This window comes from Trachurus trachurus (genome assembly GCF_905171665.1).
Source record: "Trachurus trachurus genome assembly, chromosome: 3".
NCBI classification, from domain to species: domain Eukaryota; kingdom Metazoa; phylum Chordata; class Actinopteri; order Carangiformes; family Carangidae; genus Trachurus; species Trachurus trachurus.
In genome coordinates this window covers 28,635,768-28,707,856 of record NC_139893.1, presented here as the reverse complement: position 1 = coordinate 28,707,856, position 72,089 = coordinate 28,635,768, and the positions used below count along the sequence as shown (strand labels likewise).

Below are 72,089 nucleotides of genomic sequence, written 5' to 3'. Positions count from 1 at the left end.
AATGATGACTTTTCAACATGAACTGTCATTGATGACTCATCACACACCACATGAGCTTTAACTGGAATGAGATATGTATGCAAGTTGTGTATGTAAATATAATACATGAATTATTTTCTTTTCATTTTATCATTATTATTTATGATATATAGCATCATACAGACATATTTGTATCTTAATATTGCAATTTGGCAGTACCAAAGACCTGTGTCTAAATTTGAAAGTATCTTTTTGCCTCTGAAGGGTCAAGAATTGCCTTCAGAATGCAGCTTGAAGTTTGAGTGAGTAAATATGTTAAACACTCATAGTTTGCTCTCCAATGCGTGGCAGCCATAGGGCTGTATACCATTTAGCAGGTTAAGTATTTGGTGAACATTAGGTGGACTTGCAACACCAAATGTTGACAGTAAATAACACCTGCTGTGACTCACCTTGCTCCTTCTCAACGTCCACTACAACACACCTCATCTCAGACTGATAGATGCCCGACCTGAAAAGCATTGGTCAACACAGATGTTAAAAAACCTAAACCCACAACAAGAGCCAAAAGATAGGGTTAATTTAAAAAAAATCCAGCCAAAACCTATGACACTGAAATGACTATGAACTTTGTGGATTAATTTTCATCTCTGGTCTCAACTGTGCCTCATCATAATTGTCCTCTACCGCCATGCTTGGACATGAATTTTGCTGAACCTCAAACACAGAGAAATGTCACTTACTGTGAAGTTGGGGTGACATGGTGATGGAAATAGTGACCATGTGTGGTTTGAAAAGTGGCTGCAGCAGACCTATAAAATATGCAAAACACCTACATTATGATTTTGTTCACACACTGATTTGTCGTAAGTGAAATGAACCCAGTGCTCACCCTGTTGCTGCTTCAACAGCAAAGCAGATTGGGTAATGATCTCCCAGATCATCTAAGACAGGTGTCCACCTAATGACAAACTCGTCATGTGTGTTCCTGTGCTTGGTGGTGTTCAGTGGTCCACTGATGATGATATCATATAATCTGTGTGAAAACATAAGAAACCAGATATTGCTTCGTTATCAGTGATGTAATCTTCTATGCTAATATATACAACATTTTGTTGCCACAAGACCTCACTGATCACATAGGTTCATGCTTACGTTGCATACGCAGCTTGAGCTTTGACTCTGATTTCCACTTCTTTGTTGACCTCTGCATGGATGTGTGCTCCATTTTCAGGTGTTGGCTGCAAAAACTTTGGCAAGTAGAATCCCTCCTGACATGAGGGGGCAGGTGGGTCCACTGGAGTTAAACATAGAAAATAAAATAAATAAATAAGTAAGGCATTCACAGTTTTAACTTATCTTAAAATGAGGAATTGATTTGATTCTGGATGTCAGCATCTTTTTAATAGTTTCTACAGGCTCATGTAATGCTACACATCAAGGTTTTTCAGCATGAATGAATAATGTGGATTACCTCACAGAAATATTGTCAAACATGTATGGGGACAATAATACTTACCAAGGAAAGAGAACTGCAAAGGTAGTTTACTGAGAGGAGCAGTGTTTGCATACGACGTTGTGTAATGTGTCGTGGTCCTGGTTGTGGTTGTCGGTGCAGTTGTGGTTGTTGTGAACCACCACCATGGTATTGTTGTGTAATGTGTCGTGGTGCTGGTTGTGGATGGTGCAGCTGTGGTTGTAGACCACCACCACCATGGTGTTGCAGTTGTGGTTGTTGTTGCAGCTGTGGTTGTCGTTGCAGCTGTGGTTGTCGGTGCAACTGTGGTTGTCGGTGCAACTGTGGTTGTCGGTGCAGCTGTGGTTGTCGGTGCAGTTGTGGTTGTCGGTGCAGCTGTGGTTGTCGGTGCAACTGTGGTTGTCGGTGCAACTGTGGTTGTCGGTGCAGCTGTGGTTGTCGGTGCAGTTGTGGTTGTCGGTGCAGCTGTGGTTGTCGGTGCAGCTGTTGTTGTCGGTGCAGCTGTGGTTGTCGGTGCAGTTGTGGTTGTCGGTGCAGTTGTGGTTGTCGGTGCAGCTGTGGTTGTCGGTGCAGTTGTGGTTGTCGGTGCAGCTGTGGTTGTCGGTGCAGTTGTGGTTGTCGGTGCAGCTGTGGTTGTCGGTGCAGTTGTGGTTGTCGGTGCAGTTGTGGTTGTCGGTGCAGCTGTGGTTGTCGGTGCAGTTGTGGTTGTCGGTGCAGCTGTGGTTGTCGGTGCAGTTGTGGTTGTCGGTGCAGCTGTGGTTGTAGAGTGCCACCACCACCATGGTGCTGAATGTGTCGTTGGAGCTGTGGTTGTAGAGTGCCACCACCACCATGGTGTTGAAGCTGTGGTTGTTGGTGCAGCTGTGGTTGTTGGTGCAGCTGTGGTTGTAGAGTGCCACCACCACCATGGTGCTGAATGTGTCGTTGGAGCTGCGGTTGTAGAGTGCCACCACCACCATGATGATGCAGTGGTGGTTGACTGTGGGGTTGTAGTGAACCACCACCATGGAGTTGTTGTCGATGGTGCGGTTGTTGTGGGCCAGGGAGTCCATGCTTGTCTTTTTCTCCTCCCTGCCATCAGTGGACTCCTTGAGGAGTGGGATCCATCGGTGTAGGCTAGAGTGATGTGGCCTTGCGGGAAATCCTCCACCACCAACTCAAATGCAAAAACTCTGGGGTTGGAACTGGCGCTTTGGTAGTGTAATGTACAGGAGTCCTAACAATGAGAACATTTCTTAGATAAGAAAGTTATAGTATCACTCTAATATTTTGCAATGAATTCGTAAACAGATTTTTCAAATGACCTGATCTAAGTGGAAGCCTGAAGGCAGTTGGCAGTTGCTGCACTCTAAACCAGAGACCATTCCGTATCGGCATCGAACTCGGTCACCGTCAGGATCATACGACATCAGGTTGTATGTCCGTGGGCAGTTCTGAGGAACTCTTGAACAGACACATAAACATGAGTTAATAAGAAAACAAGATCAAATCAGCTATTGGAGAAGTGTGTTTGGATCTGAATATTGCAGATTTCCTTTAAAAATAGCCAGTGGTGAGTAGTTTCAGGGTCAAGAGGAAGCTTACCGGAGGAAAGGTAGAATGGCAATGTCTGGTGATCTGTTTGGTTGTCTGGTGTCAGATCTTGTTCCCAAATCCACATGAGTCATCAGCCTCCAGGAGGTACCGTACCCGCCACTGCGCGTTGGGATCCAACAACAGCTAGCTGCCCTGATATGTGTAGAAATGACACTTCAAATACTGAAAGATGCACGGCAGATGTGTAGAACTAATAAAATTTAAATTAACACAAAAAAGAGAGAGGAAAAACTACCCACCTCTCTTGAAAAGGTCTATTACTCCAGAGTTTTTTTGTAATGACTGTTTCAGTTTCACACCACTGTGAGTTGTATTGTGGAGCACTGGTGCTCCTGTCAAGCACACCCGTCTGACTTCTTGTGTTTTGGCCACAGTTGTGGAGGTAACAGCTCCAGGAGTGGTGGTACTGACACCCATCGAACGTGTTCCTGTTTCGAATAATTACCTGTGGAAAATTATTAAATAGTGAGTCTCCACACCAGATAGTTGGACCAGTCCCAGCCTGGTCAGTTGTGTACATGAACTGATGAAGCCTCTTGGATGAGAGGTGAAACGTCTTCCTAGACAAATAACTAAGTCCAGTTGCTTTCGATTTAAAGGTACAGTATGTAAGAAATCTAAAGCAACTGGCTGTAAAATCGTCCTAATATGTAACAGAGACTCAGGAATAATGTTCATATAACATACTGAACTCACCAACAACAATCCTACAGCCAAGATATTCGCATTAAAAAAAATTTTTTGCGGACCGCAAATCATGTTTATGTTTTGAATTTCTATGGTTGGCTTGTGTCGCCACCCAGCGCTCTCTCCCTGTCACAGCGTCTGTGGCATTTCAGCCTCCGGGTTGCCAGTTAGCTTCCACTGAGCTGCAAATACGGCTGGGAGATAAAACGAGATCATGAAAAAAAAGATTGTGTTCTATTATCGGTTATTGGTCATATTTGCTTGATATCACACGGTAGAAGCGGCTTGTCGCTCTGTCGTTTAATAGGCTACACGGATTGCTGTTGTGAGTGTGGCAAGGTGAAGAGGGCCCGGGCGGGGATTGAACCCACACCTCCCGGGTAAGAGTCATGCGCGCTTGCCAGTCACCCAAAGGGACATCCCTTTGGCCAAGTAGCCAGGGCACATGATCAATTGGAGGCATAGTGACAGGAACCGTCAACTGTCACATGAGCATGTAGCCTAGTTAGTTTGAGCTGCTGCTAAAGCTAAAGCTAAAGGGAAGAATTACAAAGTGAAAGTTAGAAAAGAGGGAGGAAATGTGGCGAAATGGAGCCTATGGTGAATGAAGTGATTGTGAACGTGTGGAGCGGTTCATGAGAGGAGTCTGTCCCGGTCAGGTCGCCTGTCTCCGGTCCTCATGTTTTATGATCCGACGTCAGAAAGTGGAGGAGAACCGGAGCGGCTCGCGTCGTTTATTCTGCGGTAAGACGTCTCATATGTTGGCTCATCTACAGCGTGATTAACACGCACTACGGCTCCGGTAGATGCGGGGTTACAGTGTGTGTGTGTGTGTGTCTGTGTGTGCGTGTCTGTGCGTGTCTGTGCGTGTGTGTGCGTGTCAGCGCTGCAGACACAGCGTCGGAGCGGTGAATGTAACAATAACTTGCAGATCACCTGAGTGACGTGAACTCCGCTCGTAGTTACTGTGAGTCAGAGCAATAAAACAGTGAGGTTGTTGATGAATATTTAGCTTTTTACTCTGCTTTGAGACTGACTGAGTGAGCAGAGCGGAGGTTAGCGCGTCGCTGTCTGGCAACCTGGAGTCTGGTGGGTAGGGGAGGGGGGACAACGCGCTGCTGTGTTTTGAATTTGACTGCAGCAACAATTTTGGCCACATTCTTACATATCGTACCTTTAACCTCCTTTGAAATACTATGACCTGGGCAAATGAGAATATGCACCGGCTTATTAAATTAAGCGTTTGTGTGGATAACTGCACTGTATCACTCTGCCTGTCAGATCTTTGGATCAGCGGCATGTGGAAGAGGCTGAGTGATACAGCACGTCATTGAGCCTGCTGAGTGAGTTGGTTAGTTCCAGATAAAAATGGGGTTAGGGAGAGAAGGCAAGTAATTTGACATATTTGAGCATTTTATTAAAAAGTAACACAATAATTACTTTTCCTGGTAATTAATTACTTTTATCATGTAGTAATTCAGTTATTAAGTTCATTTTTGGGGAAAGCAACTAGTAAATCTAACTAATTACTTTTTTAAAGTGTCCAACACTGTTGATCACAGAGTGATACTTTACAACACAAAGTATCTTTGAGTGTACTTAAGTTATTTTATTTAATGTAAGTAATTTTTGTTTTACTAACAACTTCAACAATCTACCTCTGTCTTAAAGGTGTACAGAAAAGAAAATTGAATTTAAGCCCACTCTGGGTCATTAAATTAGTGTATATCTATCAGACGATGTAGGCCAAACTTTGTGAAAAATTCTATTTTTGAGTAAATCCAGGACGAAAGTGTGTATTTTTTTTTCCGCATTGGATAATGCAGGCGCACGGATTATACGTCAGCCTGTACACGATTCACATTCAAACGTCTGACACACGCACACACACACGGAGCTCGGGCTCGCCCCAAGCTTTGAATATCCCGCCCGCTCGATAACGACCAATCAAATTCGTTTTCCTTACTCGGGTAAACTCGTGTTGCAGCTCGTGACAACTCGGCGCGACAAACAGGACAAACGGCCATTTCTGTACACCTTTAAGCAATAGTTTAGATAACTTAACTAGCTTCTAATGTTTGTCTTAAGTTACAGTTCAGCTAGTTTTATTACTGCCAGAGAAAATTAACAATGTCCAAATCGATTTGTGCTAAAAACTAAATTAAACTAATTACCATCTGTTGGTATAACAGTTGTAATACATATGTAATATATGTAAATTTATTGCTTATACTTCTTCCATTCTACTACATTCCAGCTTTAGGTAAACTAACAAGATAGTAGATACTACTCTATGGATGTTAACTTTTCAATCCATATACCATGGGTTACTGGGTTTCCTTGCATATAATTGCAAATAATATATATATATATATATATATATATATATATATATATATATATATATATATATATATATATATATACATTTGAAAATGCTAAACAAAAGGAAAAAGACTTAAAGGGACAACGAGGAGTTTTGGAAAAGCGAAGCGTTTTCACACTACATTTATGAGCCTCCGCGCGCACCGTACATTTCTTTGACCGGGCGCAAGACGGACTCATGTTTTCATTCATCAATAATTAAAGTCAGAGGTTCAAAGAGGTTCACATACCACCGTAGTTCCGACCATAAACGGCGATGCGGCTGCGTTATTCTCATGATTCGCAACGAAGGAAACGCTGGTCGGCTCGACCAGCACTTCCGCCACCACTAATAATAACAAAATAACGATAGAGACAGAACGATATATTTATCGAAAATGGGCCCATTAACAAGTGTGGGTAGCGGAGATTCATCCACATCAACGTGAGACTTTTTTATAACCGAATAGAAACTCCTCGTTGTCCCTTTAAGAAGCAGTACATTTTTAAACTTAAATTTACATATTGTAAAATTACATGTACTTACCATACTCACGATAACAAGCAATGGTTAAAATAACAATTGCTGTACAAAATCAGAGGGGATTTCTTGAATATGACCCCCCCCCCCAAAAAAAAAAAAAAAAAAAAACCTCTGTTCTCATCATCTGTGTTACAGAACATAATAATTTCACTCACCTTATGTGATCCATCTGAGTTTCTTCCTTTGTAGGTGAATGTCACAGTTCCACCAAAGTGATGTGATGCAGACGCCAGTGAGACCAGGAGCAGCGAAAGCAGGAGAACCAGTGCTGAAGCCATGATGCCCAGAACTTACTTCTGTCCTCAGATTCTCTGCTGCTCACATCCACCTGCAGCATCTTTATATAGCTTACACCCGAGACCTGCAAGAGAAGCTGCACACTGTCCTATTCAGTTCAATGGCATGTAAACAATGTTTGAGAACATAGTTCCAAATCCAAAAACTGGTTTTCATTGAACAAGAATATATTGTGGTGAAAGCGCCTTTTGTCAAAACACTCAAACTGAAAGTGAATGTATATTACATTGGCTTGGGTTTTGATTCTTCTCATTATTTGTTGAGTGCTTGTTGTTAGGAAAATGAAACATAAGCACAACAATTATATAATATAGGCATTTTCAGAGCACATTTCTGCACAAATCCATAATTTAAACGGGTGTTTCAAACTGAGATAATTAATGTAATATAATAGGTATTCTGCAAACATTCACATTTTATGGCATGACATTTTCTAAAATTGTCTATATTTCGGTTTCTGACATGCTAATATATTTCAGTTTTTACCTCCAATGGGAAATAAATGTGAAAAATCATTGTGATTATTTTTCAAAGAAATGTCACCACTACATCAGTCAAATAATACACCTTCTTCATGCACCGTAATACAATGATGTTGTGTAATCATGCATTGATACTTTGTTGTTCTTTGTTGTCATAGGCAACAGCGTGCTGCAAGGAGACATTAGGGTGGAAGAGCAATTTTAAAAAAGTTACCTATGACCCAAGCCACAAGCATATACCTGCAAAATGAAAACAATCAAACACTTCAGACCACCAGGCATGGTCACTGCAACCTTTATTGAAGTTTTTAAAGTAATGTTGATCATGGATTAGATTGTAGAGCTGTCAGAACACCAGACTGATGAGATCAACAGAACCAACAGAAGATTTTTTTTTCATTTATAAAGTGACAATTCACATCTAAAACCATCTCAAGGTAAAACCTGAAATGTAAAAACGTTGGGCTAATCAAAGGTTGGGGCAGAAAATAATGTTTTAAGCTTGGTTTGGAAAGTGGGGTCATCTACTCCTCACAGCAAAGGAGCCCATTAGGTAAATTCATTGCAGCCAGCTGATGCTTTTTAACTCCAGGAATAGGCGAATGTCATGAATCCTGAGAGCAAAGAGCAATAGATACAGTATTAAATTTAATCAGATCAGACAGGTAGGACAGAGTGAGTCCCTTTAGAGTTTTATATAGAGGCAGCAAGTCTGATCTGGTACGAGCAGGACCCCAATGAAGGGATGGTAAAATTGGTGAAATGTTATAAAATTTCCTGGCTTTGGTTCTAGCTGCAGTATTCTGAAATAAAGACTTTGACTCATCACTGAAACTTGACAACTTGAAAACAAGGAATGCTTGTTAGGACAGACACGACAGACAAAACAAAAGGACTATTTATTGATGAGGTAGAAGAAGTCAGTAGTTGTGTTTCCATTAACCCTAGAAATACGCAAAACCTAAATATCGAAATTAAAAACTGGTAATGGAAACACCTAGGCCTACATTTCGAAAAAACTCTCAAATATCGCTAAAAAGTTTTTCGCTCTCATGAGGTGGTTTTTCAGACATATTGATATAAACATGTATCGCAAAAGTGTAATGGAAACACTTTTTTCGCATTTACACGTCACCGGAGTCACCGGAGTTGTGTGTCCACAGATGGGTTGGTTTATGTGACTGGAGGGGACAAATGGTATGCATTGCTGACCTGGGAATTGTTTCTCAATAAATTAGAAATACCTTTCCTATCATTCCCCTTTTCTGTGCATGGTTGAAGGAGATTGGCTTGCATCCACGCTCCACTCCCTCCTGCGCCAAAATGTCCCCAACGCTGGTGTCCCTTATTTGTGGCCGCTGCCAGTGCCACACAGGCTTTGCCTTTCAGCAGTCAAGCACTGCCTTGGTCTTTGTTAAATAACAGCAGCAGCTGTAGGCAGATCATAGATATATAAACTGACTAGATGCCACCTTCTGCTTCTCAACGTACGTCAATAGCGCCACCATCTTGGTCCGGGGTTTCTGACCATAGACATATAGACGTCATAAATAAATGTCTGACATTCATAATAAACCAAATGGCTTGAAAATCGGTTGAATATTCAGTGAGTTATGGCGATTTTAATCGTTGATATACCTCTGCCTCTTTTGACTAATGCAGTAAGTAGACACAGCTTCCCCCGAACCAAGATGGCGGCCGCGTTAACGTATCCCACTCAATAGAGCTGCCTGGGAACGCGGCATCTAGTCAGTATATATCAAAGATGAGATTACGTCCATCTTCCTCAAAGTGAAGTCTCGCGGGGCAAGAATTATGGGATATCACGAGACTACATTACGATTTATTCGCAAAACACCTTTCAATGGAAACCCGCAAATAGCAATTGTACTTTTTCAAAATTTCAGAAATATTGGTTTTATTTTGCGAAAATCTGCAATGGAAATGCAGCTAGTGACAGAGCACAGGTGAAGTCGGGTGAGCAGCACAAGTAGGCCCTGTCAGCCCCACTAGCCACCGCAAGGGCTAACCCCTAACCCTCCTACTTGTTGCAAATTGGCCCTCGAGGATCCTGTTGCTGGCGACGGCCAGCGCTTCACTCGGACTGTATTTCATTTTTTTTGCAGTCCTGATAACTGCTGCTGCTGCTGTCAGGGGCGGGAGGCTGCACAATTGAGCCCTAGACGAGGGGCCCAGTTTGAATGTTGTGTTTACAAACTGAACAAACCTACGGACATTTAAAATAGGAGTTTGTTGTCGTTTTTCAGACTCAGAGTGATATGTTGTTAACAGGTGCAGCTGAACCTGTAAGTCATGACTTCAACTCAGGATTTAGGACTTTGTAGCGTTCCAGGCAACCCGTAACCCGTGTTTTTCCAACCTGTTACTGTGAAAATGAGCTAAAACAAACCCGTAACTTCATACCAGATCAAACTGGTACGAGTTAACATGTTGGAAAAACACCAGTTACGGGTTGCCTGGAACGCACCATTAATTCCATGGCTGCAGATAATTTGGCCAAGAGGTGAGATTAGAGAAAATAAAAGCAGAGGGCCAAGGACAGAACCGTAAGGTACAACATACTTTACATCAGAATACAATGATATTGTATATTTCAAAGCTACAGTCGGTAAGAATGACGAAATTCCAAGACTTGGTTGGAAATTTCAAAACGGTAAAGTTCAGGTCCCTCCCTCAACTGGTGGAACAGCTCCGGGAGTTGTTTTTTTGTAAATACAATACAGGCTGTAGGTGGAGCCAGAGGAGTTGGATTTGTTTTTCATCACTTTTTTCAGATTGTGACAGTTCCAGCAAATCTAAGGGTGCTTTCATACCTGGATTGATTGGAGACGTTCCGAAACACGGAGTGATTTCAGAGATCGGGTCGTTGATCAAATGTGAACACAGCAATCGCGCTTAGATGCGGAACAAAACAAGCAAGCTGAGATCGCTTGAAGAGGTGGTCTCGGCTCGTTTCCAATCGAGCCCTGGAGCGATTTGTTATACTGTAACGTAATTGACACAGAAACCGACACAACACACCGCACGCTGCTGGTCTTCAGTGGTTCTTAACGACCAGGCGTGCTGGTTCGTACCGGCCCGACTGGACGCACTTATTCAGGCCGAGTTAGTTGACCTTATAATGATTAATTGGCATCAGTTGAGGATTGAACCTGCAACTTCTAGAACCAAAGACCATTGTCTATCGCACTGAGCTAATTGGCAAGAGGCAGTGCTACGGTGGCTTCACAAATTGAGTAAGCTATTCACTGTCGTGCAGGCAGATTTGAAACCACTGTAAAAAGAAAAGTCAGTTTTTGAGGTAAGATTCTATTCTATTCTATTCTATTTATTTTGTACATTTGTTTCACAAAGACCATCTGGTATTTTGATGTGTTATCATCAACTCCCTCCTTGGGTCTTGAACCCACATCCTCTGACACCAGGAACCAGCTCCAACTCACTGAGCTAATTGTCTGTGAGTGAGACCTGCTGTGTGTCTTCTCAAATAGACTCAGGGAGTCACAGGCCGGGCACCAGGTGTCAAGGCAAATTTCAAAAGTGGTCAAAATGTCACAAATTGTAATATCTAAACAAAAATCTGATAATACATAAATTGCATCTAGACAGCATGGAAATGTTGGTGATTTGTTTTTAGTGACAATTGTTCTGCTTCTCAAGAGAAAATCTGATGTTTAAAAATGTCAATGTAATAACCTAATAACCATAAAGACAAAACGATATATTTATTGAAAATGGACCCATTAACCAGTGTGTAGATTCATCCACATTAATATGAGACTCTTTTATAACCAAAAGCAAACTCCTCTGGGTCTCTTCAATTTCTGACCAATAAGATAAGAATTTGTTAGCACATGACATTTGTTTACAACTTGGACCGTTTAACCTGTGTGAACACAAATGGACAAATGTATCAGTTTAGTTGCTGAATCGGAACAAAGCAGGTGTGAGTATGCCCTAAATAACTGTTGCCAACCGTAGCTTTGAGAGACAGACTGGGTTCTGTTCGATAAATATGACTTACTGAGGGCCAAGCCAGGCACACCACAAATTGCTATTGCATTTAATCTGCAAATAGTGGGCTATAGACAGAATTCTGAGGCCACCCAATTTGACCCTCTCCTGCCTATGAAAATCACGAAACAGGATTAGTCACAAGTGTAAAAGCTATCCGTCAAATGGTAAGCATCTCTCTGTGGTATTGTGGCTGTTCGGCTGCAGATAAAAAAGCCCTACAGAGGGTGATAAAGATGGCAGAGAGAACCATCGGCCGCACTCTGCCCACCCTGGAAGACACTGCAACCTCTCGCTGCCTCCGCAGAGCCCGGAATATAAGAAAGGACCAGTCACACCCAGGCCACAGCCTGTTCTCCCTCCTTCCTTCTGGCAGAAGATACAGAAGTCTCAAGTCACGCACCAACAGACACAGAAACAGCTTCTACCCCTGGGCCATCAGACTTATTAACCACAGCAACCAGCCAAAATAAATAACCCTGCACCACTGCACCAAACAGCACTTTCTTAATGCTATTGTGCAATATCTATTTATTCCTACAGGTTTTATTATAGTACAGATTTCTAATACTGGATGACTTACTTATTTATTTTTTTCTTGTGTGAGTGTACATGTGTGTCATTGAGGTTGTCCTTTTTAGCTTGTTTTAGTCTGTTTTAGCCCTGGAATGGATGTGGCACCACAAATGTCGTTGCACTTGTTTGTTGCAATGACAATAAAGGCTATTTGATTTGATTGATTGATTAATAAGAACAACAACACACACCTCCCTCTTGCTGTAACCAGCCTTTCTGCATTTCTGTACCCAGGACGCTGCTGCTGATTATGATAAGTATTTGTCTTTTGTTTTTGTTTCTCTGTTGGCTTAATGTGACCAGGCAACTGGCTACACCAGCTCCTTTGTTTATCCTTTAGATCAATTCGAGGGATTTGCTGTCCACCACTTCATTCAAATATCCAATGGAAGGTTTCAGGTAACACAAGTGTGTATAACATGTACCCACGTTCAGTCAGTCAAAGGTTTATCAACAGGACAATCCATTTACATGGAAGAAGGAAGTAAAGCGCCACTCAGTCCAATAGACCTATCAGTGATTAAATGTCTTTTCACATGAAATGAAAGCAGAAAACAGAAACCTGAACACACACAATTAGCTGGTTATAAGCAGGGTAAATCCTGCGCACGGTTCAGTTCACCTGAATATCTGAGACACATGCTCGAAGAGAAATCAAAAGAGAGGCAGGATCTCTAAACTAATGTTAAAGAAAGATAAGTATCAGTTGCAAAAGGATGGTTTTAAGGATTAAACCTCCCATTGTCTATGTTCTCCAGAAAATCAAATTTTGGATGGTCGTCTTAATTAATTCTAAACACTGATAACACTTTCTGTCCAAAAATAAATTTGCCTCATAACTTGTAATACCATTTATGGACTATGCTGATGTTGTCTATGAAAATGCATCCCAATTTACGTTCTACCTCTCAATACAGCAAACAATAATGTACTTTCACTCTTGGATGTCCCTCAAGTAGGCTACTCATCACTGTATGTAGCCTATAACTCTGTCACATGGCCACTCAGTATAACTCAATGATTGGTTGTCGTGTTTCATCTTTAAATGTGGACATACGATCCTCATGACCTACAACAGTTTCTGGAACTGTTGAAACACTCAAAATAAAACAGTCAACAGCTAGAAAGAGAGCATATATGTAACTTGCCTCAGACAAGAATACATTTTAATTTTAATACCATCATTTCACATATTCTTGTGTGTTCACCAGTGCACTTTTCACTCCAAAGAAATTGTCCTGGGTGAGACAAGATAGCACACGAAATCATTCAGTGTGGTGAAGAAAAATTTGAAAGTCATAAAACAGTTGTATAATATACAGATTATACCTCAGTAATCATAATAATAGTAGTAGTAGTAATAATAACATGTCATGGGAGTGAGATCAAAAGGTTAAAGATGATAGTTTTGCTTTAATTCTGGCCACCACTCACTGGCCGGTTGCTGCAGACCTGAGAGACATATGGGCATAACACATATTTCTGAAATATATTTAGGGCCCAGACCTGACTTTCAGATAAACTAAACAATAAATTTAATCCTGTATCTGACTGACTGGAAATCTGTGCATAGACGTGAGAACTGGATAAATATGTTTGCTCATCTTTGATTTATTGAGAACTTGAGCAGCAGTCTGAGTAAGATTTCAGCTTCAGCCTAGTAACTTAATGTATTGTGTATTTGTCCGTTGTTTTTTTTCTTCTTTTTCTTATTTTTACCATTGTTTTCATTTTGTGTGTGTGTCATCATGGCAAAATCAGTTCTGTTTTTGTTTTGATGACTCATGCCTATAGTATTCATGTCCTTAATGTAGCAATATTTACTGAGCTTTCATAAGCTTAAATGAGTTTAAAGGGAGTCAGACTCCTGAGTGTGTCATGTTGCAATAGTGTCACCTGCAGTTGATTTGCTGTAAAGGTTTACAGCTGCACTTTGTACTCCACAGGTAAGCTCAATGTGTCAACGCTTTTGATTAGATTTCAATTTATTCAATCAACAGCACCACCTGGTGTCAGAAGCTGTACATTCACAAAAATCTATTTTGCACAAAGTACTAAATTATTAAGACAACAGCACAGAATTAATTTCACCTGTAGGATATAAATGTATCTACTTGTTTGTGTTGTGGTGTTTGTTAATATGCTCTACCATGGACTCTCACATCGTCCATCCACTTTTTAGAACTGAAAAAGCCTTTCTGATGAGAGGGAAATAGTCTTCAAGAAGTCCAGTTGCCCATGATTTCAGCGCTTAACGACTACGGTGACCTGGAAGACTGAGATCACAGAAGAAACAAATGCTGTACCTTGAAAGACTATAATTAAAGCATGATGTAACAGAAATCTGCCTGAAAGTAGTGGAATGTTGAAAACTACATACAAAAATGTGACAGTCACCTTCCAGGAATAGTAGCCTATTTCTAAATTAGGCCTATTTTCACTTTTTATTTTATTTACTCTGGTATGTTAAGTTACATTTTCCAGCCTCAAAGCAAGCTTGTACATTCTTGTATCAAAAAACAATATCTTGATACTCAAAAGATATGTCCAAGTCAAATATCATGATATAGCCTACTATATTATTAAAAAAAAAAAAAAGCATTTAACAATTGTGCATTTTAATTCTTCTTTTCTTTCTTACAACTTGAATTTCTTTTATTATCCTGGCAACTGTAAAACATCTCATCATTCATTACACAATCTGCAATACAGTAGACCAGGGGACCCACAAAGATGGAGCCCCAAAGATGGAGCAGGGATCCTGCCCCATTGTATAAAATTGTGTTTTCCATTAAAGGTCCAGTGTGTAATAATTGGCAAAGTTTATTGGCAGAATCTGAATATACTACCCATGAACATATTTGTATGTGTATAATCGCCATGTTTGTACGGCAGCCCAAACAGATTAATCCAGCCAGCCAGAGAGCACGTTTTGCGAGTTTCGCGTTCATAAATAAACCAACGAAAAAGAAGGCGGAAGGAAAGAAGAAGGAGTAGGAAACAGCAGACATATCATAAAATGGTTTAGATCTTCACCTCATCGCTCCATGCCCCTGAAATACTCCCAGTCATCCCAGTCGTGGTAAACAAGTTTTTTTGTCCTCAGAGGCTACTGTCACTTTGCTGACAGGAGGGATGAGTGCGAGTGAGTGAGCGCTGCAATCAAGAATCTGAACGCTGGATGTCACGGTTCTCCCCCCATTTTACACACTGGACCTTTAAACTGGGCCAGGTGGGCTTATAGTGTCATAAATGTAGGCTACCTTGTTATTGTGCATTCAATACCAAGCTATTCAAATAATACACAGGATATATTCATGTTTTTATTTGTAGGCCTACAGGTACTGTGAATAAGGTGGTTGTACCAAGCTGACCTTGTTAACTGATACCAGTGCCAACATCAACAATGTCTGTCAATTGCATGATAATCATGCAGACAAGCTGTTCAAATTGATATTTTTATTTCAAACATGATGTGGAAACGAAAAAATATAAAACATTGTCTAATCAACCAATGCAGTATACTTAGGCGAACCCCCTAGGTGTCACGAACCCCCTCTTGAAGACCTCTGCTAGTCAGTCTTTTTATAAACTTTCTTTGTGTTGATGTGTAGCTGCGCCACAAGATGGCGCCACTGTTCTCTTAATTACCTAAGAATACATTAACATGTATTGTTTTGTCAGCAGTTTCATCTGCTCCAGCTGAATGTAGGTCACTCAATGAAATAGTTAAATTTTTGTGACTCTATTAATTAGGCTGCTACATAAAATGAAGATGAAGTCAATGGGTGGTCGCCTAAACTAAATAAATATAAAATGCAATATGAAATCAAATTGTAACATGTAGGTACAGTTTTCATTCAATATGTTGTTGCATTGAACTATATAAATTCTGGGAAAAGGTTTATGATAGTATGACATCACATAGAGTTAAAAACTTTGGATATTGGGGAAAAAAATAAAACTTTTTCTGTGTAAATTTAGCTGTTACCTGTGAGAGCAATCAGAGCAGCGGCTGGTCGTCCCCCTTCCTCCTGTTGCCGACCTGGGACGCGCTCCCTTCCCGTGGACTACCAGGCTAATGAGAGGCGCTAGCGACGCGGAGCCCACCATTGGCTGTCCCGACTGCCGAGGCTGGCAGGCAGTGGCGACAGGGAAGGACCGGACCGACGGACCTTTTGGTGGAAATACCGAGAGAACACCAGCAACTCGGACGGAAACGAAGGGAATATAAGTTTTTATTTGCGTGTTGGATCGTTCAGACGGACCACAAGCTCACTATCGCTGAGTGTCGGCTGGAAGTTTTCGCTCCGTGGTGTTGGTGACGCGACTTCACCGAATCGACGGGAAGCTAACGTTAGCCGATGTGCTAACGTTTACTTGATAGATTAATCATTTCAACGGAGCTTTGGAGTTTTATTTCAGGGTTTTAAACCTATTTTTTTAGTATCCTCAATGATGTAAGATAACTGTGTATGATATATTTTATCGCGTTGTCTACTTTTATACACACTAGAGCGTATCCTTAGATAACTGCCTGACGTTATCTAAGCTAAGTTAGTATATGAAACTAGCAGGCGTTAGCCACCTAGCTGGCTAGAAGCTAACGTTTAAACTGACTTAAAGCCAAAGAACTCTGCTCCAAATTAGCTACCGCTAGCAAAGGCTACAACTGTTTCCACGTCACCTAACTGTATCGGCACCTGTCTACCTGTTGTGGAATGTTATTTCCATCGAGTTTGACTTAATGTTTGAGGATGGATGATTGTTTTGAAAAACAAAGATAAGACACTTTACTTCCAAATCCAGATATGCCATCATCGAGTCACCAGCTTACTTGATGCTAGCTTGCTAACGTTGGGTTAGCCGGCCAAACTTGGAGTACTGCCCCCTGCTCACTTTACGTGGGTTTCGCTTTGAGGCCTTTAGGAAATTATCATTTTTTTCACCGGGGATACATTTTTCACAGCCTTAATACTTCCCAGCCCCCGAGAGGAATTTACATGTTCTGAATGACTCTATATATTTCTAAGCTTGACAAGGTTGTGACATAAAATTGGAGTACCTGGACTTTGTTGACATTTACTTGGCATCGCAAAATATCGTGGATTACAAAGACATTGGGAAAAACGGTTCTCTTCCAAGGTGAGCTGTAAACGCATGTGAAAAGTGAGAAGATTTGAGCTTAGGTTCGAGTATTGCGTTTGAAGTTTCCAATGTATTATCAGATGTGTTGTGTGTGTGATTGAATTACAGTGAGCATCAGTGATTGAACTGTGAATGGAAGTACTCCATGACAATACTAAACTGATCTTCCCGTTACATAGGGACCCTTAGTACACAACTAAAAGATCAAAGGTTAAAAATTGATCGTGTTGATGCCAGTAAATGCCATCATCAATGCCCGTGTTACATCCCTCAGCCGTCTGTCTTCAGAGGCTTGAAGTGTAAATCCACCTAGTGTCCGGCCTCCAGATCTTTGTCTGTCATTTTTACTCTTTGACGTATGTCCTGTCCATGCTGCTAAGTTACACTGGACCCACCATCTGTCACTCTCGTGGATGCTGAGTGACCCTCCCCCTCACAAACATTGTTGAGCCTGAGTGGCTTGACCTCGATATGCAGCGTTGGTTTTGTATTTTTCTCTTGATAAATTAGGTTAAGTTTGACTCCTTCCAACAGAAATCATGTTTAACCCAAATAACGTACAATACGTACAATACATATTTGCAGTTAATTAAAGCTGGCAGATACTTTTGTTTGGATAATTTGCATGAACTAAGTATGATCCATCTCATCTCATCACACAGGGATGTTACTGGAAGATACAGTTGAGTGTAACACACCGAACTGAGCACAGTGTTTTCTGAAAGCAAACAGCTTTTGTCTTATCTAGTGATGCAAAGAATATGATGAGGGGTAGCTCTGGCTGCTACTTATTTCCACTTGTTCCAATTTGTAAATTGTTGTTCCTTGTAGGTATGTTAAATCCAGCTCACATGATTCTTGGCTTTTTGTCTAGCAGTCTGTCTACAGGACCTAAGCCCCTCAGTGTGGAGAGTGGTTCTAATTCCTCAGACCTCTCTACCCAGCTGCTGTTAGATCCAGCGATACTCAACAAGCCTCAGACAACACAGCTTTGATTTGGCTCTGTTTTCCATCTAGTCAATAACTTCTCATAGTGGAAAATGCTTTGGTGTCTGTCTCCAATGTATGCAGATTAAATCACCTTGGAGGTCCACTTATAGGTTTGCCCACCATCCTCTGTTTCATCTCTGTCACATTTTTGCCAAAGAATACTGAACAACATTTATCCATCTTAACATCAGATTTAAAGCCACTTCCTTTTACATTTGATATGTATTGGTCAGAAGCTGCATATTCAAATTCACTCATCATTTTGTAAAACCTGCCACATTAGCTTTGCTTAGGTAGGTGTATTATTCTGTTATCAAATGAATTTGTTTTGTGACTAAGACATAAATGCGGATTTGTGTTTTATTGGGTAGAAATTCCAGGTGTCTCTAACATTTTCATTTGGCTTTGAGATGAATGAAGTTTTGTTCGTGGCTCTGAAGAAAGAAAAACATCTTTTTCCAAAAACAAAATCTGGGTTTTGCGGGATAATCTATAGACCTTGTTGCAAATAGTTCTCACTGTTATAGGTTATATCTAATTTTGATTGGCAGAAGACCATTTGTGTAAGTTGATCCTTTTTAAGTGTATGTATGGATAGAGGATTTAGCCCATAGCCATTCAAATTAATATGTTAGAGCTCATAATGTGCCTGTGCTCACAGTTCGATACTTGTCCTGTTCTCTCCCTCCCTTCCCCACCCTTCTCTTCCTTCATCCCTACTACTTTACCTACTGTCATGGTTGTAGATGATGTGCGAAGTTATGCCCACCATCAGTGAGGCTGAAGGGCCTGGCGGGGGAGGCGGCAGCGGTCGACGGGGGTCTGGTTCACCACTGCAGTCGGACTCAGAGGGTCACTTTGAGTCGCTGATGGTGTCCATGCTGGAGGAGAGGGATCGTCTTCTGGAGACTCTGAGAGAGACTCAGGAAAACCTGGGCTTGACTCAGGGCAAACTACATGAAGTGAGCCATGAAAGGGACTCGCTGCAGAGACAACTAAACACTGCCCTGCCTCAGGTAAGTCAGAGAGAGCCTTTTCTCCACTATCACCAGAAACAGCCCACCATGTTGGACCTGTTGATAATAGACAGCTGTCAACTTGCTTCTCACTGACAGAAAAAAATGTAACTGCATGAAGTCTGCGAGTTACACAGTTACAGTGAATCGCATCAAATAATCAGATAAAAGTTCATTGTCACTCATATGTCTGGCTATCTGAACACTCCCCCTCTTCTGATAGCCCAGTCCGTTTGACGGTAGATTGGCTAAATGATAACATCAGTTAAAACATCATTAGCATTTAATGAACTCCCACCCCTTTTAGAAATCTCATTTTAGCAGCTTCCGACTCCTGCCTGATCCGTACAGACAGACGGCCAACCCGAGCTTCACCCTCATCACTGTGTCAACCTGAATGAGGGGGTATCACTTTAGTAGGAAAACAACAGTGTCCTGTGAAGCACCTTTCTTGCCTGGGGTCCTTGCAGCTCTGGAAGCTCAAGTGGCAGTTCCTCTTTTGTATGACAGCCCTAACAGATCTTTGGCTCCCGCAGTGGACAAAGTGAGCCCGTAGTCTGGCATGATTTTGTGAGTTGTAAGGTTGACTGACTGCAAGGTGCAATGGGGTGTGCACAAAGGCAAATTAAGTCCACGGTGACATGCTATAAGCTATTTTATCATGAGTAGTTTAGATTAAGATGGCACAATCACCATCATTATTTGAGATGATCTGGAGTTTGTAAATTGTTTTGAAAGTCAAATTTTAAATAAGTGAAGATGATGAAATAAGTCGTGAAGAAGAAGATGAATAATGTAATGTCTGCAGTAATCAAAAGATATTTGGTCCTACTCCCAACAAATTGTAATGCAGAGTGAAACCACGTGTTTGTGTATGAAGTAAATTGTATTTGTATGCAATTATAATACAATGGCTCCTGTTTTTGCCATTTGTATAATGTGGAGAGGGGATCTTGATCCCAGCCTCGTCCATCTGCTTGCAGGTCTCTGTTGTATTATTGACTCATGTTTCTACCCTCTCTGTGGTCTTAAATTTAAAACAAAGGGATCAAGTTTCCAGCTTTTAATGATGCATAAGAGGCTGGTAATCAGTTAAGGGTTGTTGTAGTTTTGGTTGAGCTGACATCCAGTTTAGTAAGTCGCCATGGCGTTCAACTCACATTTTATTAAAATGCGTGTGGAGGTGGGGTGGGGGCCGGAGAGGCATGCATGACTGTAAGTGATTAGAGCTCAGAATATGACGGATCACTGTGCTCAAAGCAGAAAGGTCTGTGGACTGTGAGGGGCCAATGCATGAAGAAGGCAGAGCTGAGATAGATGCAGATAGATGCTCTAACTCACTGTATCTGGACTTTCCTGGAATATCACAGAGTAAGAAGTGATGTTAAACACATTTGTGGGATGCCAGGGCTGTTTCTCTGCTGCTCTGTGTTGTGCAGCCAGGAAAAGCACATCCAAAGTCAAACATTCAGATACTGTGTTAGGACCTTGAGTTGTTAACGTAGTGCAGAACAAATATATTGTGTTCAAGATGTAAAAGTAAAGCATTGTCATCAGTAGGATTAACACAAGCTTGTGTGTTTATGGATGTTGAATTATTGCAGTATTGAAGATTTACTACATGCACCGTGTTTACATATAGAAAGTAAGACTCAGACGCCACCAGGCTTAGTTTGCATACATGGCAAACTGTTATTCTATTAATTCTACTGTTCACAAATACAGTTAATAGTGACGACAAGTTTTAAATGCAACCTGTTAGAAATACATAATTTACACTTATAAAATTATTTCTTAAAGGAGTCAGTCCTGTAACAAACTGAGTTCATACATGTGCATTTCTGTGTGTGCATGCACGCTGCTGCTTATGTTCCTGTGGTGCTGTCAGCTAATCACCTGGCTATCTGCAAAATCTCCTGGGACTTGTAATTGGAAGCAAAAATATCCAGCTGTTACAAAAGTTGATGCATTTTTCATGGCATATAGCGTTGAAACACTACAGAATTAAAGAAAGAGATAAGACAACGAGGTCAGATGTTCAGTGTATTTTTTTAATGAAACCGTGATGCATTGATGTCATTTGCATTAAAAAGTTTTAAGTAAATAATTAAGAAGGGAGACGCACACACATATAGTGGCATGTGGTATTACTGGTCATATGCATGTTTGTTTGTGTGTGTGTAGCAGTGACTAATACTTTGTTTTGAAAGAGGGTGTATTTAAAAAAGGTTGCCTGAATGGAGTTTAATTTGTAGTGATACAGGCACTTAAACAAAGATGCAGAGGACGACACATGCTGCAGATGTGGATTAATTTTAGAAACCACGATACAGTGAATGTAGATGGATGTTGAGAAAGAGTCTTGAGCCAAACTGGAGTTTGAATATGATCAGTCTCCCTCTGCAACCCTTCCCTTGTGGTCCATCTTTCACACTGAACTGACGCCAGCCATGCATGCAAGTAGATTGTATCTAAACAAAAGTCTACGCTGTTGTGTAGTAGGGCTGTCAGTTTTTAGAAAAATGAGGTTCGAACGATTATTGAATGACCCGTAATTCGTTCGGATATATTCGAATATTACCCCCCCCCCCCCCCCCCCCCCCCCCCCGCCGCCGCCGCCGCCGCCGCAGCACACACAGTCGCGGTGTTTTATTTTGAAAATTGACCGGATACTCTCGTTGTTTCATGTTTGACTTCCTGCCCAGCTTGACGCGATTGCTCGCGGCTCTCACACAAAATAGACCAGACGCTGCACGGCGCGAGCCGGCCGCGGAGGTGCACGCCGCGACACCACACCAGCGGTTAATATGGGCACAGAAAGTAAACTGGCTCCGTTTCTCGGCTCTTCGCGGCCCTTCCGCGTCCGGTGGACGTACTTCCGCGGCGCTATGCAGGCACCGGGCACTGCAGCCAAAGACGGTAAATAGAGTATCTTTGCTGCAGCCTGCATATCGAGCAGGTCATTACTGCTCGAATACGAACTTTTCCCCCCACATTCGAACGAATATTCGAATGTCGAATAAAAAGTGACAGCCCTATTGTGTAGATGTGTGATATAGTTATGTAAACAGGTCCTAGCTGATATGTAGCCTCTGTTTGGAATAATAGAGGGCTGTCATATTTACTTGTATTGCAGTATGGCCAAGTGCAACATCCAAATCGCCAGGGTAAAATGTGTCACATCTGTGCATTGTCAGCACCATAAGTGGTGTGTTGCTACAGAAGCACTCTGACCAACAAATCATATTCACAGATACATAAAGAGACATGTCTGTTTGGTACAAGACCCACCAAGAATTACATCATCGATTTTATGTTTTTGGGAAATGGAAAGCAAACTTGATCATTTGCATTGACATAGCTATTGTAACAACTGCCCACATATTAGCAGTAGAGTAGCAGTTTTGCATACCATGCAGCCCTAGTGTTCAGAACCGATGAGCAGATCCAAAAGTGTACTTTTTTTAGAGGTACTTGGTACTTGGTACTTCTTCTTGTTGGAACAGAACTTCCAATTGACCACAATTGAACTCAAGTCTAATGTTTTTCGCAAAATCTCCCTTTAATGTGTTTTACAGATTTGAGATCATACTGAAAGCTCTTCTCAAAATGTTAAAAAGTTTTGTTGCATGTTTTGGTTTTCTATTGCTGGGGTGCTGCTTGTTCTGTTTACTCTAACTCATGTAGATCTAGGTTTCTGCCAGCTCTTGTTTACATGCTCTATAGAGGAGAGAAGAAGGAACGTGTTCACTTCAAGCTGACCAGAGACTCCTCTGAAATGATGTTGCATTGTGTTGGTGTTGGAGAGAGTCTAGGTCTTCAGGCTGGAGTAGGTAGGTGAAGGGGAGGTGAAATGTTCTCCCTTGTTCCCTCCCCCCTGGTGAGATACCCTTCTACTGGAATGCACAAACATTCCAGGGCAGCTTGCTCACAAGTCGACGGCTTTCTCAAACTGAGTCGTACCCTGTTGGATGGTGCTTATTGTTTTCTTTTTGTCTTCTTTTTTTGGTCTATGCATTATGTGCACAGGCCAACTCAGTCCGATGCTCCATCAATCAAATATTGCCGTGTGGAGAGTTCATTGACACCAGTTGGGTAGTCCAGTTTTAGGGCCCACATGTTGCGGTAAAGTAAATGTCAGAGCTTCTGTGTCAGCCGACGCTCGTAATAGTTTTGCTTGAAGTGGGCATTACTGGGTGGGTGTGTTGTTTGTCTGCCGGCAGTGAAGATCCAGCTGTGTTGTACAACTGTGGTGAAGGTTGTTTAGGCAGTGGGAGAAGAAGAAGTGGTGCTGTTGGCTACACACTCCGTGTTCTTTCATATGTTACCCCCACACACTTGTAGAAGAACGAAGGTACCAATCAAAACAACAAATGACTTAGTTGCTGTAACCAGATTGCACCATCAACAAGTTCAGAGGGAGTGAAATGAGGGAACTGTAAATCTGGCGGTGATTAATACATTAATTAAATACAAGTAGATGCTTATCTGCATATCATATCTGCAACTGTATTGTATTGCGGATTGTTACCCAGCATAATTGAAAATGTACCTTTTTATAAGACATTTATGATATGATTTATTTTATTTTTGGTGCGAAGGCTGATGATTGAACCTCCTGCATCAGTGGCAGCATAGTTTGTCAGTCTTTGCATTGCTGCCAGTTGTACAGTAGTACATCAGCTTACTGCCCGCTTGATACTGTCAACTAGAAATGCTAAAATGGTGTCAGTGGCCAATCAGACAAGAATTGACTCTGCCTTAAGGCTGTTGCTTCAAGTACCATTTGAGGTTGGTTTGAGAAATAGATCATCCAGCCAGCCTGTTACTCTGAGGAATAATTGTTTCTTTTAGAGGGATGTTTCCTCACTGTTTTAGGATGTCTGCCTTTTGTTCTCAAGGGTTTTAAATGTACTGCACTGTACTGTAAGTTGATTTGCAGTGTCAGTGGGTTTGAAGGCTTATTTGATACAAAACACTGCACAGCAGAAAGGCATCAAGACACAATAGCACATCTTTCTCCTTCACAATCATGGATTCCAGTACAGACGCTTAACAACATATCACACTTCAAAGTAATCGAAAAATATTGTGTGCTTCTATTATTGTGATTTGTTGGATGTTTTGTCTGTAAATCCTTTAAAATTTAAATCAAAGTAGGTACGTTAAGTCAGATAAGTATTTAAACATGAAATCTGCTTAATGAACAGTTAAATAGCTAAAAATATTCTGTTTTCCATCTGGTTGAGACTATTGTGCAACATAAGAAAGTTTAATGCAATAACAGTCAAAAAGAGGAAGAAAAAAAGAGGTAGACCTCAGTTTTCAGAGTGGTTTGACAAATATTATTATGCAAACACATTTTTATAAGGGATGTGCACGGGTACCCGAGTAGGCAATTTGCCAATCGGTTATGAATTATTACCCGGTTAACCTAGGATTAAAAAAATGTCATGTGGGGCGGTGTGTGGCGCAGTGGTTAAGGCGGCCGCCCCATGTAGAGGCTACAGTCCTCAACGCAGGCGTCCCCGGTTCGAGTCCCGCGTCGGGCAGACCTTTCCTGCATGTCATTCCCCCTCTCTCTGCCTCCCCCATTCCTGTCTATCTCCACTGTGGCTATCAAATAAAGAAAGGCAAAAACGCCAAAAAAAATATACTAAAAAATGTCATGTTAGAGCACAGCCTAGCATCAGATCAAACTACATAATCATGCCATGGTTCGGCTTTTTTGTAGTGTTAAACAGTTTCGGATCAAGCAACATGATTTCTTGCGGTGTAGCATTTTTGGATCGAGCCTCGAACTTTCAGACCTTTTACAAGAATCTATAGGGTTCCCTCGGCATAAGCCGTTGGGAGGGAGACGACAGTTGTCATCAAGTCTGTTAGAAAATAGGCTTTCAGTTTACAAACATTCTGAAACATTCCCAGTTATTTCCTGAGACGATGCGAGGCAGAGAGAAGCGTAGTCGCCAAAATGTAGTGTGGACTAATAAGCACCGCTAATGACTGAGGGGGAAAAAAAAGGTTTTCTCCTCCGAGGCAGCCGGCGCATTTATGCCCCGGCATAAAGATGCACATATGCCCCATATGTGCATCTTAAACTCCAGTCTCTACTCTTATTATATCCACCTGATATTTTTTCTGATGGCGCTGTGTGTCAGTAATGCACTCTGTCTGACGGATGGAGTGCATTTATGCCCCGGCTGCGCTCTGTCCGTCAGACATGACATCATTCTATTTTTATTAAAGTAATCGGTTACCCGGGTAAGACCAGGTTAGGTTACTCGGTTAGAAAATTGCTCGAAATGCCCATCCCTAATTTTTATGCAGCAAAATTCACTCTTTATGTCATGTAACTTGAATGTGATTGAGTGAGATGATGCTGCATTCAATACACCTCAGAAACACGGGTCAAACCCGTCCTGTACTGGTTCAAAATGGGAAGCGCTATTTAATTCTCAAATAGGCTACAGGGCGATTCTGACATGATGGGTGAGAACCCTTACTCCAACCCTTACTGTCACAGCAGACTACAACTACCAAGGGGAGAGTGATGTGGCTCTCCCCACATCACTCCTCAGAGTTGTTATTATTATTCCTCAGAGTAACAGGCTGGCTGGATGATCTATTACTCAAACCAACCTCAAATGGTACTTGAAGCAACAGCCTTAAAGGGATAGTTCACCCTAGAATGATATTTCGCTCATTATCTACTCACCCTCATGTTGACTAAGGGCTGGAAGAATTATCAGAGTCCACCGTCCCTTCTCTGAGTTACAGGGGGTCTCGGCGTAGCAGTGAATTTCAATGCAACGGTTGCAAAGGGACACCGGAGCTCTTCGTAAAAAAACACACACAAAAAAACATCCAAATACCTCCATGATGCTCGTATGTAATGTCCGTCTTGTGCTGAAGCCCCAAATTGCGTAATTGTCCCGAAAAAAATTAAATAAGTCTATATTTTAAGCTTGTTTGTAGCGGAAGCTTCTCGTCTTCTTCTTCTTCTCCTCTTCCTGGTCCGTCCAAATATCGCGTGATTCGCAGTAACCGCACTGACGCCGGCGCAAATCACGCGATATTTGGACGGACCAGGAAGAGGAGAAGAAGAAGAAGACGAGAAGCTTCCGCTACAAACAAGCTTAAAATATAGACTTATTTAATTTTTTTCGGGACAATTACGCAATTTGGGGCTTCAGCACAAGACGGACATTACATACGAGCATCATGGAGGTATTTGGATGTTTTTTTGTGTGTGTTTTTTTACGAAGCGCTCCGGTGTCCCTTTGCAACCGTTGCATTGAAATTCACTGCTACGCCAAGACCCCCTGTAACTAAGAGAAGGGACGGTGGACTCTGATAATTCTTCCAGCCCTTAGTCAACATGAGGGTGAGTAGATAATGAGCGAAATATCATTCTAGGGTGAACTATCCCTTTAAGGCAGAGACATATACTATGTTGCACTGTACAGCCCTATGTGATATGTAATTCTTGGAGTTTGGCATAATTGAGATTTTGCAGTGTTAAGGTGCTAATTTATCTAAATCCACAAATCCATCAGTTATCTCTCTTACGGACATCAGATCCTGAATGTCAAATAACTTCCTGATGCTGAAAGATGATAAAACTGTAGTAGTGGTGTTTCTCTGGGTTTGCACGTTGTAATCTAAGATCATTTTAGTTAAATCACATCAGTCAGAATCTGTTCAGGAATCAGGAATATCACTAACATTAGATGTTTGTATCACTCAGTGATGCACAAAGTCCCGTCCATGCCTCTGTCTCTCCCCATCAAGATGACTAACTCGTTATTAGCTGGACTGCCCCAGAAATCAGTCAACCTTGTGCAACGCACTGCAGCCAAAGCTTTTACAAGATCTACAAATTATGGCCCTGTTCTCGCCTCTTTGCACTGGTTATCTGTTTTTCAGAACTGACTTTCAAATCATTGCTTGTCTGTGGGGTATCAAATCCACCAGGCTTAGCCTATATATTTGTTTGTTTATTTGATTTTTAATACTTCTGTGTGCTTTTTGTTTATACACATTATAAATTTGACATGTAAACATGCTTCATTAAGTAAAGGATTATTGTGGAACTTTGCTCCTTATTTTGAAGGAGCCAATTGACCACACGAACCAAATTTGATATTCCAGTCTGTGGCACAATGACATGAATTGAGAGTGCACAGTGGCAAGGCAGATACAAAGGCTGACTTGTTCCAACCAGTGACATGAAAGTGACGGAGTGCAAGTGTTGTCTTTTGCCAAATGTGAGCTGAATTAGTAACATAAAAGGAAATGGATAGAAGATGTGAGGGAAGGCGGTGCTTCTCTGTTTAGTTTGGCGCAAAAGCCGAATGCTTTCTGCTGTCACCTCCCTACAACCTTTACCAAGCATCCTACAGTGTTAGCTAAAACACTTATCTTCAATGAGGAATTACTCTGTGATTCCTAAATTCCTGTATAACTCACTGTCTCGTGCTTTACTTACACTAATCAACATACAAAATTGTTAAAACCGAATTTTTCATGAGAGTGTAAGTTCCAAATTATTTCCAAATTACTTCTTGGAAAGAAGCATATACTTTGGTACCAAGGTAAAAATAGTAAGTGATCTGTTGCTACCCTTCCAGTTATTTCTTAATGCTGGCTGAGCACAAGCTACAGCCATTTATTCAGGGTAGCAAAAGTAGGATAGGATTAAATCAGATGTCAATATTTCATGACCACAATGCAGCAGTCCAGTCAAATTCATATAACTCAACATTTTTATTTTGCTAACCCCCCTCAGAACTCGACTTTGGTCTTCTCTGCCACCCTGTCACCTAACCTGTCAATCTCTGATGGTTTTCCAAACTACAGTGAACACTAGGGATGTAATGGTACACACAAGTCACAGTTCGGTACGGGTTCAGTACAACAGACACCAAAAATGTGAACCTAAAAACCGTCTTCTGTAATAAAAGTAAAAAATCAATAGAATAAGTCAAGTCAAGATTTATTTCTAAAGCACATTTTAAAACTACAACAGTCAAACAAAGTGCTGCACATGGGTAGGTACAGAGTTAATAACATAAAACAAGTGCATTAGGAATGTAATAATACCATAAAAACACCCTGGTAGTGCCAACTGGCAGCTATTATGAAAAAAAAGAAACTATCAATGTCAATGTCATCAATGGGTTTTTTTTACACAGTTAATGTGCAGGCCATATGCTCATTGTTTTGTTGATGTTTTTGGTCCTGTCTGTGTTCATGTCAAGAGGCTTAAAAGCAGCAGGGATAAGTTGCTGCACACAAGTTGTCTTTTTCCTTGCACCACGATTGACATATCGGGTTGATGCCATCTTATATGCGTAAACATGTTTGATGCGTTTCTAGCGACGCACTGCATATCCGTGAAACATTGCTGGCGGTCTGGCTGACCACTCGTGTGCCGTCGCCATTGTGTCATTCACTCAGAAGCCAAAGTGTTGCCACACGGGTGATATAAGTGAGGTGGGTGGCTCCTTATACAGTCTATGCTCTAACTCCACACTAGAGAGTGTTTTTGCTCTCGTCACTTATTTTCTTCGTCTGTTATGACGGTTGCTGGCAGCTTTTATGCTCATTACTGCCACTACTCACAAAAAATGATGGATATTCGGCTTGCACCTACAATACACTAAAACCTTTACAGGTGAAGTTAATTTAATTCTCTAACGAGGTGATTAACCACAAAAATCCTAAGTGTCTGATCCTGTTCTGGTTCAATGACAGTTTGTACTGAAACTGTCCTGTTCATTATTCTGTTCACATTTTGACATCATGAGACCAAGACAACACCTAACAATCCATCAACAGTACCTTCGTTTAGATTCTAAGAGTTTTAAATTGTTTTCTTTAATAATTAACAATAAAATAGAAAAATAAAAAGACAAAAAAACAGAGTCAGACATAAGCCTGCTGCACAGGTGACACTGGTTGTCTTCACAGAGCCATTATCACTTGCTTTGCTCTAAGGGTGTAACACAGGCAGTGTTTAGATCGACCCAGTTGAACCGGGTATAGTCTGTTTGGGTAAGTGTGCACACGGTCACACCCGGGTGCGCACCAGCCTGGTGTGTACGCCACAAGTTGGAGCTAAGTTTCTTTTTTTTAACAATCAAAAGTCACTTAAACATTCAAACACCGCGTCTTTTTCTGGTCAGTCGTCCGAGCCCCGTTCACATTTTCTTTCAAGGGAACATTTATTTTCCTTTTTACTGGCTGCAGGGTTGACGTGTTGTGACTGAGTTACTCATCAACCTAACCTGGTGTGGCTCTATTACAGCCACATGATTGACAGCTTAACATCTGGTGAAGGATGGTACCCAAGGGAAGCGATATGGTCACGAGACGAGATATATCAAGTACATTTAATAATGATACATTTTGTTTGTGTAGCCCTTTTCAAAATACTCAAAGTCGCTTGATTTGAAATGTCACCCCCACCTAATATAAATAGATAAAGCATCATGTATCGAGGATACTCTAAAATCCTTGTGGCATGCGTCATTAGGGAGACCACAGCATCAGTCAGGATAGTCATGTATGCATTTGCCTCTTTGTGATGTGTAGTGGACAACATGGTTGTGACAGAAGGAAGTCAAATGCTGATGTAGCGTTTTGATGGACATTAGTTGAGGAAAAGAGGTGGTGCAAACCAGCGTTCATCAGCTCCTCCTTTAGATTGACTTTTTCTCCCTGCCAGTGTGTGTTAGCGCAGCAGGCTAAACAGCTCTGAATAGAAGCCATTGTGGTGCCTAATTAGTTTTTGACGGTGAGTCCTCCTCCAGGAGAACAGATGCCCTCTGCACAGTGTCAGATTTCAGCACACGCTATAAGCTTTTAAGAACGGCTAAAGTCATTATGTAGGAGGGAGGCCTATTGGTTCTGATCTCAGCTCCAAATACAACACAGTCTGACGATGGCACAGTGTTGGAAAGACGAAGAGATTATTCTATAGCGTCTGTTGCCATCCTGTGAGATATTGACACATTTTTGAGAATCAATGAAGTATACCTGTACTTTCAAGTGTTAAACTAAATGATCCCACAGTGATGTAGATGATGTTGTGTGTTTTCATAACTGAATCTACCAAACACTATTTACCTTCATCAAGTACTGTATGCTACTGTTTGACATTTTTGTCACTGCTGACACAACACACACAAACAGGATTCTCAAGGTTTAAGATTTATTTCACATTTGAGAACATTAATACATTTCAGTCTGTTGTTCAGTAGTATGGTATTTATGTAGTGTATGATTCAAGAGCATTGTATAGTCTCCTTGAATTTTATTACAACTACATAAGTGAAATCTGTATTTTCTTCAAACGTGGGACTGGGAAAGTTTACAGTTTGATATGTTACTATAAATGAATATCAGATGACAATGAACAAGATTAAAAAATAAAAATAAAGAATTCATTCACATACAGACAGAATCTTTTGAAAGTAAATGGCAACATCTTTCCAAATAATTCTTATTGATAATCTACATTCTTAAGGGGTAAAATGAAACGGGCAGATTTCTTCATAGTGTTATACAATAATACAGATGCTGAATGTGCCAGGATGTTCTTCAACCTAAAGCTGAATGCTGAAACAACTGCACGGAGTACACTTATCCCTGAAAAGCTTTTGTGTGTTCTCCGTGTTTTGGTACACTGTTCCTTTAATAGGTTGGCACACATATTCGTGTACCCCCCCCCCTAATCCCCTCCCCTGTTTCGAAGGCTTAAGCCCTTTTCAGATAGGATACGGTGTGCGCAGGCTGCGCACAGCTTCCCATTCAATGTGTATGTGTTGCGCGCTGCAAGCGTGCCTTTGGTCCGCGCAGAGCGGAGAGGCACGCTTTGCTCACGCATGCCGCTCTTGCGCAGAAGTTGAGCCAGACTCAACTTGGGCGCAGCTTGTACGCTGTACCTTGCAGCGTGCATGGTAAACACTGCGTTCTAGACCTAAAAGGGCTTCGTAGAGTAGCTCAGTCCACGTCTAACCAGCATGTCACTCTACTACTGAGCCAGATACAGGGGTAGACAATAAGGGAAATTTGCCACAGGCCCTCTGGGCCAGTGGCTTTTGAAGATCACTGGCCCCACCATTCTAACCACTGGCCCAGGACAATAGGTATCGATCCCCATATTAACGAAAAACAACATATCCCAGCCAATTCCTGCGGTCTCGCCATCGAGGCTGGAACTTTCTGATACCAATACTAGTAAATTTCCAACATTCTTGATACTTATTCAATACCACGATCTTGTAGTTTCTTGAGATTTTGGGGGATTATTTTGTTATATGTATTTTAGTGATTATGTATGAGTTGGTATATTTGTGTTTAATTTTTGTATGTTGTTATTTATTTGAGTCTGATGTAAAGGATTTATATCCTGTATCAGATATTTTTCATTCAATTTCATTAAAGAAGGTCAAAAAAAGTGCTTTTAAATTCATCAGGCTACTTTATTTAATAAATAAATAACTGTTTCACATATTTAGCCTCCACTGTGGTTTAACAATGAAGTAAAAACAGAGTTAAAATGGTAAATATGCCTCAACACAAACATGAAGTTATGTAGTCATTACTTTTATCCTCCAAGTAGTTCAGTGATATAACTGTTGTTCTCATTCATTCACGTTTAGGCTGTTTCCACAGATTGGTGCAAAACTGACTCATTGTTTCATTTTCAGCTCAGTTTTGCATTTACACACGTTTTTTTGTTGTTGTTATTATGGTCTAAATGTCACGTGACGTGCCACCGCTGTGGCGCACACCGAACAGCTGGCGCCCCAGCGCGAGCTCTGGCCCGTGTGTAACGTTCGCGTCGGTCCCGACAGGACTCGACCCGACGCGCTGAGGAGGAGGGAACTTTCATGGTTAAGAAAAAGGTTTTTATCGGTTCTTGTGACGACCTTCTATCAGCAGCAGTGAGTGAGCTGGAGCTGCAGCTGCTTGCAGGTGGTGCTGACGTGCCAGGGCACAGCGCTGGCTGCGCACAGAAAGTAGATGTCTCTGTCGTTGATCGGGTCGGGATCTCTTAGCACTAATTACCGAGACGATTTGACAGTTATCATTTGAAACCACAGGGATTTAATGTGAAATTAGATTTATTTATTTACTTGTTATATTTTTTTCAAGGCATTATTTTCACTGGCCCCACCGGGCCAGTGTTTGGAGCGTTCTGGTGGCCCTGACGGTTTGAAAAGTACGTCCGGGCCACCGGGCCATTTATATTGTCGACCCCCGCAGATACCAGTGTCCCTGCTGCAGGGAGAAATGGGATCAGGCTTAAATGCAGGTGGTTGTGTTCACATGTGTACAAGCCTCATGTGTGAGAATCAAATTCTTAGATGTGGATCTACAATCATTGCTGCGTTCATTGATTAATTGATTTGTTGTTGTGTTCATTTTCAGTTATTTTCAAGCAAAAACTCTAAAAGGTTAAAGCTTATTAAACCATAAACACTGAGTAGTGTCCCGGCTGTCTGCTTAGCTGTGTCCAGCTTCATTTGATGTCATTAATACCGTAAAATTCGGAATATAAGTCGCAGTTTATTTTTGGGGGTCTCAAACTGGGAATACAAGGTTTTCTATGCCTATTTTTAAATAAAAACGTTATTCAAGTTATTCCACAAGTCTCCAACGTGAAGTTTCTGTGCTGCATTGTAGCGCTTGTTATTTTAAACTAAAAAAAGAAAAAAGAGGTCGCGAGGTAATTTGAATAGGCTACTGTGCATTTAGTGCAATATAGCGCACGTGTATGTGCCTGCACGTTAGAGAGAGACCGAGTCCAGCAGGAGGAGGGGCTGACTGACAGAGATGAGAGACGGTGAAACAGTGTTAAAAAACACAACAATAAGTTTATTTTCTGTGAGAGACTATGCCGGACCCAAACGAGTCTTGTTAATTAATCGGGGAAAAAAACGTAGTTGTATGCGGATACATAACACATCACCGTCTACACCGGTCACAACGCGTCCATCATCACCTCCGGAGGTGGTTTGGCCGATCGGATCACTGTACTTTCATGTGGTCAAGCTCCATCTGATTGCAATCTGATCACTGAAAACACGGTGTAAACGGGGTTGAAATTTACCTTGGTCTATAGGTCGCACCGGTGTATAACCCGCACCCAACTTTTTAGAGTTAAAAAAAAGGGTGATTTATACACCGAATTTTACGGTATATAGAATAATACCAATGAAATGATTCATCATCTGCCGAAAAATCAATGCATCAAATGGTTTGATAGCCACTGAGCCCTGTGTGAGTGTTTTTCTATCGTTTAATTTCCTACACTTAAGTCACTTAATTGCATTTCTTACAACCAAGCACAGAATTCTCCCTCTTTTCTGTGTGTGTTTAAATGATGAGTCGAGGAACATTAGAGGAAAAGAGGAGGTTTCATAAATGGTGGGAGAGCCTCGGAGAGATCTTAAGGTTGCTGCACAAGTCAACCTCAGCGCCTGCTCTGGAATGTAGGAAGTAAGCCACTCTGTAATTACCCTGGGCCCTCCTATCATGGTCTGTCATTGGCTAGCAGAGAGTGGAGACCTTGGTCGGAGCCAATAGAGGACTCCTTCCTTGCTCCTTTAGCAGAGCGGAATCTGTGCCAGTCGCTGGAAAAGCTCAGAGGCTGGAGTGAAGGGAAGGGAGAATAGTTGTGGTAGTGACTGAAAAGAACGATCAGTTCCAGAAGCCCCGCACCCCCACCCCTCCCGTCCATCCAGCCCCTACGCACACACACATCTCCCACCCTCTGAAACGTAGCAAGAAGGCCTCGCCACTCAGGGTGCTTGTGCTACAGGGCAAAAAATCAGGATGGCACATTCTTTAGATCCAACCATGCATGTAATTCTTAAAAGCAGTGTGTGTATTAGTGTGTGTGTGTGTGTGTGTGTGTGTGTGTATGTGCATGCAACTGCATTTGTTTGAGGAGAACCAGAGCAAGACATCAGAGTAATTTGATGTTTATTAAAACAAGTCTGGTTACATTTATAGTAGTATAATGTAATCTCATATGTCTCCCGGAGGTATCTCTGATAGAGCTCCACCATCTTTCTTCTGTCCTCTTCCCAATATTGACCTCTGTCGTCGTTGGTTTCCTCGGGTCGAATCTATGTTAAGTCAGTGCCGACAGAATCTCTGCTGGACTATCACAGCTGATGGAAAGCACAAAGGAGTTAGTTGCATAGCTTACATGCAGGAAATGGCTGTTGTCTCCACCTCCATTGTTTCAGATGTAAACATGACCTTTGAGTTGTACTGTAGATGGGTTTGGCTGCAGTGGCAAAGGAGACAGGACGGTAGTGTCACTGTCAGATTTAATGTTGGTTGAACTGCTACCTGACGACAGTATCAAAAACAATAATATAAGGTGATTTTAGTGGTACTTCTCCACCAGCTGTGAATAAATGTATCCGTGATGAAAAATGTTCTTTGATGATCTTATGATGATTTGAACTGGACCAATAAACAATGTCTTGATGTCAGTGACATTACGGTAGTTTAATAAATGTGATATATGTATTGCTGGAAAAAGCACAAACAATGCATTTGAAATTGTACCCCGGGTTCCAGTGTTGGCTGTTTTATTTTCATAAATGTAAAAGTATTAAACAGTAATTTTGTCCAACAACAGTAGGCCTTCCAGTCTGTGTCTGACTGGAAACACAAACGGGCAGACACAGGCCTCACAAATTACTGTTTTTTTTTACATAAGAAACATAATTTAGGATAAAATATAATATTAATGCCCTTCCCTAGCTTCAAGGCTTGAGCCACTCAAAAATATACAGCACCAGTGTTGCTTGGTGAGAGACGACCTAAGGTGTTTGTTGTGTCATCAGTCTGACAATGCTTTTGCTGCAGAGGATTTAGAAGCCTGAGATATGTAAGCTCCTGGCCTCCACAATACTACCAGTTGTCATTTTTTCTCAAGTGCAGCATCCTAAAGGGGACATATTATGCAAAACTCACTTTTTCATAGCTTTAGTATGTGTATTTGCGTATCCGGAGTGCCTCCTCACCCCTTAACTCATTGAGTGCCAACCACGTAATTTCTTGTTTTTCGTTCCCACTGAGTGCCAAAAACGAGATTTTTTCGTTTTTTGCTTTTTTTTTTAATTATGAAAATAGACACTTTAATACACATTATATGTAAATTTGGGGACTCTACGACGAGGAGAACTGAAATAGATGACGATCAAAGTCACATGACAGCTCATGATCTGGAAGTTTTTATCATAACTCGGCTTTTGCAAACGGAGTTCTGCATGCAGATGCAGCGCGGCTGCTCTGCTCTCACCTGCGCTGCTGCAGCAGCTCGGAGCTGAACCAGGAAGCTCTCAGCCGACTGTCCCGCCCGGTCTTCATCTGGAGCAACACGTGTCCTCCCCAAAGTCCCCCCGCGGTAAAATCTGATGGTCTCTGGGCCAAAGCAGACCGCCGGCACCGACCCGTACCACAGAAGGACCGCGACCACCGGCGGGACCGGTCTTCCCGAGGCGCTGTGGCCGACAGACCCTCACGTTCAGCGGGGAGAGGCTGTGACACGGCGCGGTGCGTCTGTGTTATTGTTGTTTAGTGGCGCCCCCCCGCCCCCGATGGTGGTTTTGTGAATAGAACAACAACTGTTGTATATATTTATCTTATACGAGCCCTTTGATCCAGAAATGCGAGTGTCAGAAGAGCGACAGGCACAAACAGCGCACCTTTCATAAAAGACGCTCTATCTCCTTTTCTAGAAAAAAAGGAGGGATTTTGGTGAAACCCAGCCATGTTTAGCTTGACTTTTCTCAGGAACGGAGGCACGTAGAAACAAATGGTTTGTGGTCATTTGAAGCATAAAGTTAAGCCTTTCAATTGAGCTACAGTATGTGTTGGTGGCAATAATATAGAATACACTATGGCTCTACATAAAAAGTCAAAAATGGTCTAAATTGCCGGTACACTTGACTAAAACTTTGGAAAGGAGCGCGGCACTCAATGAGTTAAACATCAGTTTTGACAACTACATCAATATTTTGTGAACTGCCATAGTAAGAAAATGTGTCTCTTAACAAGCCGTTTAAATTTCACCCGGCTTATTACATCACAAGCCGGGTGATGTGAATTATCAAGCCCTCGCTCCCGTGGTTACCATGGTTACCTCAGCTACCAGAGCGAAGATTCTAAACTGACCGTTAGAGCAGGGCTGAGAAACTGGTGTGTAGAGAACCCAGCTGTGCTCAATCTTTTGTTTTTTCTGACCATAGCATGTTACTAACATTACTTTTAGACATCAAGGTACCATGTCAAGAAGCAGAAATTAGCATAATATGTCCCCTTAAGACAATAACTGGGCTTAGTAATTAGCAGTTACATGTTACTGTATTTGTCCCTTTTCTATTCTAGGAGTTTGCTGCACTAACAAAGGAGGTGAACGTGTGCCGGGAACAGCTTCTGGAGAAAGAGGAGGAGATCGCAGAGCTGAAGGCAGAGAGAAACAACACACGGGTTAGTAGTATCACAACATACACATCCAAGCAGGATACAGTCTTCACCATGCAGAAGTGATGGGTACAGTTTGTTTGATTTGTGTTCTCCTCTAGAAATCCCTGTCAGATTCCTAAGTGTTTCTGTTTAGCGTATAGATGGTTGTCATAACACTAGCTGACAAGACGGTTTCTGTCCTCCCATCCTAACCGTTGTCACAAGTTATGGGTGCTCTGCAAATTTCCCATTTACCAAAATATTTCAGCCACTGACAATAAATTTCACTGCAGACAGCCAGATAAGTGTGTGTGCTGAGAAGAGCCAGGACTGTATATCAATGTGTGTTGTTAGTCCTATCATTGGCTGTGACTTCTTCACTCCCAGTTTCTCCTGAATAGAAAAACGTGTTGCTTTTTATATCTGAAACATATCTGAGGACGGTCGACAAGGTGAAAGCATCAGTCTGTCATACATAAAATTATTATTTCAAAATAGTTCATCTTCGTCTTTATCTGCAGTTGTATTACTTCATTTGGATCCCTGTTAGCCACTACTACTTTCCTGGGCTTCACTCAAGTAAACATTATATTGTAATGCAAACACTAATGTAAGTTGAAGTCAGGGACAGAAAATGGAAGTGAAAAATAACAAATATAAAGTAAAACTATTAAACACGCTAATCAATAACAAGTATCCACACTCAAAAGCAATAACACCACCAGAAGCAGAATGGACTGTGACTGCGGAAACTGGCATCCTCCCATGTACTTTTTGTTACCTGTGGAAAAAAAAGCAGCTGTGTGGTAGGATAGACTTCTGGGTGCTGTTTCTTCCTTGTACACATTCGTTTACTCTGTAGAAAATGATATTTCAAATGATGAGCAATGTGAGCCGATGGAGTCTGCAACCTTTTAACCCCAGTAACAATGTCTCTCGTGTGTGTGCAGCTCCTGTTGGAGCACTTGGAGTGCTTAGTGTCCCGCCATGAGCGCAGCCTGAGGATGACGGTGGTGAAGAGGCAGGCTCAGTCACCAGCAGGTGTCTCGAGTGAAGTGGAGGTCCTCAAAGCCCTTAAGTCACTTTTTGAACACCACAAAGCCCTTGACGAGAAGGTACAGCTGTGTTACTGGTTCTGAGTGAATGAATTTGGTGTCAAAATATATTTTGACATTGCTGGACAAAGAAAGGGAGAGGGCGAGAAAGGTTTGTGTAGCTGTGGCGGCTAATTCATATTTGTTTCACTGGTTTTTAGGTAAGAGAGAGACTACGTGTCGCCTTGGAAAGATGCAGCGCATTGGAGGAACAGCTCACCATCTCTCACAAAGAAGTAAGCAAACACAACTTCCAATCAACTGCACAGAAACAAACTCAAGTCCAGTCTCTAATTTGTCACAAATGCAACACTTTCAAGTTTCCAAGTTGTCAGAATAACTAAAAACTACCAAACTTTTTACTATGTTTAAGTGACGGGGATATATATATGCTGGAACAGTCATGACTTCAGATCACCTACCTTGCTTCAAATGCCGTTTGTTCGCCAGGTGACTGGTACATTTAGGCTTAGATTTAACATCCAGATAAACATTCACTAATTCAACCACAGAGAAAATACAGTAAACGCATGGTTCCCACCATTTCATGCCACTGCTGTAATTTGTTCAGCTACAGCCTTTTATTTAAGAAGTGTTTTGTGCAGTTATGAACCTGGTTACCATTGTGTTTTAATTCCGTTATCTAAACCAGTAGGTCAAAAGTGAAAAAAAAAAAACTACAAAAAATATTGCTCACTGCACGCACTGACTGATAAATTCATCCGTGTCATGTAGCTTCCATAATCTGAATGGTAAACTTGTTTGCTGTGCAGCTTTTACAGTCAAATATACTGTCTGATCTTCCTTTTTTTTAGTTTTTCATCAAATTAGTTTAGGATTACAGCAGCGAAGTAGACAGCGCACTGATGGAAACCTACAAAATGATGACAAAATACTTACATATAAATTATATAATATGTACAATTGAATACTTTTTTTTATATTATACTACTACTAGACATTGAGTTAGATGGTATTGAATTGTATTTGTAACTGTATGTGTATTAACACACAATCTAAGAAAGAGAGACTCTAAAGTCTACACATGTGCACATGCATGTAAAGGGAGGACGAGTCATGAGTTCACTGTGTATTGAATGGGATTAAGATTGACAAAAGGCCCAGAGGATCGTGTGGAAGTGTCCTAGATTTCCTCTCTGCTTCATGCTACAGTCATCTTTTGTTCCTTGGAATCAGCCTGCGACCACACACACACAAACACATAAAGTCAACCACTTGCCACGCTTTTATTAGGAGCCTTACCTCCTAGGCAATTCAGCTTTTTGCTGTTTTGTTTTTCCACGGTTTGGCCATTTGGTACAGAGACATTCGTCCATGTAGTGTATCCATGAGTGTGTGCAACCAGAACAGTTGTGGTTTGAACACAGCTTTGGACACACACACCACACACACACATAGGGAATACATCACAAATGATTAAACGGTAGCAGCAAACTAGTTTAGTGCCCTTGGTTTAGTGGTTAACCAAAGCTGTTATTTGGTTATCACTTGCAAATGAATGACTCCATTGATAAGGTGTTAACAGACGGGTGTTTTCTCCAGTTGGCATACCTCAGGGAGCAGGGCAGCATGAAGAGAGGGCTGGCAGATGGAACCAGCGAGGTCAACCACAACTCTGAAAACACACCAAGCACTAATGGCAAGGTGAGGTTACTCAACAGCATGTGCAGAATGATGTGTGTGGAAGCCTAGTGGGAGATGAGGCCAAAGTGGCTTATGTGTCACAAGTGCCTACCATCTGTTCAGTTAATGAAGTCAAATCATAATTGATGGCATTAATTCACTGTATGTGTGGTGTAATTTACTGTATTATGTTGTAATGTGAACATTCTGACCTGAAACCTGATGAAAACATAAGAAAGAGTCGGTCAAACAAACTGCAATATGGATTGCAGTACATTAGTCCATTTCTGTCCTGGTATGCACTGATTATTTCTGCTATTTCATCTGCATACATGCACAGACAAGATGCAAATTCTGGAAGAGGAGTGCTGGTGGAAAAAGTCTGGGTTATTGCCAACAGCTTGTTCTGCAGCAAGTCTCTTCTTAAGATAATAAAACTCTGGCCTCAGTTATTCTGAGTGGTTGAGCAGCAGGTGTTGCATGAAAATAAGCAAATCAAATCTATCTGTTGTATGAGTCTCTTGATAGTTATCTGTGTAATAGGTTTGTTCAATTGTGGTTTTAGCAGTAATTTAACTTGGGCGAGTTGAGTCCTGCATGTTTTTTGTATCTAACGCTGTTAATTAATTTACCCGCAGCGGTCCTCGGATGGCTCACTGAGCCAGGAGGAGGAGTCGGGACCTGGGTTTGGGAAGGTCGGCGAGCTCCAGGAAGTGGTGGACCGTCAGATGGCCGATCTGGGCCAAATGAAGGAGCGCATGGCCGCCATGTCATCACGCATCAGTGAGCTAGAGGAAGACCTCGACACAGCCAGAAAGGACCTCATCAAGTCCGAAGACATGAACACGCGGCTACAAAGAGACCTGAGAGAGGTAGGGAGGATGGGAAATGTTTTTGGCACAAAGGTGTCTCAAAGTAAAATCTAGGGAGCCCTTTTTTTTTAGATGCAGCTATTTAATCATATTTCAACCATAATGGTAGAAGACACTCATGTCAGTCTTGCTTGTATGTGCGTTTAGTCTGTGGCTCAGAAGGAAGACATGGAGGAGAGGATCACCACCCTGGAGAAGCGCTACCTGGCAGCTCAGCGGGAGGCAACCTCCGTCCACGACCTCAACGACAAGCTGGAGAACGAAGTGGCCAACAAGGAGTCCCTCTTCAGACAAGTAGGCCCCATGCTCTTTGAATGAATTGTCAAAAAAAAAAAATCCCTTTGTTTGCGATTGGTGCTTCAGTCTTCAAGTTGTGTGCCAGCAGGAATTGCCTGCAGTTTCTCTTTGGCAGTTTTCAGATTCCTGCTAATGAATTCCCTCTGTATTCACACACTGACCGGCGCAGCATGCTCTGAATGGGAAGCCTCGAAGACACTGCCTTGTCTCTTTACATGTACTCACTGAGATGGAGATGTCTCTTTTCTCTTTTCTTGTGGGTTTTGTCTGTCTTTGTGTCATCATGAATGCTCTCTTCCTCACTTCCTTCCCTCCCCACCCTGACCCATACCCACTGCCCGTCTCACTTTGTCTCGCTCTTTTTCTCTCACCACTCTCTGCACCTTGTGGAACTGAAAGCCAACCCTGAGGCTAGCACACAGCACAGAAGAGTCTTCAACATGCTTGCTAATGACTTTTTCTGTCCCGTTTGTTTGTTGCAGTCTGAGGACAGAAGCCGACAGCTCCAGGAGAAGCTGGAGTTGGCTGAGCAGAAGCTGCAGCAGACCATCCGCAAGGCAGAGACTCTGCCGGAGGTGGAAGCTGAATTAGCTCAGAGAGTCGCTGCCCTCACAAAGGTATCATCACCAGTTCACTGCCCTGTGTACCATTTAACCTTTCAACTTTGACATAATAAAGTGTCGATCATCATTCAGAGGTCCTTGAAAATCCCAAGCCTTCATATGTGGAAAAATTGCAAATATAGCAGCACACATAATACAATCACGGCTATTAGATAAGTTCCTTTACAGTAAAACAGCTAGGAGCTCCCAGAGGAAGCTACCGTGGAAGCCATTGTTTATGTTACTCCAAATATCCACAGAGACCTATTTTTAGACCTTTGGCCCATGTTTTTATCCATTTATAGTTTTAGCCTTTGTCTTGGACAACACTTACTGCTGCTGAACTTTCACTAACATCTTTGCCCCTCTTTAGCAGTAATACATTCACTTTTTGAAGCGGTAAATTTCCATTTCACTTTTTCTGGTATTCTGCATGCAGGCATTTAACTAAAGAGTTGAATGAGTGCACAGCTGAAGGCAGGGTTTTACAAATACACACAGGTCTAGTATCAGGGAATGAAGGACATGCTCCCCTGGAAAAATGTTAAATTCTCCTTATCTACACACAGTGGCCCTCATTTATCAAACTTGCGTACACCAAAAAAATGGGTGTACACCAAATTCACCGCAAGGATCGGCATTTATTAATCTGAGCGTGAGCGTACGGTACGCACAAATCTCACGCCAGCTCTGACCAGGTGTACGCACATTTGGAACCAGTCTAGAACATGTAGGAAACAGGGCTGCTGTGTCAAAACGATTATTAAACCATAGTCTAATAACGCAGCGATGTGGACCACATGTTGTTGTTGTTTATATTGATAAAAAGATAAAAAGTAGCCAAAAAAAAAACCGCTACAACCAAGTCCGTGTTGAAAATTTAACTCGACTTTTATTTTGAGCAACTGAGATGAATTAAAAACCACGACGTGACAGATGCTCGTTAATCAGCTGTGTAAACAGAAACAGTCAATGACAGACAGACCTGTTATTGTAGATCACACACACAAACTTCCAACATCTCCTGCACCAGAGGATGACCGGACGGCTCCTCAGTCTCTCTCTCTGCCGGATACCGGAGGGGAGGGGGGGGGGGCGGGGGAGAGCTCAGCTACCTGTCCAGGTGCAGCTGATCTCCGCGGCGGAGTGTTTTTTTTTTTCTTTTTTTCCCCTGTCAGCGGGACATCGGGCCGGTGTTTCACATCCCTCCATCAGCCGAACCATGCCAGCGGTGCTGATGGTCATAAAGTAGCGTTCGCAGCAGTAATATGCCTATGATTTCTCCTCAGTCACTTGTGTTTAGTAAACTGCAGGAGCATTTCATGAGATCGCTGGTTTTCCTGACGTGGTCGGTGACACGTGCGTCTGCAGCCTCTATCCACCGGGATGACGCTTATCAGTCACAAAATCTATCAATCTATCAATGTCCAGATATTTAAAGCAGATATCAGCTTCACGGCCGTTTCGGCTAATGCTGCGTTCAAGGCAGGCTTTTGAAACCGTAAGTTACAGCTTCAAGTCACAACTACGACTTGGTAGCGTTCCAGGTAACCCGTAGCTCATGTTTTTACCATCCTGTTGTCTGTGAAAGTTCCCTATAACGGCCACTCGTAACTTCCGACCCGTGAACTCGTACCAGATCGAACTGGTATGACTTCACAGGAAGGAAAAACACAAAGTACGAGTTTCTTTGAACGCACCATGAGTTAGCAGCCCCCGCCCTTGTCAGGCATCAATTGGTCCTCGTGCTACGTCACCACATTCACGCGCATCCCTTGGCTGCACACACAGCCCTTCATGCCGTTCTCTCTCCTCATTGGATAACACTTGTATCCCACAAGGAAAATTTTCTCCTCGGGTTACAGCAGAGCAGAGTGACGGAGAGACTCGTGTTTAGGCTGAAATACTTCATGTAAGTGATTGCTGACGGAAAATAGGACTATTTAGGACTTATATTAACAAAAACATTCCACTGATATCTGCTTTAATGTTGCCGCCCTCTCCCTGTTCAACGCGGTAATGTCAGTAAAGTCCCTCTTCTTGGCCGTCTTCCGTGTCTCCATGTCGTAAAAGGGGCAGGGCGACGCCTCTAAAGCAGGAATATATCGGGGCGTGACATTTAAATTACGCTCGTTTTCAGCCGCCGGATTTATCAACACCACGCCGGTTCTACGCCGAAATCAGCAGCGTACACACTTTTAGTAAATCACACGTGACACTTGGCGTACACTGATATTTACACCAGAATCTACACCAGATCCTGCGCAAGTTTGATAAATGAGGGCCAGTATGTCTATAAAGACACAAGTACAAAAGCTGTAAAACCATGTGAGCGGACATTATACAAATGTGCCTTAAACATACAATATATTTATACAATGATATAATATTAGGCCATTATTAAGGCCATTGAGTCTAAGTCAGTCTGACAGTCAAGGAATGGAATTAATGTTAACTAACTAGTTAATTCAGTTCAGTTAAGTGAACCTAACCAGCTGGTGTCATGATAAATGGCCACTGTTGGAATAGAGCACAGTCAAACAGGAGCTTCATGTTTATGATGTGATATGCTGATTTAGTTATTAGCATTTAGACAATACATTAACAGTACATTAGGTTTTCTTTTTCTCTTTTAATTGTTTACTCACCTGTGTGTGTCCAAAGCCATTTCCCCCCATGCATTTATAATGACCCTCACTCTAGAGCTTAAGCCACATGCTGATATAGATAATGACAGAGAGACAGACATGTTTAGAAAGCCTTGGTATGTTTTATATCGCCTCTGCACAGTTTCCAAGGCATCATCATGAAGGATCCAGTCCTCCTTCCACCCAACTTGGTGGAGAATTTGGTACAATTACTCCATCATCAACCTCAGTCTATAACATCCATCAGTGTATTATTCTCTTCTAACACAGCATGTTGTCTGCCTGTCCACATGCTCTGTCTTGGAAGTGGCAACAAACAAAGTCCCTTTAAATGTGTTGTCTTATTTTCTCCGTTTAGCCACTGTGCTAATTGTTCTCATGTTAAACCAACACTCTATTCTCTCCTCTGTCTCTCTCTGTCTGTCTGTCCATCTGTCTGCCATGCTGTTTCTGTGTGGTCTTCATGCTCTTCCTGCCACCCCCTTATCAAACCCCTAGTGTGTTCTGTGTGGCTCTAAAGGCTCTAAGACTCAGAAGAAGGTAGATCAGATTTATTCGCAAAACTAGACCTGTCCGTTTAGATGCTGGAATACAACGCTTGACTCAAGCTCTGTTTCTGAACTTAACCAGAGCTGTACAAAATAATGGCAATTAGAAATACTGAAGAAAAAGCAATCTGATCTGCTTTCCTTGAAACAGAAAAAAAGTAAATTTTATTGGTGTTTTATCCTGTACGAGACAAGTGCCTGGTTAAGTGCAGTACCAGACTAGATCTAAACATGGTAGTATCTTATGAAGCCTGACACCTGGTGCTGACCTCTCTTCCTCAGTCAGCCTGTGTGTTCTGCTTTGTGCCGGTGAAAGTTAATCAATCCTTCATGTTCGTACCTCTCCCCCCCCCCTTTTTTTTTTACTCAAACACAGAAAACTCTAATGTTTAGTGTCCAACACAAACAGGAAGTGCCAGCTGATTTGCTCAAAGACTTTTAGAGACCCTGCCCAGTAGAGCTGCTAGAAAACTGGAACAGGAAGTGTCGCAGAGAAATATTTACCACTCTATTGACTCTTCCATGAAAACGAGCCAATAGACTGATAATATCTGCTGTGAACACTGATCGTGTTTTTCAGCATTACCAAAATATTGGATTAAGTTCATTTATTTATTTATTTTTATTTGCAAAAACATGTCTCTAGTTGAACGTAGAACCTCTTCTGTGGTAGATGTGCATTGTGGGAAGTATTTGCTACTCCATTTGTGGGTTGTACTTTGCTCTCCTCTCCAAATACAGCTGATTTCAGATTCTCTACCTGGCTGTGGGTGTTTTCTCCATCTGCTTGAAAGACTTCAGCTTTGTCACTAAAACCATAAACCAGCCAAGTCCATCTCCAGGATGGACGACCAACACTTGGAGGGGAGATCAAAGCAGACCTAGCTTTAGAGGGACTCCCGTTAGCTCTGAGAGGACTCAATATACTGATTCAGTGGAACACATTTTTGTCAAAAATGTTTTTTTCAGGCAGAGGAACGTCATGGCAATGTGGAGGAGAGATTGAGGCAACTGGAGTCTCAGCTGGAGGAAAAGCACCAGGAACTGCTCAGGGTGAGACAGAGGGATGAGGGGGGATCTGCTGTCGCTACAATGGGCCCACTCTTTTAAACAGTTTTAACAATTGCTTTCTTTTAAAATGCTCTTGTTGCTTTAATATAGGCACGGCAGCGAGAGAAGATGAATGAGGAGCACAACAAGAGGCTGTCTGAGACAGTGGACAAGCTCCTGTCGGAGTCCAACGAGAGACTCCAGCTCCACCTCAAAGAGAGGATGTCAGCTCTGGAGGACAAGGTATAAAGAGGCAAACAGACCGACGGCACTGTATTCTTAGCCATATAAATATTTGCCGTTTCTTCACAGTGTCGTCAGTCCCATGACTGTTAAGTTGTGATCTCGTCTGTCACGGTGCACGGTTAGAGGCTCAGTTAATGTTTACTTTCCAGTGTGTCAGCTTGTGTCTGCCTCTCCTCAGAATGCCCTGATAAGAGAACTGGACCACACCAAGAAGCTGATTGAGGAGTCTCACCATGAGAAGGTGAGGGTTTGGTTTAAGTATCAGGTGATCTTTGTTGCTACAGACATTGTTTCCTCAGCAGTCAACTGACCGATCTAAATTTCCCTCCGCTACAGGAGCAGCTTCTGATCCAGATCGAGACTATGAGGGCAGAGAACGAGCAGGGCCGAAGCAGGAGCAACTCCTTACTACATGGGTAAGTCAAGCAGGTTGGAGCTCACAGTGTCACCCTCTAACCCCTCGGAGTGTCTCTAATTGCCTCTTATGTGTTCTTGCAGTAGGTCTCAGCTGGGCAGCACTCCAGATTTCAGGTATCCAGTGTCGGCTTCCTCTATGATGGACAGTAACTCAGACCACTATGGCAGTGCTCTTGTGCTACGGCGACCTCAAAAGGGACGTGTGGCCGCGCTGCGGGATGAGCCATCCAAGGTTAGCACCCAGCTTATTTGCTGGTGTCTTATTCATTGATGTCATATATACACCACACATTGAAAAGCTGTAGTATCATAGTTGGCTGAGCTCAATGCAGAATGACCCCTTGTTATGTACATTGACACCTGGAGACAGTTTATGTTGCTCAACCCCTGAATCCTCAAATTAAAAAGTGACACAGCAACTGAAATTATGTTTATGTCTAGTTTTGGAAGTTTTGCAGATGAACAGATCCTATCAACTACTTCAACCTGCAGAAATCAATTTCTTCTTATGTTTTTGTCTTGTCGTCTTCATAACACATGCTACCTGTATGCTGTGCCTTTGTCCTTCTTCCACCTGTTTCAGTCTAATTTTTGACTTCTCTCTGATGATTTTCTTCTTCTCTATTTTTCTCTCTGTTGCTTCCACTCTGGACATCAGCGACATGTAAGTTAGTGTGGTGGAGAGAGCCGTGGCGGTTATTTGTGCCTGTGTGGTGTAATGCATATCAAGCTAACCATTTATCTCTGTCACCTCTGCTTCTCTCACACACCTCTGGATTTTTATCCCTTTTCTACTTTCAATATCTGCCTTAATCTCTCCCCCCCCCACCCTCTCTCCTTTTCTTGTGTCATACCTGCATGCCTTCATACAGGTGCAGACTTTAAACGAGCAGGAGTGGGAGCGAATGCAGCAGGCGAATGTGCTGGCAAACGTGGCCCAGGCCTTTGAGAGCGACATGGATGCCTCGGACCTGGAGGAGGACCGGGAGACGATTTTCAGTTCGGTGGATCTGCTGTCCCCTGGTGGCCAGGCTGATGCACAGACCCTTGCCTTAATGCTGCAGGAGCAGCTGGATGCCATCAACAATGAAATTAGGTACCAGCTGCTACACAGCTATGAGAGCAAGCACACCTAAACCTTGCTCCATTGAACTGAACATTTTTACAGTTCCCTTTTCTTTTCCGTGCAGGATGATCCAAGAGGAGAAGGAGAGCACAGCGATCCGGGCAGAGGAGATCGAGTGCCGGGTGGGCAGTGGCGACAGCCTCGGAGGACGTTTCCGCTCCATGAGCTCCATCCCTCCGTCACTGTGTGCGGGCTCCTCGCTGGGCGGCTCTCCCCCGGGCTCTGGTCACTCCACCCCCAGACGCATTCCCCGCAGCCCCAACAGAGAGCTGGACCGCATGGGTGTCATGACCTTGGTAACACTTCCTTTGCTTTTGATTTCCCGACAGGATAATACAACTACACTGAAGAGCACATTTAACTCCTTATTTGAAACAACACTAATTTCTGACGTAATTTAAACCTTAACAAGTCCCAATTATTTCCTTTCGTTTATTTTTATTGTGGTTTGTTGTGTTCACGTTTGTCCTAATATTCTTTAACACTTTACACGTTTTGTTGCTTTTTATGTTGTAAATGTTATTGGTGTGATTCATGTACTAATATGTTGTGTTTATGTGTGTCAGTACATAACCATGTGCATATGTAACTGCCCCCTGCTTGTAGCAATATTGCTATGACCCCTACATCATCCAGAGCTCCCTCTCCCAGCAGACCCTAACTTACCTGCCCTATGGTGCAACTGGCTTCAGAGCCCCTCCTCAAGCCTTTAGCTATGCTCCCTACTTTCAGGTATCTCTCTATAACAGCTCCCTGCATTTCTTCCTTCCTCGGGTGGGTGCAGTCGGCCTCTGCCACACAGCTCATTTTCCCGCTGTGTGATGATGGATTGTAATGTCAGATTATATTAGTTTTAACAAAAACAATTAGAGCCTTTGTTATAATGAAATCATTTTTTGTTTATCTTCCCCTCCTTATGACAGCAAAATTCAGTCATTATTGAGGATTGAATTGAAGTCTTGTGTTGAAATCTAGCCATGATGACATTGTGAAATTCAGTTGTCCAGATGGAGGTTGCACACACACCTGGCAGCTAAAGGTTTATATGGAATAGACTTTGTTTTGGAGAAGGTCTTTTACATGTTGCAGTACATCACAGGATAGAAAGATGAGCTCGGTGACTTATAACTACAGTTCACACACTCACACTTGGCCCTATGTCAATAATCTAGACCCCCCGTTTCCAGACCTGTTTTAAACACACTATTAAACACACTATTGTGTTTAAAGAAGTAACACTGAACTGCGCTGGAAACTTCAATTCGCTGGGCCATTTGTTGCCTTTGCTTTTCCTGTTAACACTAGTGCTGGAATTACTCATCAGTCAGTCCTTCAAGGAATTTTGATCTTGTGATTGCAGGAATTGATTCAAGTTGAAGCAGTCCCTGCTTTTGTTCAGTACTTTCAAGGTTTCTGGGGGTGTTGAAGATCATCAATCACCCCCTTTGCTTTAATGTGTCGGCTTCATCCTGTGAAAAAAATACAATGGATTGATTGCAGGGCAGTTACTGTCTTGTTCAGTGTTCAGTGAGAGTGAGGGACTGTAAGGGAAAGTTCATGAAGTTTATTGAGGCATGGCTGTAAGAAGGAGTGCTGCGTTCAATTATTGAATTAATGCCTGAAAAACAATTGTCCATTGTGTCAGATTTTCTGTGTTTCTGGTTTCAATCTGTCACATCTGTCTTGGAAGCATCAGTGATCATTTTTCCTAAAAAGAAGGAAGAAACAGAAGATCTTGAGTGATCAAATTAATTCTTTTGCTCGCCCACTCAATTTCCTCTTCCTGTTTCCCTTTTATAGTTCACTAATCTCTTCCTTGCTGTGGCCTCACTGTGTCAGTTTAGAAAAGGAAATGAGTGATTAGGTATTTTCTCCCCTGGGGGCAGGAGAAACTCCCATAGAAATGTGGCATGCTGATGGTTTATTTGCTCTGCTAATGCCAGGCCTGTGAGGAATGCAGCATGGAAAAATCCTCCAGCTTTTAAGGTGCACAGTGGAAAAAGTGACGAGAACAGCTCTGGTTTGTGAAGTCAGGTGTCGCACTGCCAAGTGTTTAATAGCACATAAAGCTACAGCAGCCAGCGAGCTCATAGCTCTGTCAGCTGCGATTTCAGCCCAGTGATGTTAATCGGAAGGGACCACGTAGCTGCTCAGCTGTTCAACCCGGTAGATTAGTCAAATAAATGTCACCAAGGTTTTCACTCTAGTGAAATGTTAGAGCTAGTTTAAAAGTCTGGCCTTCAGATTTTTTGAATTACCTCCAACAAGGCTGCACCCATCCTAACTCATCCTGACCCAACCTCCAGTGTTGTTTTGCAGTGACTCCTGCTCGGGCGGGGTGGCGCCTCTGCAGACTTTTCTTTTTCCAAGAATTGCACGTCTTCACTCCACATTTAAAAAACTGATGATTCTTGTGTGTGTGTGTGTTTGTCTGTGTGTGCGTGCCGAGTACACTGGGTAAATATATAAATCTCTGTCCTGACTTCCTGCTGTTGTGTGTCTTTGCATGGCTTGGTTTCACTGCTGGTCTGTTGTGCGTCTGACTAACTGCTTCTCTCCTCTCTCCTTTTTTGCCATGCTTCAGCCTAGTGACCTGCGCAAGCACCGCAGGAAGGTAAACTAGAGGCCTTCTGTGCTGGGCTCTGTCAGCCACCCATTACCCCCTCTTCCCTCATGCCCCAACTGAAGCCCAATGAGTGTAACCTATGAAGTTCAGCTATAGTTTCTTGATGCCAGTTATCCTTGTGCGTAATAAATATAAACATTAGAGTTTGTGAAGGTCATGAGGAGGCACCAATGAATGACCAACAAAATCCTACCAATTTCCTTTTCATATGTCTTAGCTGATTGTACCTGCTCAGATATCCAGGTTCTCCTGAATCCTGGGGGCTATTGCACAAAAGTGGAAGTAAGAATTCAGTATAACTGAAAAAGTGAGGCTTGACAAAGCCTCATCTGTGTATCCTAAGTTAATTAATTTCTTGAACAGACCCCGGTAATAATCACTGATTGACTGATGAAGACGCGCAAAAAACACAAGCTGGAGCAAACTTTTCGCTGAGCGTGCAGCAGCCCCTGCCAGACGCTCACAAGGAGGTGGTCATTTTATTTCGTAAATGCCGCTGCTGTCCTCAGGATAAGAGAAAAACCCTGACAATAGTGAAACAACTGATTGTGTAAGTTAGAAAATATTGACATCCTAACAGTGAAAGGAAATAATCAAAAGCAGAGTTAAATGTAGAAAAAGATGCATTCAAATAAAGATTATCTCTGTACATATACATAACTAATGTACTGTTTATAAAATCTCCTCCATGTGTTTCTGAGGGACATTTAATACAGACCTGTGTTCAGTCAGTGTCACCACCAGTGACGTCATCAGTGAAAACTGTGACACAGAACAGGCTGATGAGCAGCTGCTGTGAGTGTGCTGTAATGTGACACGTCTTTTATAATCTATGATGCATGTAACTGGCAGTTTTGTAAAAAAAAAAGATGAAGAAGGTGTGTGCCAAACATTTACATGGCAAGCTCACACTTCTGATGAAATAACTGTAAAACACATTTATCTGACGAGACTGACAGCTGCCTGAACCAAAACCAAAACATCAGGATAAGTTAAGCCTGGCTGTTAGCCTGGTCAGTAGCAGGCTAGCTGAAAAGAGTAAATCTCCATGGTAACAAATGTGCCTCTGTTTTCATGCAACCGAGTCCTACTTAAATTGAGCTAGGATAGAGGGAAATCGTGACTTAATCCGCTATCTTGGTTTTGTGCAACAGCCCCCTGATCTGTATTTGCCGCTATGATTTCTGCATTATTACTATTTTTGTGGTCACATATGTTGTTTGACTTATTTTCCATTTTGGCAGGCAGTTGAGAGGAAAGCAATAATCAATAAACAGTGGCAATAGATCTAATCATGCAAACAAATTGAGAAAATCTAATCCAGGTCTCGTATCAGTTCAGGTGTGCTGTAATAGGTTGAGGAGTTCAGGCCTGCTTTCCTGGGACCAGGCAGAAGTCAGGTTTTCAATAAAAAAGCTTCAGCCACTTTCTTTGAGGGCAGAAAGTTCAGCAATATGTATGGAGACCATTTGCTGTTTCGCTGCTCGTAGCGTTAAACAGTGCTCTATGTAGCCTGACTGAATCAGTTTCTGTGTCACAGCTATGTCTTGGTCAGCACAAAGTGAAATGATCCACCTCACTAACACGTGTTTGTCCCACTGTTGCGCAGTCTGCTCAGGATGACAAGGCCACCATTCGATGTGAGACCTCACCCCCCACCACTCCACGCTCCATGCGCCTGAACAGAGACGTGGGGCACGCTGCCAGCCACGAGGACATCAGAGACATCCGAGGGTAAGACCTGCTCCCGTCACCCTCCTCTGTCCTCCTCCCTCCGTCTTCTATTTGTCTCTCTAACGGCTCGACCTTTGGTCCAACAGTCTAGTCGGGCTGCAGGACGGCCAGGGTAGCAACCCCAGCAGCAGCAACAGTAGCCAGGACTCCCTCAACAAAGCAGCGAAGAAGAAGAGTATCAAGTCTTCTATTGGACGCCTCTTTGGAAAGAAGGAGAAGGGCCGACCCAGCATTCCTGGGAAGGACTCCCCCAGCCAAGGTCGGACACAAGGCATGTTTGTGTGTAAGCAAACAGTGTAGCTGTTCCATATCGGTGCTGAACGAGATGTTTGTTTATGTTTACCTTCCCAGCTGGCACTCCCGAGGCAGAGAGTTCTCCTAAAGACGGCCTAGGAATGGGCACTCTGGGAGGCCCTGCGGAGAAGAACCGCAAGCTGCAGAAGAAGTAAGTTTCTCTCCAACGGCTCCATGACACTCAGCTGTTTCCACAGAATATTGTTGAAAGATAACAAGATAACCACCAGCTGTTCTGTACTGCCTATACTCGACTGCACTGTTAATAATGTAAATGTCCATGAGTGTTGTTGTGGGCTCAGTGCTCCTGCTGACGTCCAGGCCTGGCTCACAAGCTCCCTCCCTGCCACCTGGCTCACGCTCACTCCTATCAGCTCATCCTCCTTTCACCCCACGCCCCGTCGTTTCCATTGCCCTCCCCCACCCCCTACAAAGATTTTATGTTTTTTCCTTCATTCTTAGTTTTGTGAAACATGTGCCAACGTCATAAATGTTGTTTTTGCTCCATGTAGCGCTTAAAATAGCATCAATTCATTCTTTCTCTTTGTTGTTTTGCCAACCTCCCCCTTCTTTGTTTTATCATCCCCCTCTCATTCCATGTATAGTCCAAAGACAGGGTAAGTTGGTTCATATTGCTTTTCCTTTGCTTTTTATCTTCTTCCCTCACTTGGCTTCACGTTGACCTCACCATTAACTCAGGACCCCAAAGAAATGTCCCTCTGAATGTCTGATGGCTTTTCCACGCTGCTTTTTACCCTGCTTTCCACAGAGGAGCTTAACTAACAGGAATGTGTGTGTGCTGATTTTTAGTGAGTGACAAATTTTCCTCTCGCAGTTTTCCTACCGGAGCATGAAGTTATGCACTACAACTACAGGAAAGATTGTAAATGGAGGAATTTCAACCGAATAGTTTGAATGCAAAAGTCAGACATTGCACATTGTTGCTTAACAACCTCTGGAATTAATTAAAACAACAGCAACATGGCTTTGAACATCTGTTAATCTTTGTGGAGGCAGACACAGGCCAAACACAGGATGGGTTTGTTTGTGCAGCCCCATCTAGTGGCCAACTTCAATCGTTTCCTTCATTTTATAGCACCAGTTCAGTTGACTTGTATCCGTGGTAGTGAAGTGAGAGAGATCTTAAAGAAACTGAATCAGAGGCTGCCTCCCTCCAACATCCCCACAAACCTCCCAGACTCATGTCTTTCTTCTTTCATTACAAACTGAGAATGTGCATGAAATGAACGAGCAATATTTAGAAAGGTACTGCAAGAGTTTCTCTGTCCTTCCCTCTGTGCATGAAATAGCACCTGCAGTTGTAGAGCAATGCATCCATACTAAGTGGACTCTGTAAGTGGACTCTCAAAGCACTGGTTCTGGGAGAAAACTTGACTAATAAAGTCGCTCAGTCCTGAGGCTCCTGGCTGTGACCCAGAGTCACCTCCCAGTGGCTTAACAAAAGACCCATCTGGTTAAACCTGGGCAGTTAAGGCTGGAAAAAGACAGAGAGGTTTTCACAGACACTTTTTCAACAATGACATCCTGTCAAAGGTTTTCCAGATGAGTACATCTCTGAGTTTCTGGGTTTCAATCTCTGTTTTCTCTCAAACTCCTGCTCTCTGTTTCGAGTGTGCATGGCAGTCGATGTCTTGCGGTTGTGTATACTGTGTATGTTAAAAAGGTGAATTTGATTGCGTGCATATCAGGCTCCTTGGATTTGGGTGTGTTTTTTTGTTTTTTTTGGAAAAGGAAACTTGTATCTAATTTTTTAATTTCGTGTCTCAGGCATGAATTACTTGAAGAGGCTCGGCGACAGGGCCTGCCATTTGCCCAGTGGGACGGACCGACTGTTGTGGTTTGGTTGGAGGTACGGCACACACACATAGCTGATGTGAAATGGTTTAAAAAATAATAAAATAAAAGAATGATCATTTGTTCTGCTTCACTGATTGCACTGTCTCTGTCCAGCTCTGGGTGGGCATGCCAGCCTGGTATGTGGCTGCGTGCCGCGCCAACGTCAAGAGTGGAGCCATCATGTCAGCGCTGTCGGACACGGAGATCCAAAGGGAGATCGGCATCAGTAACCCGCTGCACCGCTTAAAACTCCGTCTTGCCATCCAGGAAATCATGTCCCTCACCAGCCCCTCAGCCCCGCCCACCTCAAGAACGGTATTTACGTGTTGGGTTAACATGTTGACAAGTGCACACACAGCATACAGACACTGGACTTGATCGTGCCTCTGTCGGTATATTGAGCCTGATGCGTTAACATTTTAATCACTGATATTCTTAACATTTACTAATGATGGCATCAAATTTTTTTGCTTGATTCTTTTTCTAACAATAATAACAGTATTTGACAACACCTCTTGATTTTTCTCTCCATCTTGTTCTTTGTCTGTCCTTTATCGCTCCTTCTCTCACTTGTGATTGGGGGTTTGTTACACGATCAGACCACAGGAAATGTTTGGGTCACTCACGAAGAAATGGAAACTTTGGCAGCTACGCCCCCCACGGTTAGTTTGCCCTGATTGGCTCGACGCTATTGGCCCTCTGGCATCTCTAGCAGCTGTCGAGGCTTGCTCCAAGTTGCCTTCAGAGCAGCCAGACATCACTCATTAGTGTTTTGATCACTTCAGTATCTATCAAAAACACAGCAACAAAATACAATTTCTGGCTCACAAGGCAACTTGGGAAAAAGCCTTATTGTGATTTTCTGTGTCCTATTTGGGATTAGCAGGTTTCACATCCCTTCCTTTTAGACCCGAGTGTGTGTGTTTATACTAGCTAGTGTTTAGTTTTGTGTACTTGTATTTTTTGTATAGTATATTCAATAACAGCTGTTACACCTGCAGTTCTTCTTTGGTGGGTTTGTTTGTTGTGTTTAGTTTGATATTTGTTAGTCAGAACATTGTATCAGAAATACAGGATACCTTGTTCTGATAAATAGATAATAAGCATGAAAGACTCCCTCATAGGGATGCACATTTTGAAAAAATTTTCAGACCAATAACCAACGCTTCTTAACCAATCAATAACCGTTAACTGGTAAGATTAAAATGCTCAATTGAGTGTCTGTGACTAGGCTTGTGGCGTTCGGCAATCCAATCGTCTGTCGGCGAGTGAGAGGACTTAAAAAAAATAAAAATGAAACGACCCATCCTTAAAGGATAAAGCGCAGCTTGTCCTCTGACCATCTTTCACAGGAATTGTGCTACAATATCCCTCTAAATATAATAATCAGGCCAGGCCCACCTCAGTCCTCTGATGGCATAGCAGACTGGTTGTCTACTGGTTTTTATTAAGAAATAGCAACCCACACAGTCCCACACTGTACTCCTCCTTTTTAGCTTGCTTCACTTTTCCTGTGATATGGCTGAAGGCACGAGTGTTAGTCAGCACATGTGGACATGCCCCCATGAGTTGATTTACATATGTAAAAATAAATCTATATTAATCAGTCAAAGCTCTTGTTATCAGTTAACGGTTATTCATGTGCATCCCTACTCCCTCACACCGCCATCTTTGTATTGTTTTTTCTATTTTTTTTAGACATAGCCGTTTCTGGAACAGCATGCACTAGGTTTGGGCAAGGTGTTTATATTAACTGTGAAACAATTGAAATGTGTCAGTTGTCAGATATTGCCTTATCTATATCTTGGCAATTTCTCCATTTAAATATCTCATCATAATCTCTCTGTAAATCAATTATTTCTGTATCATTGTGATGCAGATATTTGCTCATTTTGCTTCATTTTACACCAATAGTTTTCATCAAATTGCACCTAATTTGCGACGACATCTTCGTAATAATTGAATCCATTTTGCCCACTCCTACCATGATTCGGCTTTTCACTTCTTTCCTGCTGTACTGTTTCCAGTTGGTGTGGTTTGTTGTTCTGTTACTTCAGATAGTATTTTCGATTTGACGCTACTCTAACCTCCCGGCACTGCTGCATCACTAACCCCCCGCCTGTCTTCTCTTCTCACCATGCTCACTCTAACCATGCTAACACCAGGAGGATGACGAGGGTAGCTGGGCACAGGTTTGCACACGTTCCCCCCAAAAACCCACTTCTGGTCACCTTCTTGTTCTGCTGTTCTTTACACCATCTTATTTTCTTTTTTATACAATTATCTGAGAGGAGATCTCACAGTTTTCCCTCCATTTTTCTATGGATCACTTTGCTTCTACAGTGAGAGCGCTGAGTGGTTTGGTCGAATTGTACAGTTTTACTTGGTTTATTTGTACAGTAGAATTGGATTACCACAAATTACTAACTGCAGTTGGACACCTGGCTGGTGTTCTCCTTCAACAAGACTGTGGTGTTTTCATCGGTACACAGAACATTTCATCTAAAACATCTGTAGGAAATAACCAAGAAAACAGCTTCATGTCTGATTACTAGATAATAAACATCATCATATATATTGTGAAATGTAACAAAGAGAGGTCAATAATAAAAAATATTAATCCTAATGAATTAACTAACAAATCAAGTCTTTCCAATTTGGTTTAATCTCAAGGAAATCAATTGTAAAATATTTGATTCTTATTTTCAAAGCTCCATAATTTTAAGAATTGAATAAGACACCACCTGCCTCTGCAAACAACATTGATTTGGATTCTAGTAGATCATAACAGCAGGTAAATAGTGGCGATGTCACAACACCAGAAATTTAGTCATCGCTACCAACACCAATAAAATACCAGAATTCTCAACTATGTGAGCTGAGCACTAACAACAATAGCAGCAGAAGTTGTCACTGTGCAGTTCTGCAGAGTTGGTAAGAACTGTGGTTTTGTTAGCCTGAACGAGCTAACATTTTCCTCGATGAAGATCGTTGGTGAGTGTTGCTACAACAGATGTCATTAACAGAAACATTTCAGGACATGAACATGCTGCAGACAAGCCAATGTCAAGTGATTGTTGTTAATGTGGACTGTTTCTGCCATCTTCTTCTCTTGAAGGTTGTTATACTGCAGGAGGATCACATCTCCTATTCATAACAATATCTGTGGTAACTTTGGTACGGTGAAGTAGAAAAACAAGTACCACCAGAATTCTGCATTGACTTGTTGCCAAAGCCTTGGTTATCGTGACATCCCACAGTAAACGTCCCAGCAAAGCATCAAAACACTGACATTGTGATCTCTGATCCAGCGTTCCACAAATGTAGCCACTTACAAAGTCGGAAAAATGTAAACAAAATGTAGACCAGCCTGTTGCGCATTTTTATATAAGTTTCAGCTACACTTTGTTGTACTACTGTACTTACTGTACAGCTCAATAATGTCATCTAGTGGTCATCTGGATGAAGTACAAGGAGAAAGCTGTGGTGACTGCTCGGCCAGCTTTCACAATTTTAGAATTGTGCAGATAGACAACAAAAGATAGAAGTTCAGTTTTGTGTCATGAAGTATTACATATGCTTTTTCTCTAGACCTGTCCATGTACAGTAGCTTCTTACATTTATACAACACTTGCCGTCCTACAAACACACACAGGCGCACACAATTGTTAAGCCATCTCTTTTCTGACCATAGACGTTGGCGTATGGAGACATGAACCACGAGTGGATCGGTAACGAGTGGCTGCCAAGTTTAGGATTGCCCCAGTACCGCTCCTACTTCATGGAGTCCCTGGTGGACGCCCGCATGCTCGACCACCTCACCAAGAAGGACCTCAGGGGACAGCTCAAAATGGTGGACAGCTTCCACAGGTAAGACACCTGTGTTTATCTCTTCATTTTCTGTCCGTCAAATGTCTGCGTGTCTCAGCTTGATGCTGCTTGTTCTTCTGAGCCACTGAGCGCCGCTTTACACTGTGTAACAGGAACAGTTTCCAGTGTGGAGTGATGTCTCTGAGGAGGCTCAACTACGACAGGAAGGAGCTGGAGAGGAAAAGGGAGGAGTGTCAGGTCGAGCTTAGAGGTAACAAAGTTTTTGTACACAATACAGTGTCAGTTGCCATGTTTATTTTTTATTTTAGTTAACAATAGTTTTTTCACACGTAGCTGCCATTGCCCTATTAGTTTATAATAAAAATCATGTCCCACTTTTTCAGTGGCTAAACTATTTAAGCGACACTTGAAAACACAGCATTGTGTGTTGTTGTGAATTAACTCTAAGCTGCATCTCTGGCTCCAGACGTGCTGGTGTGGAGCAACGAGCGTGTGGTCAGCTGGGTTCAGGCCATTGGGCTGAAGGAATACAGTGGAAACCTCTATGAGAGCGGAGTCCACGGAGCGCTGCTCGCCCTGGATGAAACCTTCGACTACAACGCGCTGGCCCTGCTGCTACAGATCCCCACACAGAACACACAGGTACACACTCTGATGGCTGTAGTTTCAAATACCGGTTGATTAAAAATATCTTCAGCATCAGAAACAAGACGAGGGCTTTACAGAGGACAGAAGACATTTAACATAGTCCATTAAGGGAATTAATTATTTATATAGTCGTGCATTTAAAAGATAATTACTAACCACTGTAATATGAAGTGTAAAACATTAAAAATGAAACCTAAATGTGTTAGATGTCAATGTCAAATCAATTGCAAAACGCTTTGGAGGCGACCTTTTGTTGTTATACACCAAAGATATTGAAACTCTTCCTACAGTACACATCAGACAAAAAACCTCTGTTGATAATTTGTAATTTTTTTGTTCTTGTTAATTAATCCTATCTCCACTGAGTATTTCTTTTTGTTGTTTTTTCATTTCATTTCATTTATTCCAACCAAGGCATAGGTTTTCATAGTTTTATATCGTAATATTGCCCCTATATAACCTTTATTTCAGTCATTGGACTTTATTGTTTGCTTTTAATGTGTCATTTCTGTTTTTATAATTATATTATTATACCACTTTGAGTTTCAATTGAAAGGTGATTATATAAGTTGAGTTTATTGATGTTCTTATAGACGAAACATTGAAAATGTATTTAAAATTCAGAATTAAAATAAATAGTTGATGAAGTTCAGTTTTAAACCCTGATCTGAATGAGCCAGTAGTTTCAATAGAGCTCAGATGTTCAGGACGCTCGTTCCAAAGGTGAGGAAACTAGAAATTGCTTCATCTGCTCAGTTTTGATCCTGTGAACACCAAGTTAGTCTGTCCTGTCCCAGTCAGAGCTCAGGTGCAGGTCAGTGGGAAGCTGCACTTATCTGATGTAGGAGGAGTTGGTCTCTGCTTTTAATTTAGACTTGAATAAATCATTTGAGTTCTGTTTGTCCTCTCATCTCTTCTCTAGGCCAGAGCAACGCTTGAGCGTGAATTAACCAGTCTGCTGGCCATCGGCACAGACAGGAGAATGGAAGAGGTGACTAACAAGCACTCACACACACACACACACACACACACACACACACACACACACACACACACACACACACACACACACACACACACACACACACACACACACACACACAGTCGGTATATTTACAGTACATGACGTCCTGTTAGACATGCTACAGGTTTGTTGCAAACTGACTGGACTGTTGTCATTGGTTGACCAGAAAAAGGTCCAACAGTAACAAGCTGGAAGGCAGCAGGTCACCACTTATTGTACAGTCGGACAGAGTTTGGGTAGAAAATCAGTTAACCTCCTGTGGTTGTAAAGTGGATCGGAGACAGTTGGAGGTGTTACCAGGACTTAAGTGTTTGGAATTAACTTGCTCTCTTCACACCTTTCTCGATCTCTCCTCCCTCTTTCCAGGACGATGATAAGAACTTCCGCCGAGCTCCCTCATGGAGGAAGAAGTTCAGGCCCAAAGACATGAGGGGCGGGTCCCTGGGCGCGTCGGACACACTCCCCGCCAACTTCAGAGTGACCAGCAGCAGCAGCGCCGCATCTCCCTCCACACAGCCAAAGAGGAGCCCGATGGACGGTAAGTAGAGGAAGGAGTGCCACAAGCGTGTGTGTGTGTGTGTGAGCATGTGTGCTCTCTACTTCCTCAGTTGCCCGTAGTTCCTCCTTCTTTGCTGCTTTGCTGTTTGTTGACGATGCTGTGACTAACGGCATGTCTCTGCATGTGATTTCTGCTGCCGTGGACGCACAGGGAGTCAGTCTATACAGAGGCTGGACACGGCCACAGTCAGGACCTACTCTTGTTAACACACAACAACGGTAAGATCCCACGCACCAACGCTGTACCACCGCACCGTTCGGCCGTTTCCTCACTGCAGAGCTGCAGCCTCCGTCTCCGGGCGGACCGCAGCCTTCTTATACCACAGTTCTCTGCTCCAATAACGCACGTGTTACGCCTCTCCTCTCTTTCTCCAACCCCCCTCTACCTCCTCCTCCCCCTCCCCCTCCCCCTTCCTTCTTCCATTCATCCATCCCTCGGCTTCCGCCCTGCTTCCCCCCCTCTCTCGCCCGTTCATCTCTCTCTTCCCCCTTCTCAGTTTATCCTCATTATTTCTATAGGTAACCGCTGGTCCGAGGATGAAGGGGAATTCCCTGCATTCAAGACCAGGATGATGAACTGAAATCACTTTTAAGGACACTAAGAGATGTTTGTTTGTTTGTTTGTTTGTTTGTCATCACAGAGAGAGACTTTACTCACCGATCTCAGTATCCCTAGAGGAAACAGTCTAGATCTATTATTTGTTATATTTATGTAAACCAATGGGACATTTAATTGATTTTAGAATTACTATGTAATCCCTTTTTTGCCTCTATTCCCTTAATCAACCCACTTTCTAAAAGAATAAACCTTTCTCCACTGTGCCCATATTAAGCTCAGCTCTCAGATGTATGTAACTAAATGTTTCGATTATCTGGAGTTTGTATATTTCTACCAACAGACATTTTATCTAATCTTTTTTATAATCCTGATTCTATTGACCAGATGTATGTTTTGTTTTCCTCTATAATTTGAATTCTAATCATTGAATTTATGCTTAAGTGACTTTGATATGTGATATAACTTAATTCATATCCTCTGCCCTTTTAAACTGTTGTAATTTTTTGTAGTTCTTACCTGTGATTTGTGTGTAAATGCAGCTCTTAGGTCAATGGATGTGTGAGTATCAGACAAATTGCTGAAGTTGTTGGACTGTTTCACAGACTGCTCAGCACTGTGAATCGTCCATCACCTGTGAAATACCTGCTGGCAAGACAGGTGATGGCGACAACAGGTATCATGTGAAACACACACTATATTTTCCTTTTCTCCTCTTTATTTTTCCATATCTGCGAAACCAAAATGAAACTCTTGAATTTAAGAATTAAAGCCATATCACAGTAGCGTTTAAAGTCGAAACAAAAAAACAAAAAAACAGGGCTACGTTCGGATGCAAGTGAAAACAGAATTCCAGGTTGTCTCGAGTTGACCTTGCATGCAGAAGCTTACTCCACTTACCCCCCAGCCCCCCACACAACCCTATTTAGCCCTTTAATAAAAAGCAAACCTCCTTCACCTCTGGAGAAACACGCAAAGACTCGGACACACTTCAAACGAACAGACGAGTCGACGCGTGGAAACTCCTGCGATGGACCAACTTCACTGAGGCCTCAGTCGATCCCCGCTGTGACGCAAAGACCCTGAAGGCGGCGCGATCCACCCACAGACCTTTTTTTTAATTATTATTTTAAACAAAAGAAAAAACACTTTGTACGGAGACTTCATATCAAGCCTTATCATTTCTTAACTCCTCTGTCATCAGTTCCTATTTATTTCTCATCCTTGTTTCGTCAGAGTCTGTTCCTCTGAACGTGGCCACGCTCCTCACGTCTTCGTCTGTCCCGTCTCCTTCCACAACACTGGTTCCTCCATTAGTTTTCACAGCAAATGAGAAGGAACCAAAGAGTTTTTCTTTGTTTTTCCTCCACACTACACATTTAGGTAAAGCTTCAAGTAGAAACGCTTTTTTTCCCTGTTTGTGATGTAGTCACGTAGGCACAATGCAAATCATGTTGCTGTTGTTTTATTCCTGCTCTTCCCATTGAATTTTCTGATCTTGTAACAATGATGTACAGTCTGAGTACTTATAAACTATTTTTATCACAGTATTATTTATTGCTTACTTTCAATAAAATACTGAAACTTATTTTCCACTGCAGAGGAAAAGACTTAAGCTTCTCTTTTCAAGAACAGTATTGATTTCCTGAAGTCAAAGCTGTGTGTTTCTACTTCTGTGTTTTATCCTAAGTGTAGATCCACGAGAAGATATAAAAACATCTCTTAGTTTTCCATCTCCTCTCAGTTTCTCTCTGCAGCATTAGCAACAACAGGTTGCTGTCAGCCAATCAGAAGAGGGGAGGCCCTGGGCCTCTCCTCTGATTGGCTGGCAGTTTTATGAGTGATTTAATAAGAATAGAGCAGATTACAGGTAAAACACCTATAGAAACCAAATCCTGCAGTCAGAGGATAGAGACATTTCTGTTGCCTGTTGCCAAGGAGACAGATGAGGTGAGACCTTTGAGGAGGTTGAAGAGGAGTTGAGCAACAGGCTGGGATCTGCTTCATTGATGTGTCCTTTTCTTATTCTTACGTACTGTATGGTTTTACACCATAAACAACCACCACATGTAAAAGGACTGCAGAAAAATGAGCATGCATTAAAAATGTTCCGACCTCAAACTGTATAATACTGCACTTTACTATACTCTCACTTTACAACTTGATAGAAATGTGTATATGAGAGTTTCAGTTCAGTGTTTTATTTTGTAGCTGATACGTGGTTCTGGCAATTGTGTGTGTGTAGAGTGTTGATAAAAAATAAGGGCCAGATTTAGAAATTCACAGCAGTTGTGAATAAAAAAACTTTGAGTTAAATCAATGAACTAACTGACAAAAACAAAATGATAAACAACTACGGATCGGAAACAGACAAAATTGTCAAATTAAGAGTTAAGAGTGGCATTAAAAGGTGTGACAGCTAACTACATCAAATCAAATGAGAAAAACTATAATTTGACATGTCACTGGCCTTCCACTGCTGCCACCTTTGATTAGGGTTAAAGTTTTTGTCATTCAATAAAGGTAAATGTGACTGAGGCAGGGATCAAATTATTCACTTACAAAAATCCACGTTTTACTCAAGGTTTTTCCAGCTCTATATGTGACTTGGGGAAAATGCATCTACTTTTTGAATGAGGTATTTGTAACACAGGGTCTTCTTAAGATGTCAGTATTCAACTTGTGTTTTTTACATGTCAAGTCACTAGTGATGCATATATACATTATCTTGATTGGTTGAAACCTTAATTTATCTCCTATGGGAGTTTCAGGTGTCCGAAACAGCAACAGTTAAAAAAAAAAAAAAGTAAAAAAGTGCCATGCCCATGGGTCAAAGTGTCAAGTCAGAGTGCAGTGTTCTGAGTTTAAAAATATAAATACAAATAAAAGCACACACTGGTGCCCCTGTTGTGACTAAACCTGTTTTTTAATCATATTTAGATATGATCATTTTCAGCTCATGTAATGTGATTCTTGTCTTAACTCAGATATATTTTAACGCTTCTCTTGCTACAGCTCTGTGGGCTGTGTTTTCATCTGTAGCTGCTGTTATCTCTCAGAGAAAACATCTCACTTTATAACTCATGTTTAAAACCTGACGAACATATCAGGTATTTGGTGTTATACAATTAATGATAATAATTGTCCGCCTCAGTTCTTATGTCACACTGACGTGTTTGTCCACCTGACTGACGTGGTAACAGTCGTGTTGTTGTGTAAGTAACAAAGTGGTGTTGGGTGCACATTGAAGATTACATCAGTCCCTCATAATTCAGGGCAGCAGGTGTAATCCAATCTAAACACTTACCACCTCCTTCCAAATATACTTCTGTCTGTGATGTGATGTGATGTGGTTGTCCTCAGTCGACCTCATGAACTCTGTTCAGGCTATTTTAACATTTCAAAACTATTCAGAATTTAACGTAACAGATATCAACTACAGCAGTTTGACTAGTAATTACATTTTCTTCTTTTAATTGCACTCTGACCATAACATCACATTACAGTACACTTAACTTACACTTAATGGACACAAACAAACATCAGGTATTTAACAGGAAAAAAAAACATCTTAGAAAACCCTGTACTGTCTTGAAAGTTGTTGGTCAGTTTCTTCAGAGGGAGTTTTCTCATGACCTCCTCACCGCAGGGTGGGCTGTAGAACGCCACAATTTAAAAACTGTCTCTTGCAATCTCAATCAGTTTGTGTTTGTTTCTTGCACTGTGCACTTATTGAAAGGGTGACATCATGTCTATTGGATATTTACCCAGCAAACAATTCACTTTAACAGTCTAGAGTAGAAAAATGGTGCTGGCTATTGTTAAGATCAGTGGACTATATATAGAACAATCTCTCAGGAATCTGTTGGGGAACGATTGGCCCGATAGCCCCTCTTACTTCAGACAAGCCTCTCCTCCCACTTCTGACATATAATAATCATCATATCTCCAACACCAAATCCAGTCAAGTCAAAGCTCTATTTTCAGATGTCTGTTAATTACATTATGAATTAGCAGAGTCATAGTTTAAGATATCTCCAATTTGAGATATCTTGAAAACACATGCAAATATTGATTGTCCAACTGAAATTAGTCATATCCAAATCTAACAGTTAAAGATATCTGGAAGGTATCATGGAAATGAAGCTGTGGACTCTAAAATGTTCACTTTGACCTGGAAGAAGTGAATAATATTGATCTGTAATATCAGACTAGTTATTCAATTTTTAAATGTCTGGCAGCAGCCTGTCTGTCGGTGTCTGTGTTCTCTGAGACATGGTGTGTTTGTCATTGTGCTCTAATCTAACCTGATCTAATAGTTTCTAATCTAATTAATCTAATGTGATGCTACAGTATTTGATCTAATCCAGTTAAATCTGACTTAATCTGTGCTATAGTATGATACACTGAGAGAAGGAGCTGATTGTGATTTTATAAGTGTGTCTGACTTTGTCAGAGTCTTAATCATACAGGCTTTTGGGGCCAAATGCCTGATAAGTGATCAGTCTGTCTAAACCCACTTTTTTTTTTTTTTTAGCAGTGAGCCCTCGAATATGTCTTATCTTATCTTTAACTGTAAAATAATAAATAACTTTGCAGCACTGCAGTACACTCTTGGGAAATATCAATAAAATAAAACAAAATAACTAGAAAACTAACAAAAGCTTGTAATTAATAATTACACACTTTCTTTTCACAAGTCCCTGTCAGTCCTACAATGTGTGGAACAAAACAAGCTTGTTTTGTTCTACACATTGGTGACTCATACTGGTATGACTGAGACGGACTCAGATCAGACAATTGGATCAGTTATTATGAAAAGTATTATTTTCAACTTTGTTTTCATCTGTCATTAACTCTATTGTCGTGTCCCCCTGACCCCATCTCACTTGTCCATCCACTGCTTTGTGTTTCCTCATCTCTATTTTTAACACTCTACATAAATAACGTCGACCTCCGTGATGAGCTGTCAGCTCAATGGCCCAAAACTCCTCAGGTCTGGTATAAACACCCATCCATGTGGGGTCCTGACATGGTACGGGCTGTTCTCACGGTCTCAAGATTATCCCTGAAAATAATCCACTTCAACTCCATTAACAGCTTTGTGTATGGCGGGTATATAAACGCAGCATTGGAGGGAGGACACCGGACAGAGAGACTGCAAAAAGAAAGAGGACCTTCTCTTTGTTTTGCTTCTTCTTCCAGGCAGCTTCACTTCACCTCCTCCCAACTCCAACTCCAACACCAACACCAACAGGTGAGACGCTTATAGAGTATAACTGCTGCATTTCCTCATCAGTTTATTTGTATAAGGGACAACACATGTGGTAACTTTAGGAAATGACATACAGTGGACAACAATTTTTAATGATGTTAAGTAGAATAAAGAAAACATTAACTGCATGTAGGACTTTCTTTTAAATGCTTTGTTGTCATATTAGATGATACATTGTGAATCTCTGAGTTGTGACATTTACAAAATATTGATATATTGTAAAATATTTTGTATTGGATCAGAAATACAGAGTTTATAATGTGATGCTGAAAACTTAATCAAATAAGCAAATGTGTATGTTTTTATTTTTAAAACAACCGACTTTGTTCTTCATGTCACTTGTGCTGTTGTTTTCCACAATAACTGTTTAAACTGCCCAGATTAGATGTCTTGTCCCACAGGTTTCAGATTAATGATAATGTTGTTGTTTTATTGTTGTTTTTGTTTCTTCTCATCTCATCTCAATTTTCCAAAACTGTCAACTTACACTTTCATGTCTCAGGTTTTTGTATTTACGTCTCAAATGTAATATTCATAGAGTGGCTCTCACACCATTCTTCAATCTATTATTAGCAAATTTTAAGTCGGTAACATAACAAACATAACTGCCAGGTTTAAGTACTGTATATAGCTATAGTCACCCAATTATGACTAGTTACTGGAGTAAGAGTTTAGACCTGAGACAATCAGACTGAGGTTGAGGTAGTATGAAAACTATCAGGAAAAAAACAAACAAACATCTCAGCACTTCTCTGTTCCTGTTCTCCTTCATCGCAGAGCATCTGCACTTTTTAATCCTGGAAAACTGTTGTTTCCATAGAAATGAATGCAGCAGTAGCAGCACCCGGAGGCACCAAGGCCGCCCCGCCCAAGTTCAAGCAGAAGGAGACCAGGCAGTTCAAGAGCAAGGCTCCCAAAGCTGGACAGAAGGGGTGAGTAGAGAAGAATAAATCACTGCAAAGGGTCGACTACGGTGGCCCTGAACGTTCAACCCACTACACCTTAAAAAAACTCATAACAACAGAAGTGTTTCTGGGGACACAAATAAAGCGAGACTAATGCTAAGCTACCAATATTAGCCATGATATCTGAACATCTGAATCATGTGATATTGATTTTATTATAAACCAAAGAAATTCAATTTTTTTTTTTTAAACACGGGTAGCTGCCGTCAAAACTTCTAAAGTCAAGAAGCTTTGAATAAAAACCAGGTCCGCCACTTTTCTTGAGTCTACAGAAACACATGAATTTTTGCAAAGTGAATTTGTAGTGTGCTTGTATCTTTGTAAACGTTTTCATGAGATGTGGTCTGTTGAGCTCTAGAACCACTGTATTAACTAAATACTGTATGTACAATAATCAAGATGATGCTCATCTCAGCTTTACTCTCTGTCTTTAGATTTGATGATGTCCCAGGAATGGAGGGTCTTGGAGGTAACTAATAATTAAACAGTAATTTATGCAGTGAACAATAACTCATTCTAGATAGGGCAGGCGGTTTAACGTGTGGTTCTCGTCCTGTAGGTGCGGAGGTCATCTGCCCCTGGGAGGCGTTCGGGGACATGGAGCTGAGTGACCTGGCCCAGTTTGGCATCGTTTAGACCGTGTGCCGCATGGAAACAGTTCATTCCTGGTGGCTGCGAGCCAGCAGCTTTTTGTTGTTTTGCTCTCCTCATGGATTGTGGTTGATGAGCCTGATATTGGCACCTTGTCGGCTGATGGTTGATCCTTGATAAGTGGGGGATGAAGCTCTTGGACAGCAGCCCCGAGAATGACTCTTCTCCTGAGCCACTGCACCTCACCCACCAGAAGTCTTAGCATCTCTCTGAGATTTCTAACAAATTTATTTACATCTGAATGAGGTCTCAGGAAGTCTCTGTTGTTGTCTCCTTGTTGTCCTGTTTAGCCCTGCACCTGTGTAAAAGTGTAACACACTGTACCACTGCAGGGGTTTGACCTCAGGGACGATTGGGGAAGAACTGGGGATCAACACATCTTTCACCTAAAGAGGGTAGAAACTAGGTCACAAAATGAACTGTAAATAATGTGCTGTAAATATCTATCTATCTATCTATCTATCTATCTATCTATCTATCTATCTATCTATCTATCTATCTATCTATCTATCTATCTATCTATCTATCTATCTATCTATCTATCTATCTATCTATCTATCTATCTTTCTATCTATCTATCTATCTATCTATCTATCTATCTATCTATCTATCTATCTATCTATCTATCTATCTATCTATCTATCTATCTATCTATCTATCTATCTATCTAATAAAGTGTATTTTAGTCAACACATTATTCTGTCTTCATTCTCAGGATCATATTCTCCCTCCATGTGTAAAGTCAAAGTACAGTAAAAGACACACAGTTGCTGAGTGCAAGTTGCTGTATTGTTGTTTCATGTAGCAACTTTTATAGTCCAGTGGATTTTGTTGTTGGTTCAAAAAAAGAAGCCAAATGGTTCAAAAATCTGTAACATAAGGAGCTTGTGTGTGGGTTCAAAGATGGATAAGTCTGGCTACACACTAGATTCACAGTATTTACGTAAAAACATGGGAGACCAGTTTTACACACACACACACACACACACACACACACACACACACACACACACACACACACACACACACACACACACACACACACACACACACATATATATACATACATGTATATATGTATTATGGCGCTATATTATGGGCTCAGCCCCCAATGTTTCCAGGTCCAAGAAACGCCCCTGTGTCCATCAATGTAAACAACTCTTTACTTTGTATTAGTCCAATAGATGTAAAAACACTACTGAGCAGTCACTAAACACTACACAGAAAAATAGGAAACACAATGCTCAGCACATGAAGCTGTAGAAATAAATGTTTATCGTTCACTGTAGGCTAAATGCATGTTGCAAAACCAAAAACCTGTGCATTTACTAGCACTTCTCTCCTTCCCTTTCTTTCACCCTCCTCCCTCCCTCCCCATGTCCATTTCATCCCCTTTTCCTTCTTTCTTCTTTTTTCTTCCCAGTTCATCCCCCCCTCCCTCATCCTCTGTTCCTTCACGCTGTCGTCTCTCATCTTCTCCTCTTCCTCTCCTCCTCCTCTCCCTCCATAAATGCATGTTGCAAAACAAAAAAACCTGTGCATTTAGCACTTGTACATAGTAGGCTACTGTAAAAAAAAAAAAAAAAAGTACAAAAAACAGAAATCCTGTGCATTTACAGTAGTGTACATGTAGCACTTGTACAGTACAAAAACAAACAGAAATCTTGTGCCTTTAGCACTTGTATGCAGTAGGCCTACGTAAAAATAAAGCACAAAAATATACAAATGAGAAGTGCATTACTCAGCCACAGCATCATTTCTCCGTACTGGGTCAGGCCACAGGACTTCATCCTAAACTGGCTTACGTATATATGTTCCCTCACATCATTAGCCACAAGTGTGATCAATTTTGAGTTGTTGTGTTCAACCGGTGACACCTGTGCTTTAGTTGTGTTTGACTTTTGCCACCTGTGCTCAGCATTATGCAACACAGGTGCATCACAATGAAAATGTGTTGGTAAGTTGTGTCTAAACAGGTGAAAAGTGATGGTTTTGCCAAAAGATTGACTGATTCAATCAGTGGGTTCAGGCAACTGAGCACTTGGTTCAGACAATAGGGTTTAGTGTTTTAGCAATTGAGAAAAACTGTAACTGTTCACAGTCTGCTATCAAAACATATTTTAAAGGTGTGTTGTTAAGGCTTTGATGAGTCCATCTTGTGTATAATAATAAAATAATATAATGACTTGAATTTGCACTTTTTGAAACAATTTTACAAACATAAAACAGGCAGCACTTTCAACCATTGAACATAAAAGTCTAAATAACATAATATTACAGTAACAAGGACTTTCTACCCGCATGAGGAACTGTACTCATACTTGAAAATCTATTAATCATTTCTGACATCTATTCTAAAACTCATAGATGACCAGCAAACAGAGGAAAGAAAACATGTTGCCACCTCCTGTAATTCGTTAAGAGCTGCAGCCTTTTGTATTAGTAATGTGAGACAGGAGACATAGCATCACAATGGGATCACTCTGATTTTTAGGATCAGTTGAATGTCCAGATATTATCATAGTATTTCTTTCAGACACTACTCAACCATAGCATTTAAAGCTCTTGCATCTTGAGAATCTAAACCTCTTCTATCACCCCCTAATTACTCTATATTGTATAGTTTGTAGCCTATATGGAATCTGATGTTTTACACAAGTTCCTCATCGTCAGTTTAGTGTAAAAATGTGTCACATCAGTTGTGTGTTTGTCACTGAGTCATTTTGGAATGACAGTTGGTATTTTTGGTGTGTTTGTGTGTCATTATGAAGCCTGTTGTTTACTCACATGGGTGGTGTTCCTCAAGTTGCATCACCGCTTTGATGCTTCTCATTGGATCATTGAAAGCCGAACACGTCTCATACAGTTTAGCACTTATATCTTCCATGTTATGCAAAAGGTCTCATGTTTCCCCCTGACTTTACAGCCTGAACCACAGTGTGAGATTATGACCTGTAATCCTCTGATTTCTCACAGTGGTGACCTCACATGGACCCGACCTGTACTGCTGTAAATTAATGAGCACATGCATTAATTGAGTTTTGTTTATTGTATCATTTAATAATCAGGTTTAAACCATCTTTAATTCTTTTAGAATCAGATACTTAATTGATCACCATGGGGGGTTATGTCATGTTACTGTTGCATTAGGAAAGGAGAATATGAAGAGGAAAGAGATAAGACCAAAAGATGGATGAATATTCACATACAATATGATCAGTATACATAAAGAAATCTGTACTTATACCATAAGGAACATGAGAATAATCGACAGAAATGAGGTGCCTGGGTGGATAAGTATTAAGTTGTTCAAAGTTCTTTACATAGAAGATGAAATCATTGTGCAAATGTTAATAAGGATTTCGAGATTTTAAATATTTGCAATTTTAATATAATTTATATGTAAAATCTTCTCTACTATTGTTTATTTTTTCCTGCAGGACATCTCAGTATGTGACAAACATGATCTGAACAGCTATTAGCTAATGTAGGAGTCTATGTCCCTGTGATTATCTTTGACTTATCCTGCTCCTCACTTGTAAGCCTTCACTCAAAATACCCCCTTAGCCCCTGTGGTCTTCTGACCAACATGTTTCCACCCAGCAGTGAGGGAGGGGGTTCAACCAAAGCTATAAAGTCAGGGGGGAAGACCTGTGAGGACACACAACAGAGACACTGCAAGAAGAAAGAGGACTCATCTTTGTCTTGCAGTTGCTTTTTTGCTTCTTCTTTGACGCCCAGTCAACCAGAAAAACAAGTAAGTGCAATTTCTACAATGAGCACAAGCTTCATTTTGTAATTATTATTATTGTTATTAGTAATAATAACAATAATAATAACAATTATCATTAATAATAATAAACAATAATAATATTAATAATAACTTTATTTGTATATAACTTTTTGAATAGTGCTTTCCATAAAATGAAATGTAGAATTAATGAAGATGAAATTTAAAAAGTCAACAAAACAGTGAAACAATGTAACAGTAGCAAAAAATAATTAAATAAAGAAGAAAAAAAATCTTTCTCATTCTTCATGCCTTATTCTTAGTAAAGTATAACAAATTGTATTTTATAGTGTTATTATAAACTGGTTTATTATACCAGTTTATAATAACACTTTAAAAAAATGTTGTTCCTCTAATGCAGGAGATAAGCAAAGCAAAATCCTCACTGATTTTCAATATGAAATATCAATTTTTGATATCATAAATCATATGATACTAGGTTTAACTTGTTTATCCAATACTCTCCTTAAATATCCTTAATTTAAATAATTCCCATAATATTTCGCACATTTAATTTGGCAAAACATGAGTATAGGTTGCGGGAAGAGACCAAACTGTCACTTCAGCATCTCCTTCCTCATTTTCACAGATATTTTTGCTCTGACGGCCGATATCTAAAGATAAAGATGAGAACAATGTGATTTGTACTGTATACTGTAAACTTAAACAAACAAAAATGCATTTTATCTGATGTTTTCCCATGATTAATATAACTGCTCTTCAATCAAACTTTGTTTTGATAATTTACACAATCTTTCGGTTTTAACTACAGAATTTTGAAATGACCAGAGGATATTTTCTGTGTCATTCTCTGGAGGTGGTCAGGTGATCAGGCTCAGGGATGCTCAGCTGCAAAATCAGATGAATATTATCTTTGAAAAATAGATTATAATCCTTGTCATAATCCAGCCCTGACCAGAAATTGACATGGATTAGTGAAATCTTGTTTGGGCGCAGATTTTGATTCTAAAGTCATACTGATCCCTGACCCTCCGATATGTTGTGACCCTGAAGCTCTGAGCTTTGGTTTAGGCTCTAACAGG

At 41.5% G+C, this 72,089-nt stretch overlaps 3 protein-coding genes across 6 annotated transcripts in view; 2 read left to right on the top strand and 1 right to left on the bottom strand.

The window, feature by feature from the left end:
- LOC311008161 (CUB and zona pellucida-like domain-containing protein 1) overlaps nucleotides 1-3,123 on the bottom strand; it is a gene marked incomplete at both ends in the record, with an annotated part of 5,770 nt that extends 2,647 nt beyond the window's left edge. Inside the window, 6 exons of the mRNA XM_084001595.1 lie at nucleotides 432-490; nucleotides 872-1,015; nucleotides 1,135-1,250; nucleotides 2,362-2,544; nucleotides 2,761-2,899; nucleotides 3,041-3,123. Coding sequence (XP_083857721.1) covers nucleotides 432-490; nucleotides 872-1,015; nucleotides 1,135-1,250; nucleotides 2,362-2,544; nucleotides 2,761-2,899; nucleotides 3,041-3,123 — 724 coding nt within the window. The remainder of the gene's footprint in view (nucleotides 1-431; nucleotides 491-871; nucleotides 1,016-1,134; nucleotides 1,251-2,361; nucleotides 2,545-2,760; nucleotides 2,900-3,040) is intronic.
- Nucleotides 3,124-16,137: 13,014 nt separating this feature from the next.
- Nucleotides 16,138-61,967, top strand: ppfia1 (PTPRF interacting protein alpha 1). Of its 4 annotated transcripts, none has more exons than XM_084001622.1 (29): nucleotides 16,138-17,182; nucleotides 18,922-19,191; nucleotides 36,616-36,717; nucleotides 37,644-37,808; nucleotides 37,949-38,023; nucleotides 39,351-39,452; nucleotides 40,070-40,303; nucleotides 40,451-40,597; nucleotides 41,083-41,217; nucleotides 45,368-45,451; nucleotides 45,560-45,691; nucleotides 45,873-45,935; nucleotides 46,031-46,110; nucleotides 46,193-46,343; nucleotides 46,984-47,207; nucleotides 47,302-47,533; nucleotides 51,473-51,597; nucleotides 51,684-51,856; nucleotides 51,949-52,042; nucleotides 53,680-53,761; nucleotides 53,863-54,063; nucleotides 54,348-54,410; nucleotides 57,443-57,618; nucleotides 57,732-57,829; nucleotides 58,046-58,221; nucleotides 59,150-59,218; nucleotides 59,618-59,789; nucleotides 59,961-60,028; nucleotides 60,329-61,967. In XM_084001622.1, the coding sequence occupies exons 2-28, from the start codon at nucleotides 18,922-18,924 to the stop codon at nucleotides 60,014-60,016; spliced, it is 3,681 nt and encodes a 1,226-aa protein (XP_083857748.1). In that variant the 5' UTR covers nucleotides 16,138-17,182; the 3' UTR covers nucleotides 60,017-60,028; nucleotides 60,329-61,967. The 4 variants fall into 4 exon arrangements, with proteins under 4 accessions (XP_083857748.1, XP_083857747.1, XP_083857746.1 ...); XM_084001621.1 differs by having other exon boundaries at nucleotides 60,307-61,967; XM_084001620.1 differs by lacking the exon at nucleotides 59,961-60,028.
- A 4,495-nt stretch (nucleotides 61,968-66,462) lies between these two features.
- On the top strand, nucleotides 66,463-67,241 carry LOC311004426 (retinal cone rhodopsin-sensitive cGMP 3',5'-cyclic phosphodiesterase subunit gamma-like; the record flags this gene model as incomplete). The annotated part of the gene is made up of 3 exons (XM_083996494.1): nucleotides 66,463-66,572; nucleotides 67,040-67,074; nucleotides 67,165-67,241. The coding sequence occupies 3 exons, from the start codon at nucleotides 66,463-66,465 to the stop codon at nucleotides 67,239-67,241; spliced, it is 222 nt and encodes a 73-aa protein (XP_083852620.1).
- Between the last annotated feature and the right edge of the window lie 4,848 nt (nucleotides 67,242-72,089).

Excerpts from the sequence above, each read along its gene's own strand:
- ppfia1 (XM_084001620.1), top strand. The coding sequence starts at position 18,922 with ATGATGTGCGAAGTTATGCCCACCATCAGTGAGGCTGAAGGGCCTGGC. Across the intron at positions 36,718-37,643 it reads CAGAGAGAAACAACACACGG|CTCCTGTTGGAGCACTTGGA; the intron begins GTTAGTAGTATC and ends GTGTGTGTGCAG. Across the intron at positions 53,762-53,862 it reads CTGTTGTGGTTTGGTTGGAG|CTCTGGGTGGGCATGCCAGC; the intron begins GTACGGCACACA and ends GTCTCTGTCCAG.